Source organism: Sceloporus occidentalis, unplaced genomic scaffold (assembly GCF_023333645.1).
Source record: "Sceloporus occidentalis isolate IW3139 unplaced genomic scaffold, rSceOcc1.0.p SCAF_28, whole genome shotgun sequence".
Lineage (NCBI taxonomy): Eukaryota > Metazoa > Chordata > Lepidosauria > Squamata > Phrynosomatidae > Sceloporus > Sceloporus occidentalis.
Window position 1 is genome coordinate 9,044,846 of NW_028317008.1, and position 72,089 is coordinate 9,116,934.

Genomic DNA, 72,089 nt, shown 5'->3' on the forward strand with positions numbered 1-72,089 from the left:
TCCTGATCGAGGCATTCCAGCGACACCATTTAAGTTTAGGAGGCGATCGTCGATCGCCTCCTAAACGCTTTTAAAACGGGCGTCCGCCGCCATACAAAGTATGGCGGATGTTGACGCCCCGTGGAGGGGCCAGAGATGGCCCCTTCGTGCCGATCGCGGCGTTGCTGAATGCCTCGAGGTCGAGGCATTCAGCAACGCTTTTTGGGTGCAGAAAGCGATAGTAGATCGCTTTCTGCACCCGTTTAAAGACGTGCCGGTCCTGGCACGTCAATTGTCGTAAAGCACATGCTTTTCCGTGCCGTGCCAGGACCGGCAATTGTCATTAAGGGGTTAAACAAAGCAGAGACAGAACACAGATTTAAAAAAAAAAACAAGAAAACAAAACCCCATACATTTCATTTTTTTCAAATGGACGCTCCAGGTTCCTAGGTAGCCCCCTTAACAAAGAGGGACCTAAACAGATGACATTCTCATACGTGAGTAAATCATAACACAACATATATGTTGCTGTGGCAATTCCAGAAGACAGAATACAATGCTTGAGTGTCTTCCGGGTTGTATGGCAGCTGGAATAACATGATGGATCTGGCAAATCCAGCAGCCAAAAAAATACCCTGGAGTGTCCTTAAGATGTGATGGTAGCCAGAATATTATGCTGGAGTGTCCTCCAGCCATTATGGCAGGTGGAACACTATGCTGGAGAATCCACTGGCTGTTCTGTCAGCTGGAACACTATGCTGTAGCCTGCTCAAACAATTCTGGCAGCCTGAACACTATGCTGGAGTGTCTTCTGACCGTTATGGAACCCAGAACACTATGCTAGAGTGTTCTCCATCCATTATGAAATCCAGAATCCTATGATGGAGCATCCCTGGCCATTCTGGAACCGGCAATTCCAGCAGCTGGGATGCTATGCTGGAATGCTCTATGGCTATAGATCATTATGCCAAAGCCTGCTGTGAAAATTATGTCCAAAATACTTTGCTAGAGCATCCTCTGGATGTGGGCTGCCAGAATATTCTGATGGAGCATCACCAGCATAGGAATTTCTGGCAGCCGGAATACTTTGCTGGTGCGTTCTTCGGAAGTTATGGCTGCTACAGTACTATGCTGGTGCGTCCTTTGGGCGTTATGGCTGTCCTAATACTATGCTGGTGCATCACCTGGAGAATATTGCACTGGAACACTATGCTGAAGCCTGATCCGGCAATTCTGGCATCCAAAGCACTGCTGAATCATCCCTAAACTGTTTCAGGAGCCGCAACTGCCAGACGATGCTCCAATATAGCATTCTGGCTACCAGGATTGCCTGAGCAGTCTGGAGCCAGTACCATCCTTTGTATAGGGCAACACAGGCCTCCAAGAAGGGTCATTTAATGTCTGTTGCTGCACAGTAGAAGCTGCAGATCACACAGACAGTGAAAGGACTCTACACATGGTAAGGTGTGTGTATATGTATGTGTTAGCAAGTGTGTGTATGTATAAGTAGATGGTGTTGCATGCGTATTAGTGTTAGAGTGAGTGTAAGAATATGGTGTTAGCATGTGTGTGTGAGCATGTATGCTGTTGTATGTAAGTGTATGTGTGTATGTAAGTGGTGTTAGTATGAGTGTGTGTACTTCTACAGGCTACTCATGATACAATTGGCATTGTTTTAACACAGGAGGGAAGTTTATGCAAACTAATAATACCTTACACACATAAGTAAAGTATAGTAATTGTTGAAATTGTAGAAAAAGGCATAGTGCATCTCAAAGTTATTATTGCTGGGTAGTCACCATGACGATACACGCATTCTTAGCGTCACAACATTTTTTTAGCAATGCCATTCCGAAAGCACAGTATGGCAATTTATTAAGTCGTGTATGATCCTTAAACATAGGCTTCTCTTTGAAAGCGCCAATTCAATCTATTGGAAAGCCTATAATTTATGCTGATTCAGTTACCTGTCACGCAGTAAAATTGCCAGTTACCAAACAAAAGCAGTCGTTGTATTATTACATAAAAAGTTTGGGAACCGGCCCTTAACAAACATGGCCGCGCAGAGTGAGACAGGTTTGTCACGTGACCTCGCCCCTGACACTCAGAGGCTGAGTGGGCGTTCACATGGAGGCCTACCGAAACCAAAGGAGGGTTGATCACGTGACTAGTGTTGTGGCAAAGCGGAGAATATATGGAGGAAGAAATTGAGCTGGAACTGAGCAGCATTTCATTGAATGGAGACGCAGAAGAAGAGTCTATGTCTGAGGAAAAATATGAGGAGTACGAAGCCTTTACGGATTGCTGCGAAGACGAGGTATGCATACGGGAATACTTGGCGTGCGAGGAATAGTATTGGGAGGCTGCACGGTTGCTGCCGTTGCTAGGAGACGGAATAACTACTAACAGCGCAGGTTGCACTTGTTGTACAGTGATACTGGCGCATACCACCATGTCGGGCCGTACTGTCCCCCCAAATCAGTTACATGGAAATAATGTGTATTCATAAATAAAATATTGTTTGTATTAGAGCTTTTGTGTTATATCCTTTATTATCTTGTATTTTCATTCTCCTATTTAGTGATATCACAGCTCATTCTGACAGCTTTCCTTTTTTATACATAGTGTAAAAAGTCTGAAAACCACTTAATCTATACATTTTATGAACAAACTCCAAAAAAGTATTTTCTGTATGTAAAGTAAGAATGCTTTAAAAAATAGACACTTTATTTTTTATCATTTAACAAAATGCTAAGTGAGTGAACAGAAGAAAAATCTAAATCAAATCAATATTTGGTGTGACAACCCTTTGCCTTCCAAACAACATCAATTATTTGTTAGATATTTTATGCTGGAAAGTATGTATATCATATTTCTTAGCATATTATAAGAGCCATCTTATGTTCCCTAAAATTGCATAAATTATTGTATTCTTCCTTAAATTAAGAAGAAGTTCTTGGTTTATGGGACTTTGCTTTTCCTTTTATTTCTTTTATAGCTTACATATATTTTATCAAATGTATTTATATCCAATTATAAGGGTATTTTATGGATTTCAGAAAATTTCTAGATATCCCTAAATCTTTTTAAGGTTGGTCAAACCTGTCCAAAATCACGGGTTGGCATTCTGGAGACAGAATGTCTGGTCCAATTCCATCAAAAACCTTTAATGTTTAACACTATCTTTGATAGATGGGTAATAAACAAGGCCTTTGACTAATTTCCATCATGGTTTTTGAGTTAACTGTTTCATTACTGACCAATAAGTAAAATTACTGATTAGAAGAGAGCTCCTCTCGGTGGTGAATTTTGGGAAAATTTGTAGGAATCTACTAAATCGCATGTATATATCCCTGGTTATTACAAGTAACACCCATTATTCTTAGTGGGCAAATTTAACCCATTGTAGTGAATTGTAGAGATTTAAAAATGTATGTAACTCTCTTATAATAATGATCATTTTTATGATTTATTATTTTCACTCATCATTTTCGCAACATTTTCTCTGATCTTTAGTATTCTTTATATTTAATATTTTCTCCTTGCCTAATATAAGGAAAAATTATAGCAGAAAGAGGTGGTAAATCTAATTTTGTTTTATTTTTTAAAATATTTTTTTTTCAAATAGAGGTGAATTTTGTCTTCTTCAACCTTTAGAATAAATACATCCCTTTTTTGGGGGAAATAATGCATAAGGTTTAATCTTGTAATTGTAGGATATTCATTTGTTGAAAGGAATACATTATTTTCATCTATTGATAATCTTTTGTTTTGTTGACTGGAAAAAGCTAACTGGTTTTGTGCCAATGGTGAAAATATTGGCTGCTAATACTAGAAATGTTGTAAATACAATTAATTGCTACTTTATTGAAACATTAATTGTGTACTATTGTGGTGATCTATGAAAAATAGCATTGCTATTTGTTGATGCATAGAAGTAGACTATTTTCTTAGATATGTATATAAATTGCATGTTCATTTCCTATGCATATTTCTATAATAATAATACAACTAGTATCTATATATTGTATGTATAGCTATTTAGTGGATTTTTGTTTTCACAATAAATTATGTTTTTTGAAAAAATATATTGTTGTTGTATGATATCTCATTTTAAATTATACATTTTAGTGTGATCTGCAAGAACTAGGGATTAATATGACTATTGTGGATGCTGTCCAAGGGTAATTATTTTGATTATAATTATCCCTACATCTTACACGTACACACCGTTTTTTAAGGAACTCGGCAGGTAGGTTGTTCCAAACATCTTAGAGAATCAACTCCATTTCTTCTGTGGATTAAGGCAGCCTTAGTTGCTTCTCTCCCTTCATGTTATTCCAGACCGACTCAATGATGTTGAGATCAGGGCTCTGTGGGGGCCATACCATCACTTCTAGGACTCCTTGTTCTTTACAATGAAGATAGTTAATGATTTTGGCTGTATGTTTGAGGTTGTCATGCTGCAGAATAAATTTGGGGCCAATCAGATTCCTCCCTGAAGATATTGTATGATGGATAAGTATCTGCCTGTACTTCTCAGCATTGAGGAGACAAAAAGTTCTGACCAAGTGCCCAACTTCATTTGCAGAAATGCAGCCGCAAACCTACAAGGAACCTGCTTGATTGTTGCCTGCAAAATCCTGTTATAGCAAAATATTTAACAATTTGATTCATCAATTTTAAGCACCTGCTGACATTGTTCTGCACCCCAGCTGCTCTCATGGATATCAAACATTGGCAAACACAACACAGGTTTATCCCCCAAAAAATGTTAAATACTGTCTATGTGTGCCAGAATTATTGGCACCCTTTTAGTCAATACTTCGTGTTACCCCCCTTTGCCAAGATAACAGCTGTAATACAATGTGAATAATAGCAAGGCAAACTAGTTAGACTGGTGCAGAAGAAGAAGAAAGGAGTCCTACTCTTACAAATCTACAGTCCTTTAGGAGACTAATATAAAGGAAAAACAAACCGGGATACACAGGCAAAATACCCATTTGTTGCAGGATCTTTTACACATTGAAACAAACATGTAGGAATCTTGATATATTAACATTAGTGGTCTTGATTCATAATGGTTATTAGAATAATCAGTATGCATGCAGCATCTTGTGTTTAAAAAAAAAGCTGTGCAGGATGGGAATTATGTATTAGAGAAGGGACAGTGCCTTTAAAATTAAGGTTTATTTCACTCTGAAATTGTACGGTCTTTTTTCCCCCCCCCAAACAAAAAGAATGTATCCAGTAATGTGTATAAACCAAAATCATTCAGTCACATTACTTCCAATGTAGTATTCAGTTCTGTACCTTGTGGAACATTAAATGTGTTTACATTTATGGTAGGTTTTTTTGTTTTAAATATTCTAAATATTATTCTGCATTATTTGTAGACAGAAGAGCTTCCAGAGTCTGTTCTCTCATATTTGCAAGTCATTAAGAAAAGGAATGAAAATACAGAGAAGCTTATACTACAAGATGTGGAATCTGACATTTGGTTAAGTAAGTGCCATCCTCACTTTATTATTGCCATGTTACTAAACATACAAAAATCAGTATTGAGTTATGGATATGAATAGGGTTTCAAGAGAAAGCCCTACTTTTTGTGTGTAAGCACACTAAGCAGATAGGTAAAAACATCAAATTTGCTGTTCTCCTTATGTGTTGAATGGAAGACACAAAGGGGTTAAGAGAACAAGCCGAAGAAAGGGAATTTAAAAAGTATGGCAAAAAGATATAAAAGGGGCACAATGGAGAAAAATTACAAGTACACAGCGAAAAGGGACAATCCTGAGGCCAAGCCAAACAAGGGGATTCTAGTTAAGCCTACGAAATAACAGTATATAGGTGTAAATTCTAGGAGTCATTTAAGCAAAAGGTATTTTTTTTCTAAATAGCAATTTTCATTGTACATGAGGAGGGACAGATTGCTAGTAATGACCTTACTCAATGTTTTACCGTCTGTTTTTTTTCCCCCAAGTACAAGGATCTGAAAGTATACCGAATTGCGATTCAGATTATTTGGCAGAATTGGCTTCTGAATTTGGTCAAGACCCAGAAAGTCTTAAAAAGCAGGTATGTTGTGCAAAAATGTGTGTATACATTGGTAATATCATATCTAGACTTATGGTAACGTCTAATAAAGCAATAAACAGGACAGTATTTAAATATAGGATTAGACAGAGTAACCCTTGTAAGTTACGTAAATATGAATAAGTAAATACATAAACAAGTAAAATCATACACATAACAATACGATGACTAATCTGACTTTATTTGGAACTGGCAAATCTAATTATATATTACCTATATCAGTAACTCTCCCAGTACTACCCTCTTTAGTTGTTTTTACATTTGATATATCATCTTTTATCAAGAACTAAAAAAATATATGTATATATTATTTTCAATTTCTAAGGTATTAGCTGACATTGAAGAGGAAGAAAGAAGAGAACAAATGAGTGGTGATAGTTCCAGTCATCATGGCCACAGTACATTTCAAGAAACGCAGGATGCTGATAAATTGGGTATGAACTGCAAACTGCGTGCAGAATGATTTCTGTGTTACATGGGAATAATATTTTAGGAAAATGGATAGTGACAGAGACATGTGAAACTCATTTACGTGCTCATTACTCTGATTGTACATGGAAAACTCATTGCCTGCATGTGCCATACATTATAAAACAAACCATGTACCTTTTTTAAAATTTGCCTTGTATCAAGTCATGGAGATACTCTACACGAGGAACTTCTGCATGATGAGGAAGGATTTCGTATTGTGTAGGGCATCATTGGTATGAGCCCTGATGTCTGCTGGTACCCATCCAGACCCTGTACATATAATTATATAAAAACTACAAACAGAAAAAAAACAGCAGTAAACTATTATTCAAGAATGATTTATGAATATACATATGCAACAAATGTGATTATTTTGTTGCTGGAACGCTGTGCTACTTATTACTGGTGTTAAATGTACTGAGCTCAGAAAATGTAGCATTTATGATAAAAGACATCTGTTCTACTTTTGTAAAAAACAAAACAAAAAAAAACCAAAAAAAAAAAACCCCACAAAACAATATTAAACAATATACTATTCTCATGTTGATATAATCATTTTTATTAGTTGTTTCTCTTGTATAGTGCCCTATTTTCTGAATATCACAGTGATTAAATAATAATAGCCTAGTAAACATGTCATGATGTTTTTTGTGTTTCATTGCAGATAATGGGACAAATATGGCTTATACTGAATTAGAAGAGAGATGTAAACAAAAGCTGCAACAGTGGGAGGACGAGCACAAGAAACTCGATGAAGTGACCAGCAGCACATTTAATTCTCATAGAGAAATTATCGGGGAGCAAATCAGCGGAAATATTGAGAACAAGGAAGACTGGAGAAAAGTTGAGAGAGAAATCTCAGAATTAAATATTATCTATGAAGTAAGTAAACATATTTTTCAGAAGAGAGACTGTAGTCTCTCATCCTACATGCGCTATATTGTGTTACCGGAGTTATAATGGTTCTAGACAAGCCCTGGATACTAAGAGGAAGGGCTGCATGACTGGGCCTATATTAACTACGAGCTTTCTGGCCAGTCAGGGGTCATCTAGGGGACATCCTATGGGGTCCCGCATTCTTATGGGTGGTGTTTTGTGTGGCTATTTAGGGCCGTTTTCCCGCCACTGCTCAGGAAAACTTTTATCCTGAGAGATAAACCTGAGATTTCCCGCCCTCCCTCCCTAAAAGAATTTTTTTTTACCTGTTTATCTGTCTATAATTTGTATGGCAGAATTTCAGAGATAGGTATGCTGAATTTTACAAATGGTTGTTATACCAACATTCATGTTTCATTTAATTTCTCCACGGGTTCAGTCCCTGGGGGACTTTTGAGGGGTAGGGTGTTCCGACCCAACGGTCTCCGTTTGGAATTTGGCGGGATATCCCTACAAAATGTTATTGGTTATTTACATGTTATTGATGCATAACCTATCTCTTATTTTGAATGTATTTTCTTGCACTTGTCACAGTAATAAAGCGCTGTGGCCTTCACTTTCCAACGACCTCAAGTCTCCTGTGTTTTTATTTATTTATGTTTTGCGGTATGTTAATATATAGTGCCCAAGTCATGTGTTTTATAATAAAGGTTGCAAAACAGTACTAGCAGAAATGCTGACTTGTCTAAATTCACCTTTTTTTTTTTTCTTGACAAAGATTCTGTATGACACACATTTTATCTGCAGCACCCTAGTGTAACATTTTTTCCCTTTAATATTGTTTTTCTTGAAAAGTGATGACAGTATACCTTTTTGATTCATCTTTTTGTGATTCCTAATAAGTTAGTGATTATGTGTCATTTTGAAGGAGCAACAGAAAAAGCTTGATGAGGACTTGCAGAAAAAACAGGAGATCTTGGCAGAAGAACTAGAGAAACACACGGTAAGTGTGGTAGTTTACTGGCTTTGAAGCAATGGGGCTTGCAAACTAGGTTTTAGGGGGTCATTGTGATCGGCTATGGGCCCTAATGGTCACACTTTAAAGAGAACTGAAATGTTCTTTTGCACATGAGTATGTAAGTATTGTGATTACAAATCCAATATATCATAGTTGGGTAAAGGGGGTACTAATGTACAACACCTCAATCATGCCATCTTGCTGTCCAACTTTAAATATTTATGGTTATAGTGTGTCATATGAATTGTATGGTTCTAAACAATCATTAAAGTAAGTGGTGCAAATGTAATCTGTAGGTAGAAAGCTTAAGCTGATAGTAGGTTTCCAGTGCAATTTTTCACTGAGTGTTCATAGGGAAAGAAAAAAAAAAGGAAAATTTGCATAAAATGCCCTAAAGCGTAAATATGGAACGCAGTACTTCATGATCTGTACTTTCAAATTTGTAGCAGCAGGGTCCAATGTTTAATAACTGAGCTTCCGTTTCTTAGTCCATGTATAACTAGAAAGAGCCAATAAAACATGCGCTCAATGACATCTGTGTATTCCTCACCCATATTTATTTAATGGTCACCCACATTTATTTAAAAGCCAAAACAATTTAACTTTTGCGTGTGATTATTTTGACTGTTATATATCGTGACACACGTGCATCAATCTTTCTGTTTATGAAATGCCCCTAGGATGGTTGATGTTCAGAGGTGGAGAATATACATTTATAAAGTTACAAGTTAAGTTTTTGTGCAAAAATAAGAATTCAATACGCCAACTCAAGTCCCAAAATACATTTAAAAATTACTCCTTTTTCTGTATGCTGCAATAGCAATAGGATTCGGTTCCAGGCCCCAACGAAAGACTTGATAAATATATGTAGCGCCAGGGGACAGCCAGGTAAAAGAGGAACAAACTTTATTGCAGTCCATACACCAAAGTAAAAGACAGACAGCCAGGCTTGACGATTGACGTGTGTGGCACAGAAACATGCTTATTCCCAAGCAACCCAGCTGACGTACAAGCATACATCCTATTTAACCCCTTCGTGACAAAGGCTGATTTTACTTTTTGTACCCTTCGTGACAATGGCCTTTTTAACATTTCTGCGCTGCTCGTGTTTAGCTGTAATTTTCTTCTTTCCCGTTTACTGAACCCACACACATTAGATATTGTTTTTTTCAGGACAAGAAGGGCTTTCTTTAGATGACATTGTTTTGATTGTATCTTATTATTTACTACTAAAAAAAGTATAAAATATGGTGAAAAACTTAGAAAAAAATGACTGTTTCTAACTTTTAGTTGAAAAATCTTTTACTCATCTATAAAAGGTAATGAAAAAACCTGCTAAATAGATTCTACTATTTGTCCTGAGTTTAGAAATACCCAATGTTTTTATGTTTTTTTGCTTTTTTCTACCCATTATGGGGCAATAAGTACAGGTAGCGTTTTGCTATTTCAAAGCCATTTTTTCCAAATCTGGTAATTCTTCCCCCCATGTGCCATTTCGGGTATCTTTGAACCCGGCCAATGCAATTTACCCCATCAAGTCATATATTTTTGAAAACTAGACACCCCAGGGTATTTCAAATGCTAGTATTTTAACTCTTTCCATGCACCATATCTACCACCAGTCTTTGTCAAACTTTGTGGTAGTCATTTTTTTGCATTTGTTTTGCCACACACATTTTACTTCAGGTATGAATTAAAATGTTCTCGTTTATGTCACTATCACAAAACACCCCAATATGTGTTCAGCAACATCTCCTGAGCGCAGTGATACCCCACATGAATGATTTTGCCTGGCTGTTTGGGGGCAAAAGGGCCACATTTGGGGCATGCGCATTTTTCAATGTTGAACTTTGGCATTTGGGGATCCACTGCCCATGCCCTATTTGGTACATCTTTGAGCCGGGCCATTTCAGTGTGCCCAACAAAACCATATATTTTTGAAAACTAGACACCCCAGGGTATTTTAAATGCTGGTATTTTAACTCTTTGCATGCACACATTTTACCACCAGCATTGTTTCAAAGTTTGCAGTAGTATTTTTGTGTGTGTATTTTTCCCACACACACCTACTTTATGTATGAATTTACAGCTCCTGGTATATGCCGCTGTCACACGACACCCCAATATGTGTTCAGCAACATCTCCTGAGTACAGTGATACCCCACATGCATGAATTTGTCATTTTTTGGGGGAACTAAAAGGCCACATTTGGTACGTGTGCATTTTTCTAATTGGAAATTAGATGTGTGGCCATCCTTCCCCCGGTGTTAATTGGGACCTTGTTGAACCCGGCCAATTCAATTTACCCCATCAAATCATACCTTTTTTAAAAGTAGACACCCCACGGGCATTTAATATGCCAGTATTTTAACTCTTTCCATGCGAGAATTGTTTTAAGCTAATATGCTAATTTTAGGACTTGCTCACAAAAATATATTTTTTATATATATATTTTATATTTTGTTGCCTTTTTTAAAAAAAATTTTTAAACATTTTTTTTTCAACTTGGAGGTTCCCCTGATAGTGACATCAGTGGGAAATGATTTTTACATTTTACTGTTTTTTTACTATTTTTTTCTAATTATTAATTTTATTTTATTTTTTAAATTTTTTTTTACTAATCACAATGTGATTAGAAAGCTGGGCTCCATTGACTTGCATGGTGAATGCAGTACCTGTATTCAACCTGCAAGTGGAGCCAGAGTTCTCTAGATGGTCTGGAGACCGTCTAGCGAGCTTTTAAAACTTGCTTGTTTCTCTTGCAGGGCGGCGGCCATCTTCCTTGATGGCGAAGATCACCGGCAGCTGCGGCTGTGACCGCTCTCCGGAGCGGTCACAGCCCACCGAAAGGTAAGTGTTTGGTGTCGCTGGATGCCTCCTGATCAAGGCATTCCAGCGACACCATTTAAGTTTAGGAGGCGATCGTTGATCGCCTCCTAAACGCTTTTAAAACGGGCGTCCACCGCCATACAAAGTATGGCGGATGTTGACGCCCCGTGGAGGGGCCAGAGATGGCCCCTTCGTGCCGATCGCGGCGTTGCTGAATGCCTCGAGGTCGAGGCATTCAGCAACGCTTTTTGGGTGCAGAAAGCGAAAGTAGATCGCTTTCTGCACCCGTTTAAAGACGTGCCGGTCCTGGCACGTCAATTGTCGTAAAGCACATGCTTTTCCGTGTCGTGCCAGGACCGGCAATTGTCGTTAAGGGGTTAAAGGCAATAGTTAAAAACAATAAGATCAATCAATTGAGATGAAGCTGTGGGTCAGGAGGAGGGAGAAAACGAGGAACTCAAAGGTTGTATAACAACTCCACCCGAGATTACTTGTTAAGTCCCTGCATTTTTTGTAATAAACACGTCAAGTGTCTAGCTTGGGGAACCGTACGCTGGCTGGCTGTCTCTCGATGCTTTTATTTTTGTCTATGGACTGCAATAAAGTTTCTTACTTTTTAACCTGGACGTCCCTTTGTGTTCATCTGGTGTTAGCTGGTGCTACATTATATATTTATATTTTTGCACAAGTCCTCGTTATGGTTTTATGCCAAATGTTGTAACTGTCTGTATGTATTTTCAGGAAATGATTTTCAAAATGAAGGCAGATTTGGAGAAAGAGATTAACACTTTGGAAGAACAGAAAACAGAAGCTAAAAAACATTTGGAGGAATTACAGTATAAATCAGCAGTAAAAATTCAGGCAACGTACAGAGCATTCCATACATACAAAAAGTATGCACCCTTTCTAAAGGAAAAGAAAGAAGAAGAGAGGAGGAAAGAAGAACTGAAACATAAACTGGAGCAGGAGAAGAGAGAGATGGAAAAGCGAATAAAGCTAAAACTTGAGGAGAAAAAAAGAAGAGAGGAAGAGAAAAAACAAAAGGAAGAGACCATGAAAAGGGAAATGGAAGAGATGAGTATAAGAGAACGCTTGCAACAGGAACTAAGACAGAAGGAATATGAGAAAAAGAAGTCAGAGGAGAGGCAGAGACTAGAAAAAGCAAAACTCATACATGAAGGGCAAAAAAGTAAGCTGATAAGGACAGAAACTGAGAAAACTAGGATCATGTCAGAAAACAGAAATACCAAAACCACACATGATGCCAGAGAAGATCTGAATAAAAAACAGGCAGGCAATAGCCATCTCGGAAAAGAAATAGATAAAAATGTGGACGATATTAAACATGAAGGACCTTTAGAAATACAAGAAAAAGAAATTAAACTAAAAGATGCAAGGTCTGGAGTGAATTTCGCAACAAGTGGATTAATAAACCTAAATGAACAAGTACTTCCTGAGGAGATAAGTAACATAATGGCAACAAGTGTTGACAAGGTCCTTTGTACTATTGTTGAAGACAACTTAAGTTCTGAAGAACTACCAGTCCAGTATGGGAACAAAGTAAGGTTGGCAGAAGCTGAAAAGCAATGCATGTTAGAGCAAAATCCAGACATAAGTTTGGATATTTCTAACTTAACTCCTGATAAACAGTACGTAGAGGAGGACAACAGGCAGTCATCTTTACCTTGTCAAGGCACCTTACTCGAGCGGCCTGTAAATAGGTCTACAAATGTTAACGTTGCACTACAAAAGGAATGTGTCCTAAAAGAACACAGCGAAGATACACTAGTATCTGTTTCATCAAGATCTCTAGTTCTTCCAGATCACGTTGAAGAAAAGAGACTTACTTGGATGAAATCGTGCAAACCTTGGGCTAAGATTTTGCGGGACAATCAAAGAAAAAAAACATCTACATTGACAAAGAAAAGAAAAGGCTCTGCAGCACAGAAGCTTTCTCCATTAAATGAAAAACTCATCTTTCAAAACAGCCCATGGCATGACCTGAAACAGGTAATCCCCGTTTCCATTTTTTAACTTTCTATTAAAAAAAAAATCGTACGGTTAATGCATAGTTTGTTTGTTTTTCAGCTAAATATACAGCTCCTGAAACACAGTTATAATATCTTGAGTACAGTCTTGTTTTGTGAAGATCAGACATTGAGCCAGCTTATTTTTGCGCAGGATAACATAGCACGCATGTAGTTGGGCAGAGTAGACTTTGTCATGACAAAATTCTAATATGAATTTCACTTGGTTTTCTTTTTGCCATTTAACTATAGCTTCAAATGATGTTTGCATCTGTTTTCTGTAAGTATCATTTTAATGAAACTAACTATAACATCCTGTGGTTCATGTTGTAACTAGATCCATGATCCTTTTCAACTGAGCTGTCGGTGATCAGCGACTGTCTATGTAGACATCTTTTGCTTCAAAGTTGTAGCTTTAGTTTATGAATAACAGATTTTTGTAACCGGTACGCAGTATTATTCATTTTACCAGTTCACAAATATTTTACCCCTACCAAAACCCCACTGATAACTGAAATTAGGCAGGTATTGAAGTACCTTACCGTTGTCACAAGGCACAGTCGTTAATAGACACAGAATCATTTTGAGCTAGGGATGGGATGTTTTTAGAGTTTTCATGGATAGAACCATAGACTTTGATAGTCTTTTTTGGTCCATTGTTTTGCATATGCCTATCCTATGCATTAAGCTCTACCACTTGTGCTGGAATGCTGCTCCACTTAACTACCACTCCCTCAATTAAATATATACAACTAGTGAATCTTTGTAAGTAAAGGGGTTATTAATGATATCTTTCTAATCTCTCATTAGAGGCAAGCGGAGTAACAAATTCTAATATTTATGTTTCTTATTGGTAAGGGTCCTAACGCTAAAACTGATTTCTTTAACATGGAAAGGGACTTCAAGGCATATACTGAAAAGAGTATTAAACATACTGAATATTTTTTAAATAAAGGAAATGTTTTTTTTTACATATGGTTTAAATATGTGTTTTTGATAGTACCTATTAAAAAAAAATGTGTAATATTGATAGGTGTTTTAATTGCTTTAAGCAGCCTATGTTTGGTTATGCTATAATAAATCAAATATAATCGCAAGAGGTTTAAAGTAGGCATATAGGGGACAAAACACTTAATCTGTTTGTGGCTTTTTAGAAGCCTTAGCTTAAAAAATATGACCTGTTTATGGCATTTTGACACAGAGCAAGATCCGACAATATGCCTCGGTCAAGCTTTCTCCGTGTTGTATGTGTACACATATGTATGTAGTTATGATTCTGAAAGTGCACCTAGCGTTTCCACGCCACTTGTGATCTTAGCTCCTAGGTTTAACTGTAACTGCCTTGCATTTATTACAGGTTGTATTTGGTTAGATGAATGGTAAATGTTTACCGATTGAGCCTGAAAATCATTAGAAAATGCAATGTACAGAACATGTTTTTATACTTTGTTCTACAAGGTAGAAAGCACAGGAAATTGAAAGTTTTGTGGTTTTGCAGCGAGTAATATCCTAAGTGCATATAATTTAGCAATCTAATGTATTAAAAACATACATTGAGACACATTGTAAAAGGACCAATTGGCACTTTTTTTGGGGGTCTGTTCAGATAAGCCTGTAAAATTGTTTCCAGTTCTTGCACTATGCCCTAGCTGTGATATATTACGGCAGTCATCTGCAAGTAAGAGTTTCCACCAGGTATTAGATGAGAATACACAGCGCAAGGAGGCGGCACCGCCATCATCACGCTTCAATCTTTTCCAGTACTAGATTTAAAAAATTAGGCTTTTATGGTAAGGCCAACCAATCGCTGTCGGCTTTAAACAGCCTGTTTGTTCCTTAGGGCGGTATAACTCCGTTTGTGGAATACATAAAATACCTACATTTTCATAGCAAGTTCCATGAAGAATACACAACTGGACATTTAAAGTTAATAGCAAATGTCAATCCACTGGACAGCTTCACTCTGCAACCACAATGGTCTCAAATTCTAGCAATAAGTCTGTATTATTTATTTTACATGTTATATGTCATTCCAAGTACTTTTGTTTGCAGTCCAATAAGCGTACAGAAAAATGTTAGTGGCAAAACAAATTACCATTACCTGGTAATGTGGGAGAGATACAAAATAAAGTAAAATGCTAGTGTTATAGTATGTCTGCTGATTTATGTTTGCCTTTCGTTATTACTTTAAGTTAGGCTTTCAGAATAAGCATTTTATAAAAAGTAATAGTTATCTGATTTATTTGATTTTACACGAATTGGTGAAATCACACGAACAACATAAATCGTGTTCATTGAATAACGCTTATGTCCCAGTAGGGAAGCAGTAACCTATGTATTAGATTGAAGCTTCTTAATGTTATTACACGGTTGAGGCAGAACTTGCAGAAGACCACGTTCAGCCCTGAACAAATCTATAATCTACTTTGGTATACTTTGCCATCAATCAAATATCAACTGTTCTAAGAACATATAATTTGTCTTTTTCTTGCCAGGTTACAACAGTTACTCTTCAGGATTTACCAGGATGCTGTCTTACTACATTGTCTAAATGTACGAAGCTTCGATATTTATCAATGAGAAGATGCAACTTGATCACACTTGAAGGAATAAGGGATTGCAAAGATTTGGAGATCATTGATGTTCAGGTATTGAGGTCAATTGATGTTCATTGATTATCTCGTTTGAGCAGGGCCCTCCTCATCTGTTGTCTCTTTAAGTCAATTTGTTATGTTATATGCTACTTGTTATGTCCCTTCTACCCATTGTACAGCACTACGGAATTTGATGGCGCTATATAAAACAATAAATAATAATAATAATCATTGTGTTGTATTTCATTGGCTTATGGTTGATCATCTTTAGGTATTTACCCACCCATAGGTATTGACAGTGTTTTTATAATTAGTTTGTTCTTAATTACCGTATTTGCCCGATTATAAGACGACCCTGATTATAAGACGACCCCCCAAAATCTGAATATCAATTAATGAAAAAAAAGAAAAAGCCTGAATATAAGACGACCCTATAGGAAAAAAGTTTTACCAGTAAATGTTAATTCATGTAAGCTACGATTTCCTTTTTTTTCAACCTGCCCCCCCCAGTTCTGCACATCTGCCCCCAGGCTTGCCACTGTGCCCCAGAAATGCCTTATACCCCATATATGCCACTGTGCCCCATGATATGCCTTTTAACCCTCTAAATGCCACTGTGCCCCCTTATACACCTTTTAACCCTCTAAATGCCACTGTGCCCCATGATATGCCTTTTGACCCCCTATGTGCCACTCTGCCTCCAGAAATCCTTATACCCCTATATGCCACTCTGGCATTTAGGGGGTTTAAAGGCATATTATGCGGCAGAGTGGTATATAGGGAGGTATAGGGCATTTCAGAAGGCAGAGTGGCGTATAGAGGGTTAAAAGGCATTTCTGGTGGCAGAGTGGCATTAATGGGGGTTAAAAGGCATTTCATAGAACACTCTGCCTCCAGAAATGCATTATGCCCCCCATTTAACACTCCCTCCCCCTCCCTTCTCCAAACTTACCGGTGCTTCTGAGTCCCCCGGTGCTTAGTCCGGGCAGCGTGTAAAGCTCTATGCGATTCGCGTAGACAAGCACCGGGGACTCAGTAGCACCGGTAAGTTGGGGGGGGGGGCATACATAGGAGGATCCAGGTCCCCTGCACCTGAGTCCCCGGGGCTTAGTCCGGGCAGCGTGTAGAGCTCTACGCGAATCGAGTAGAGCTCTACACGCTGCCCGGACTAAGCACCGGGGACTCAGAAGCATCGGTAAGTTGGGGGGGGGCATAACACAGGAGGATCCAGGTCCCCTGCATCGCTGCAGGGGATCTGGATCTTAGTCTCATAGTTCGACCTATTTGAGGTCTGATTATAAGACGACCCCGATTATAAGACGAGGGGTATTTTTCAGAGCATTTGCTCTGGAAAAAACCTTGTCTTATAATCGAGCAAATACGGTACTTTGTCCACTTGTGAAAAACCCTACACGGACGTGTTAATTTATATTGAATGCGAATGGTCTCCATGTGTGATGTTACACTGCTAATGCTAATACATTGAGCTAAGATGAAATGGAGATCTAACTTGCTGAAACTCAAAGGAATTCAACCAGCTTGAAAGTGAAGGAGTTATCCCTCAAAATAAAGAAGTTCGGATACTGACTAATGCCCAGAAATGCCAAAAAAATAAATAAAAACTAATTCTTCTACAGCTGTGAAGGCATTTGATTTTGTATCCAAGCTTACCAATTGACTGTGTTGAGATGTTAAAAGACTGTAACAACAATATTTTCATGTAAAATGCATATGGGGATCCTTTTTGCGTGAGAACATTGATGTTCACATAGTTTACATGTGCTGTGCTGCTGCTACTCCCAACATGCCCTGCTCACATCTCTTAGTTGTGCCTTAGGTGTGCCTCAAATCTCATCTGTACGTTGTCTACATTATAACGTTTTGATTGAAGGTTTTGTAAAACTAAAAATGATTGCTGTGTCTTTCTTTAGGAAAATTGCATTAATGTTATAAATTGCGAGGGTATGGAAAACCTAAAAGTACTTCTCCTGAACAAAAATCAAATCTCATCCATCCATGGGGTAGAAAAATGCACGAACCTTATGAATCTTGAAATATCCTTCAACTTGATAACCAGAATAGGTAAGCATGTCCAACCGATTGCTATGGTGAGTGGACCACATTTTGCCCCAGAATGGCTTTTACATGCAATATAATATATTGCTGTGTGAGAACAATTGGGGCATTGTTCATCAGTAGCACCTACAGTGCAATAAATGACAGCCTTTCCTAGAGTTGCCAATATTGTTGAACCTGTACCACGGCTAGTATTTTATTCCAGGTGGAAGGTGAGTTTATACATCTCTTAGGCCACTGGGGGCAGCACTTGTAAAGTATGTAAAAAAAATACGTAAACGTTACAAGCCATTATAGTCCCAGAGTGTCATCTGCTTGTATCTATTGTGCCATTGTACAGCTCAAGTCTGCATATGTAGGGGTGAATGATGTTGTGTGCCGTAGTGTGAAATAGATATCACATGGAACCCGGTCTTAAGCATCCTTAGTAACATTTTCTAATTATAGAAAGTATGGCGTTTTGTGCATGAATATGGATAAACCTAAAACATATATAAACAAAAGTAATGGTGCTTCCGACCCACCATCAGTGAGTGGAGCATAAAATAAGGACTCACCGTTGTAGGGTTAAAAGAATATTCTTTGGAGTCTTTTATCCAAAGAATATTCTTTTAACCCTACAAGGGTGAGTCTTTATTTTACGCTCCACTCACTGATGGCGGGTCGCACCACCATTACCTTTGTTTACACTATTGTTATTGTGGGATTCCCATAGAGTGTTGTAGCGTGTGTATGCTTTTACCTGTGGTTTTTACTTTTATAAAACATGTGAAACATACAAAATATAACATTTGTATTTTATGTAGGAGGTGTTGAGACTCTGAGAAATCTTCAACGGCTAGTTTTGGATCATAATCAACTCATTTCTACTAGAGGTCTTCAGGCTGTGCCTACGCTCTTATATTTAGACTGTTCATATAACCATCTTACTGAACTGGAAGGAATTCAGAATTGTGGCCTTTTACAGATTCTAAAGTTGCAAGGAAACAATCTGTGTGAGGTATAAATCTATATTTTGTCTCTCCTTTCTCTTTTTATTACTATACTGTAAGTTATGTTTCACAGAAAGTGTTGACATAATTTGGATTTAGTGTGTGCTAAAATAAATAACCTATTATACAAGTTGAGTTGGCAATACATGTAACTAATTTTTATTGGGCCAACACAGAACAAGATGTAAAGTCATGCAAGCTTTCGGAATCACAGAGGTCTCTCTTCAGATGGCACCAAGAGACCTGTGAGGTCCCAACAGCTTTTTGTGGTTTTTATCTTGTTCTATGTTGGCCAAATCAATGATATCAACTTAAACTAAAGATTCCACTATCCACGAAGAAACAGGGCCAAACATTATGGATCCCCGTCCAGTTTTGTGGTAGAGTGGAAGTTGGTCTATTTTTTGGTTATTTAGAGAAGGAGGTATGAAACAAAGTCTCCAGGACAGCTAATGAGTAATTATTCAGAGTTTGTCATAAAAGACACAATAAGATATGGTTTTGCAGCGTTAATGGTTATGCTTTCTGTATAGCTATTCCATTGTTTGAAGTACTTTAAGAACTATTCCTCACTGACTATAAGAAAAACTCTTCTGTCTTTGCAGTTCCCGAAGCTAGATAACCACGTTCTACTGAGAGAATTATACCTTGATGATAACAGCATATCAGCAGTGAACGGGCTGTCAGTATATTGGTTGCCTTTATTACAAGTTCTTTCAATATCTCAGAACAGGTAACAATCACCAAGTGAACTATTTCACCACCAAGTTTCTGTACTACAAAATGCTATTAAGGTTTCATAAGCAGGTATGGAAACATCGGCTAACCATATCGTTCAGGTGGGATCCAGTTACTAGAGTTGTCTAAACACTGAAATATGTAATTTACTTTTAATGTTTTGTAGATCTGAAAAAATCTTTATACATTCCCACTGATTTTCTGTAAAAAGATGCCACTAATATAAATGTGATTTTCTGTAAAAATAATAGTAAATGCTCGTCATGTTTTATGTAATATTTGTTCTGTTTCAGTCTGGCTCAGATGGAATCTTTAAATACTTTTATTTCATTAGAAGAATTGGATTTAAGCAACAACTGTTTATCAGGTGAGCTCATTGTGATTTTTTTAATGAAAGATACATTCAAGTCCCTTTGTGGAGAGTGGTAGAGAAGGCACGGGAAGCCATATGAAAAAGCTTAACACATGACCCCTGAAAAAGATTTATTGTCTTCATTAAAACCCATCATCAAGCCACTTCACTACTTGTATCCAAGTAGTTTAGAGATATTACACCCATACCCGTGCTGCCAAGTCCAATAAACCTTCTTACAATTGTCAGTGTAGCAAATAATGATATTTTAGTTACATTTTTATGTAGTTCTAATCATTTGAAGTGGCTTGGTTCCAGTAAGCTGAAATCAATTTGAATATGTATCATTAATTTTCTGTTTTTTTCCCACCAAGACGTACAGAGCATTAGCTTGTGGCTAGAAGGTTGTGTGAATTTAAAGAGGCTGTTGCTGAATAAGAATCCACTTACCCAAGAAGCAAATTGGAGGTAAGCAAGTGATTTTTTTTCTTTTCAATACAGTTATCTATTTTTTTATTTATTTTTTGCTGGTTTATTTCTTGTGAAATGCATCCTGTCAAATATATAGCCTATTTCAATACCGTGATGAAACAAAATAACAGTTAAGAAAACAATTAAGCAACTTTATGATTTCACAATCATTCTCTTGTGTTGGAGTTGAGGCTGCTTCACATCCCTGTTGCTTGTTTCTCTTTTCTGAACATTTTGTTTTCATAAGACATTTTTTTATGTCTTGTATGAATTTCACACAAAACAAAAAAGAATCAACGCATTATGAGGTTTCAAAATAAGTCGACATAAGAAGCCGAGAGTTGAGGTATTGGAGGAAACATATTAGTAATTTTCCCTTTAAGAGGTAAACAGAGTTTTTCCTAACATCACAACTCATCCTAAAGAGCATTTATGTTAAGGACCAACAATATGAAGAAGACTTGGTGGCAGGAGCCAAAACAAGTTATGAGAGGACTAGGTCAAGAAAGTGTTGTGGAGTGGTGGCCCCCAATGTTGGTTGTAGGATTCTGTCTTTGATCGTTGTGATGACATTTGTTTAGGTTACCTCTTGTTGTTGCCACAAGATGTCACTGCAATCTCTTTTCTCAATTTTTGATAACATATGATTAGATGGTTTTGGGTTTTTTTTACGCCAGCAGGTGGCACTAAAATCATTAAATTTAACACAACAATACATTCCCAGTTAAGGAAGCCTTTGTATTAAAAACTGCAGAATGATATATATATATATATATATATATATATATGTATATATATATGTATATATATATGTATTTATGTATTAAAAATCTTAATGCAAGATATAAAGTTGTGTTGATTTAAATGTTATACCTAAACATGAAGATGCAGAGTTGCTGTATTTAAGTTTGTAAGCCTTTAGTTAGAGGGGATACCTTTTTATTGGAACCGCGTAAAAGAGTCACTTGGGACTTCAGCGGCCTCTTATTCAGAACATCTTCTAATAAACTGTATCATCTTTTTAACTAAATATAATATCCTTCTATTTTGCTTACTTTTTTGGAAAAGAGTGTTTGTGCCATTCATCTCTGATTGATCCCTAGCGGCGATCCGATGTATTACTTTGCATCAAATCATTGTTATAATACTTTTATACATTGAAGACTATATAAATAAAGGGTTAAACCAAGTTAAACATGGGGATGGTGTTACAAATTGTCAGTTGCATAACAAATACCAAATGTTGTTGGTTTATTATGGTAAAAAGCCCAAAATAACCATTTTGGCATTGATTTGTTCCTCAGCGGTTTAAAAAAAGTACTCATTATGATCTTTTTTTTGTAAAGCACCAACGTGGAAGGGAATTACACTGCATAATTAAGTTGTATTTGCATATTAACCTGATATCCATGTGTATAAAACCCAGCGTACTTCATAAAATTGCAAAGGGGAACACACCCTCATGAAAAAGCAGGGAATGATATTTTATTATAGACATTTCTAGAAAAAAGTCACACTAATTAATGTGAGTGGTGAAAAAAAAAATGTCAATTTCAATCTGTTTGATAACAAAGTTAAAGTTGCTGTTCTCGGTGTAACCACCTCTTTTCCTTTAGGCAAGTATTCTAGAACGATAGTTGGAAGAAAGCAAAGTCCTAAATTTCAGCATAATATAGATGAAAGATAAAAATGAGTCTGCATTTTTTTATTGCATATTATAAGTGTACCACATTATTAAGAATTAAGAATTAGAGCCTTAAGGGAATCTGTAACTAATCAATGTTTTTTGAACCCCCTATGTAAAACTTAAAGAAAAAAAACCGATACAGCTTGTTATTAAAGATATTAATTAGCTTTTTTTTAATATAAAGTATTTTTATTGAACCAATTCATGCCTACATTAAAAGTTAAATAATGAAGCAGAGGCTCAGCACTCAAATAATGAGGTGAGTTTATTTCACGCAGGCAACGTTTCGACACACGGGTCTTTCTCAAGTGTGTCGAAACGTTGCCTGCGTGAAATAAACTCACCTCATTATTTGGGTGCTGAGCCTCTGCTTCTTTATTTTGGATTTATTGAAGGACTTGGTGGTACCCTGGCTCGTGCACCATCTCACTACTGAGTGCTGCATCCCAACCTTTCTTTCTGTGTACATTAAAAGTTAGTGCATGTTGGTCTTGCTACCCTTCGCGCATCCGTGTGTATATTTTTTAAAGTAACATATTTTTCATAACTTTAATGAAATGTATTGCAGAATAGGAGTGTAAAAAGTACTTGAAACCTAGTGACGTAATCATTCCGTTTAACGGCTAGATTTAGTGCATATTAAGTCATTCATATTGGTGTGGATTTAAAATGCAGTATTAGACTTCTATATTTGAAATTTTGTTTAAACCTAAAGCTAACCTTATTTTTCTCTAGTTGATATAACATTAACATGAGTTATACGTTTTTGGTTTTTTTTTAAAAAGTGTTTTCAGGCCTCTGTTTATTAGGCATCTGTATGTGTTCTAGATCGATTACTTTAGCCCAATCAACGACACATACATCTGTATGTCTCATCATACCGCCTTTTTATAATTAGACCTTCTAAATGACTCAGATGGACCTTCTGACTCATATAAGTCTGGTCGAAAGGATTTCAATGGATAAGCAGGACTTGCAGGACCAGCGTTGCCTGGTGTTTGAGCAGAACACCCAGAACATCTCCAATGGCAGCCTCCAGGTCTGCAGATAAAGGAAGTTTATTAGAAGAAAACCCAACTTTCTTTAATAGTAAACGACATTACTGCATACAACGCTAATTTTAATGTTCAAAGAAAAAAATATAAATTTTTTCACGGCACTTCCCCTTTAAAACAGAATTCCACACGCACTGTAATAACAGCACAACATTCGCCTGCAGCGAATCTGTCAGCTTACCTTCATTGCTTTTCTCTTGCAGCGTCTTAAACTTTTGAGGTCAGATCTGAATGCACTTGGCACAGATGTACATTTATCAATGTAATAGCTTCAATGTGTACACAAACTTTACCTAAACCGACCGTCATTTCCAACCTGGCGCATACCTTTTACACTTTGAGGTGTTATCAAAGCAAACACTTGGTTTTAATATAAACTCATTTTATTCTGAATATAAAAATTACAGCTTTTAAAAGTTGTTTCCAAACAAAATACAGACATGTATTTTTCAAAATATTTCATTCCTTACATCATTTTTACTAAAAGAATGCTATGTCGTATTAGTGTATTCTTAAAAAAACTTGGTGGAACATCAACAGAAGCAGTGCCGCGCTACATGCTAAGAAATTATTCGTTTTACATAAACTGTTCTAAAAATTACACTTTTAACAAAGTGGGGCATAGAGAAGTGGGGCATGCAAGTGGGGCATAGAGAAGTGTGAAAGATTTCCCAGATTACCCCTGTTAACGAAACCTCATAGTAGAACGGTAGAATTGTTCTGTTACTGTTTGTATATTACTGTATACAAACAAAAACTGCCTTAAAATTCTAAAAATAATAAAATTAAAACAAACATTGTACTCTTATAAATGTGTCATTTTTTCCCGGGGGGTTGACACTATTGAAAAAAAAAATCTTGAGGTGTATGTAAAATTCAAGTGTAATTCATATAAATTATGATTCCAAAACATATTAATACTCTGATTTACAGTTTTACAATTTTCAGTATTTATTGTTACTATTACAGTACCTACCGCAAAAAAAGTTTAGGAATTAAACTAAAATGCCATGTAAATGACAGTAATGCTTCAACAAACACTCTCCTTTAGTATTCACCAGCTCCTAATCATCAGTTTATCTTACATTTTACACACTTTGTTGGATTTCCACTACATTATTTTATGGAACGTTTGTTCCCCCCCCCCCCCCTCGAATATTAGCACATAATTGTCAGTGTGAAAATACTCAGTAGTCACAATTATAATTTTCTTTCTGTGTCTTATGGACGCAACTGTTTTTTTTTCCCCTTAGATCATTAAATATTTATATTGTCGTATTGTGCGAAAATATGTAATATATATGAACTGGTTGTACTTGTGACGACCAAATGTAAACCATATACAGCGATCGGTTTAATGAAAAATTATTATTATTATTTATTGTTTTTATATAGCGCCATCAAATTCCGTAGCGCTGTACAATAATTAAAACAGAAAAAATCTTTCAATTATATTGTAAATCTACCTCAAACTTAGTGTGTTTCCAGCCAGAAAGGTTTTATATTATACAGGGGTATAGAACCATCAGTTGTTTCTCTGAAATGGCACTCCCCACACACATACTGCTCAAGACAGCTAACTTCTCATACCATACTTCTCATATATTTGCCATAAAATCAAACTTTTTATATCCCAAAAGTCTGGTGGGGTATTTTGTTCTACATTTTTTTATTGTTTTATTGGACCATTATTTTTGTGAGAGATTGCCTTTCAGTATTTGTTATTTCTGTACAAAAAACACATTTTGCTTCACTAATCTATAAAAAAAACAAAAAAAAAACAAAAAAAAAACATGGCCATAAAGACATCTTTGGTTTGAAGGATACTAGTCTTGCAATATAAGTAAAGTAGTTGAGAAGTCAGGACAATGTCTGCTTACTAAAAAAGAAGACTTTTATTTTAAGGAACTGCCTTGCAAATTTGCAAAACAGTAGACGTTCCCCAAACCTCCCCATACAGAATCTCTACTGGACACCTACTGGCCCCTTTTAGTGCGCATTAGCCAGTATAGCAAGCTAGGTAAAATTTGGTTTGCTTTAATGAATACTAAAAAAGGGGCAAAACTGCCCCTTTAATAATCAAGTGGAAATAAATATACTGAGTGATGTGAAGTTTTCCAGTCCCTACTGGGCTCCTCTTAGTCCCTAGGTAGTCACACAGGTCCTAATCCTTAAGCCTGAAAACTCATTGAAGCTAAATGTGTGTTTTGAAGGCCACACAGTTACATCTGGGCACACATTACAGTGGTGTTTTTATTAGGGGTTACATTGAGCACCCACTGTTTGATTGAGCTGTTAAGAACACTGATCGCATTAGGAGAGCCAATATATATATATATACTCAGGTCCACTGCAGAATTCCCCAAAAGTATGTATGATATATATATATTTATATAATTTTTGGGAATGCCGCAGTGGAGCCGAGTCTGAAGTGGCGAGTGAGGTGGATTGGCTTTTTTTTTTTTGGCTGACACCATCCCTGGGAGACTTTAGTTCCCCCTCTTTTTTTTTTTTTTTTTTGTAGTAACTTTTCAATCAACTCTTCTCAATTTATCACTTTAGTATCTGAATGCAAAATTAAGGCAAAAAAGTACAGCGCAATTTTTTTAAAAAAAAGGTATCAAAACAATATCATTTTTTATTTGTTTTGCTTGACAACTTTTTTTTTCTTTTTTTTTTTTTGGCTTAACACTCAAGTTGTGTTGGATTCACATATATTTGGTGTGGCTGCACGGTTATATCTTTTTTTGGTATCTAGCGCTCACTTTCATTTGTTTTAAATAAAAAAAAAAAAAAAAAAATCTTTGCGCCTAGTACTGTTGATAGGTTGATACTATAGAAGGATATCCAAGGTTACATCACAGAATAAAAAAAATGACAAACCTTTTTTAACCCCTTAAAGACAATGGGCGGTCCCTAAACCCATTGAAAACAATGCATTTTGAGCCCGTACATGTACGAGTTTTATCATTAAGGGGTTAGGATTTGTTTGCGTAAAAAATCCTGCCATCGTATATACTTTTTGATCCCTTTTAACATTTTATGATGTCCTCCTTTGCCTTTCCCCCACCCACGTGATTTTTACCGTTCAGGAGATGTGTTCGGCACTGTTAGCTCCAGTGTTGTTCAGGAAACACCACTAGTGTGTCTAATGAGCCCCCAGTGTGCATGCACTTCCATTGATTTTAATAAGATCCCTTTTTTTGCCACTGATAAAGCTGCTTTAAGCAGCCAACAAGTAATGACAATCGTCAGACCATGGAGGTACATCATTTATTTTATTTTACCTTTTTCATCAATGTGTATTAAAGTAATCAGAAAGTAATATATTATTTGGAATAGCTACCTGGGCCGTTGAAATGTCCCCATAGAATGCTATAGCATTCAGTTAATGGTTTTTCTAAGTGGAGCATCACATTTAATAAACCATCATAGCTGGGGAAGCTTGAACATCTTCAGCCTGGAGGAGATAACAGCAGACAAGTGAACCTTAGGCAATCCGTTTGCTCAATGTGCACTGTTCAAACACGTCTTACTCATGTACTCATGCACAAAAGGCAGCCCCCTAAAAGAAAACCCTTAAAGAAAAGTACACAGAAAGGATTCATCCATAAGGATACTAGAAAGTTAACCACCCAGCGGCTATATGTGGAATTGCAAATAAAATACCCACCAACCTTTTTGACAGTATACCTTTTGTAATGCAAACCTACCCAAGTGGTTCTTAATCTATTGTGTGCGCCATGGCGCATTTGTGCACAGGCATTGGACTCGCAGGCTCAGATGCTCCCAGTGCGTGCCCTCTTAGCTACTTGAATCAAGGTGGACTAGCTGCTCTTGGATGATGGGCCTTGGTGGGCCTAAGCACCGCCAAGGAGTATTCCAAATAATGTCACTTCAGTTTTTGTTTAAATGCAATAAATGCAAAAAAATATATATATATATATCATGGTCCATTTAACAGGTCATAGGCACACCAGGTTATGGTTTTTATTTGGTGTCTCTGGTTCCAGTAATCAAATCCTGATTTCACAGCAAAAAAAAGAGTTGGCAAAGTTATTTTGATAGTGTTTTTCTCATACATTCTTTATATTCCATAGACTATCCACACTGTAATGTCCTGGTTCATGCACTACTTCAACAAAAAAAACTAAGTTTTTAACACTCCATCTGTCAATTTCAAAGATGACTACAATAAATAATTTGGATTAGATTGCCTGTGTCTTCTGCTTAGAAAAAGGTATATACTAGGACGTGAGCAAACCCCCCCTGCTGTGTGGCTGCTCATTTATCGTCTTCTCTTATCTCTGTAACATGTCTCGTAACTAGAGCAAAGAAAGCATATTGGAGAAAGTTTAAAGGGTTATTGCCAAATCGGATTATTTTGGTAGTGTCTGTTCACTTTAATCCAGAAATATGTCGTTATCAAGCCCGGACTGGCCACCTGGCACACTGGGCAAATGCCATACTCGCCCAGCAACAGATTGGGTGCTGCAGTGTGCATAAAACCGGGATGTGCAGCTTGTCATGTCCTGCCATCGGCTGAGCATACATAATTTGGCAGCTCTGGCTTTAATGTGCCACGGGCCACGGGCCACCTCTTTGTACTCAGCCCAGCTGTGGTTCTCGTTGTTTTGCTTGCAATCCAGTTTGTTTATATATAATGTAGTTTATATAATATTTAATTAGAATTTTTGTTATGTAGATTTAAGAATACCCAACATAATTGTTATTCAACCACATTTAATTTTCATTATTGGGTCAAGAGATTATTTTACAGAAAGGATTGGATTGAATCTGATACTACTAAGCATGAACTTGTAAAATGTAACTTTTTCATTATGTCCCTAGTGAACTTTACCTAACCTCATGATACAACCGTAGGTATTAGATGTAATATTTTCCTATAGCCTGTATACTTTCATGTACGGCCAGTGATAACACCGTCAAAACTCACATACTAAGTTGTGTTTTAAAAATTAAACCCACGGATCAGTTCTTGCGCTCCTAGGGGAATGCGTTTCATTACAGTCATGATTAATGACTGAGCCTCTTAAGTGTTGGAATATTCACTAGGAAGTTTTCGCTAAATGAAATATAGGTTCAGCCCTTCAACATGTGAAACACAGCTGGAAAAAAACTACTGTTGAGATCTTTTAATTCTCAGATATATTTCTTACCCCATTAATCAACCTGATTGGGCACTTTTTCTATTTAGAACTACTCGGCAATGACGTGTGCAATTTTTCACTCTAAAAGATTCATTTGTCTTTAACCTCTATTCTCAAAGACTGGATTATAGATATTCTCATTTAACCCTTGAATCGGTGACTCGGAGAACGTTTTCATCTCTGTGTGGGACTATTTTGATGAAGAAGAATTGGTTAGCGGTATCTAGTAGTCTTGATAGTGAACCATTTTGCAATTTTTTTCCATGGGTATAGAGGTAGCTCCTGCTTTATCCTACACCATAAAAACATGACCCTTTACCCTGCCACTTCCCTTACTCGTCTGTAGCTTGCAAACTTTAGATGGATTATGGGATTCAACAATCCATGTTTTCCTTTTTTTCCTTTCCTCTCTTATAACTATTATTCACAACATGACAGCCTTACGTTTAATACTCAGTGTGTGGTTTTAAAATCAAAAGCTTGCATGTGTACTTTATTCACTTTATAGTCTGCCATAGCAGGTTGGTCAACTTGTTTCTGGCTGACTAAGGTGTGGGGGGTGCAGCTTCAAAGAACATATGGAGAACACTGTCTTTCAGGTTACAAGTCTTGTTTTGTCTATATGCCCTGTATATTCTACTTTCTAGACATTCACATTTTAATCTGTTCGTTGCAAAGTAATTGTTTCCTGCTAAAGTAAATACCTGGACAAACCCACAAAATGACATATGTTCTCACCTCTTCAACTTGCTTAATATTATTACAGAACAGACTTGTTTTTGGCAACAATAATGTTCAAGATTTATTACAGTATAATTAGAAAATATTAAATTGCTGGGATTTTAGTTTTCAACAGTTAATTTCTGGGCTTAATATGCCTTTTTTTCTGGATCCATGTTTTTTCTAATGTCTGCACTGGTACTCCTATCTTAGTATTAAGTGGGGAAGCTATGCATAGCTATTGTATGTTTACTTTGTCATACTTATGGTAATTACAACTGAGCAGGGCCCTCCTCAACTGTTGTCTCTGTAAGTCAGTTTGTTATGTTACATACTACTTTTTTGTCTTCACTGCACATGGTAGCTGAGTGCCCCCTTGAAAGTCAAACACATCTCCCACTTATGTGACCGCATGGTATACTCACAGCCAGTAAACTTCAGCGATGGCTCTGGTGGGTCTATCAAAGCCCCTTGTTTGTATGTGAGGAATGCGGTCTCCTTAATTTCAATGGGTGTGCTTTCCTCCCACTGATTGGGTGCTTGAAGCAACCAACCAGTGGTGAGAAAAAAGGACCACTGACAGAAGCTGCAGGTTCTTCTAAATATAAGTGCTTTCATTTCATTTTTTTACATAAATAATATTTTATAATAATATGTATTCTTTGTTGGTGGTGCTGAATGGGACAGTTAGCTGTCCCCTTAAGTATTAAATTACATTTTCTGTGTACTTTGTTGTAGATCACTAGACTGATCTATACCTCTGTAGATACTAGTCTGTCACGGATCTGGCTAGTCTGACCGACTACCTCCGCTGACTTGTGCTCCCTCAGCCTAGGACACCACACACTTTCCCGGTTTCCCAGTCACTAGCCGAAACTCAGTGTAGGGTAAAACCAAACGAAGACTGATTTGGCCAAAACCAGTTCCAGGGATGGCCGGGGTAGATGTCTGTAGTAGTGGAACTGGGGGGAAGGGGACAACATAATAATGCACCATGGGGTGGAGGGGTCTGATATTAAATTAAAACAATGGCGGTCACTCCCTGGTTGCAGATCCAGGCTGTCTGACAGAGATAATCCCCTCAGACAGTGATGAGATGATACTGCTGGGGGTAGCCACAGAAGTCTTTAAAAACCCAGGGCCCATAGTCAATAGGGAGGAGGCTGGCAGTCAGGCCTCTCCAGTAGTCCCAGTGATGGAGGCTTCTGTCACACAGTCGATATCTCTAACTAATTTTTCTTCACTTTTTTATTTTTAGTTTTCTTTGTGATGCAACAGATTCTGAGATCTAATTTATTTAATATTGTGATAAGCTGACAAGTCAAAACAAGAAAAATGGATAAATTGAGGAGAGTTTTTTAATATTTTCATGGTTTGTGTCTTCAACATGACAAAATATTTTTTCATCACTGACATATTTAAATGAGTTTTGTAAGCACATTGTCTTGTTCTTCTTGAAAAATAATAGGCGTTCTTATTTATTTAATTCAATTTTAGGTATACACTTCTAAAACTATTGCCTGGCTTGAGATTACTTAATGATGAACATCTTTATCCTAAAGAAGACACTAATGGGTCAGTCGCAGGGACCTTTATGGCATTCTGTCAAGCACAGATACAGGTTATTAGAAAAAAATGGCAGATGCTACATGCTGGGTAAGAAAAAACAGTTACGTTTTCTCTGTAAGCATTTAATTATTAGTAATGTACATTGAGATAATGCGTTTTGACTTGTTTTGTTGATGGGAATGGCCAAGATTATTGCTAAAACCAGTCCTATATTGCTTGAAAAGCTTGCTAATAACCACAACACCAACAGGCAAATCCAGACTAAAAATGGCAGCGTTTTAAATGATTACTATAACCTATGTAAAAAACTAGATTAGATTTATCCGAGGATCTTGACTTGTTGTTCTATTTACATGTTAAGGTCCTTTCCAGTGCAGTCCCATAGCTTTGAACTGCCTCTAACCATTTTGTACCTGAATACCTTTGACTCAGAGGTGTGATAACATTCAGAAGGAACATAATTGCTGCATACATGAATGCACTTGAAATAAACCAAATTCACAGTGAAACTTGTATCATTGTATGACTGCTTCTCCAGCTAAATCACGGAGGTATCAAATGTATAGTTCTCTTTGGCCAGATATTAGGCATATGGAATAGTAATATCAATGGTGGTTCAATAAGGATTACAGCGTTAACAAAAAAGGTAAGAATAACAAAGGGTTAAAAATATGTTTAACAAGTCTCGTTTCAGGGGTAGGAGAACATTCAACCGTTATTGTGCTTATTGATCAAAAAAGTCACACTTTGCAGATATATTTATGCATCAGTTGCAAACACAAAAAATATATTATTTAACTTTTTCAATTTGATGCAGAAGTGCTACGTGTTTAGAATACATTTTATTTGTACATTCAAGTGTTAATTATATTGCAATCCTACTCATTTTGTCAAAGCTAGATTTTATATAACTTCCACCTTGTGTCTTGTATCACATTAGTTATTCTTTGTGTAAAGCGTCATGAAATAATGGATCTAAGTGTTTTTTGGGGTTTTTTTATTTATTTATGAATAAATTTGAATCTGGAAGCTGTTTATATATATTGTTTTGGTTTTTTTTCTTTTTATTGAAGCACATACTTGAAGGACCTGGAAAGTTACTGTGATACCTTGAAAGAATTGATGAAGCTTTCTAGTGAGCACCGATATGCTCATGAATATGGTGACATAGAAGATACAGAGAGAGAAGATCCAGAAATACTGGCAAATATTATGAAGCCACCTGGCATTGACAGCAGTCAACATAATAGCCTTGTTATCAGCGGCGCAAATGAAAATAAACAGGATGACTCCACAAGACAGATCACTTTTAGACAGCTAGTAAACTCCTCTGCAAATCCTAAGGGAAGAGACCAAGAAAAAAATAGTGAAAAAACTAGTGCCGAAACCAAAGTCACAGAGAATATCAGTAATGCTGGAAATGTAAAAAATAAGATTGTTTTATGTGAAACAAGAAAACCATCTATGTGTATGCCATCCATGAAAAGCAAGGAAAAGTAAGTCACATGTACATGAACTGCTTCTTTACTGAGAGTACTTTCTACCCAAAAACCTAGAGCTTTTTTGGTGTTTTTACAATATGTTTGTTTAGCTATGGATTCCCCTTTTTGAATTTTACTGCACCCATACAAATCAATTGTTTTAAGGACCGAAAGGGCTTTATTTTGATACCATAAAAAATGAAAAAAGTCATAGTAGGTGGACTGCCCTATACATTTTTTCTTAAATTTTTCCCCATTATATATATTTTTTTACATATATATCTTTGTAATGTTTCAGTGGCTGATGATCAGTCTCAGCAGCACTCACTACACCTGAATGGAGCGTCACGTTCTTTCTGAACGTGAGGTTTCCATTCATAAAGAAAGTCTCAGGTTATCATGTCGTTGCGTGAGGAGGGTGTGAGGCAGTCCCCTGCACCGTTGTGTAGCGATGTGGACACGTGTGCATACCACTAAATTATTCATTATGTTTCATGCTGTCATGGTTTTTGGGGACTTGTTTTGATAACAGCATAGAACATTGGGAAAGGTATAAGGGGTTAAGTCATGATGTCATGCACGTAAAATGACACTACCTCATTAACAGAATATGCCATTGGTACCAGTGCAACAGATGTCCTAATTTGATAGATTTATAACAAGATAGACTTTGACAATAAGATTAACGCACGTTAAGACATACTGGTACAGAAGACAAAGTGGGCCCTACTCTTGTGGTCTTACAATCTACTGGATTTTAGTGTCATCATGTCACATAGTACTGTGTAGCAAAGTGATTTGTGGTGTATGTTTAAATATCCTAGATGTTTATATTGTCTTGTTTTTTTCTTATTCACACTTAGCTCTGCTGCTATCATTATTCAGTCCCACTGGAGAGGGTATGTGATACGCCGAGACATAGATTACTATACAAAATTACACAAGGCCGCTTCGGTCATTCAGTGTGCTTGGAGGAATTATTCCATCAAGAAAAGATACTTGCAGAGGAAAAAGTATAACAAATTAGACCTTCCAGACACGAGAAATTGGGCTGCTACAGTTATACAGGTGAGTTCACGACGTTGTCAGCAGTGTGTTTTGTTTTTACTTATTTACTATGACCTATGAGTTCTATAGTATGGCTTTATTAATGAGCACTAAACAGGACACGTGACTTCAATGCATGTTTTTTTGCACATATGCAGCTGCGTAATCCTTATGTTAACAAGCATAACTAGGATGAGGCTATAATTTGTGTACTGAGTGGTACAGTACAGCTGGTGATTACTTCTCCATTCATGCGCACTGGTAATCAGGTGGTGCGTTTATACTGCAAGCCAAAAATCTGATTAATAGATACATGAACGGGCTGGCAAACGGAACAATTGTCCCCTGGGCTGCTCTGTTTTTAACATTTTGGGCCACTGCCAAAGGCTTTTTCTACATATGGCCACAAGGGTGTCTAGAGTAATAAGGGCTATAGGCAGCATTTACACCCTGACTATATCCCTTCAGTGCACCTTGGTAAAAATGCATTGGACAGGACAGAATTGCTACATTGTTAGCTAAATGTTTAGGGACACTATATTACTAGGGCTCTAGCTTTGGCTTCCCCCGGGGCCAAAAGGAGCCAGTCCTCCCCTGGCTCGATGTGTAGATTTAAAAAGGATATGATATAGTTTTAGATCAGGTATTAATCAATGAAGCATACAAATATTAGAAAAACAGACAGTGTTTATTTGCACATACAATATTAACTTTGCATTATTTCAATATAGTGTTTCCCATAATGAACCTGATCAGCTCACCCCTATTTAATTTGTATGATATCAAATATTTCCAACGTGTTGTACGACTGGTATAGGAATCAATTCTGGTGGTGGGTTTCATGTGTCTCTTTCAAATGCCCCTTTTAATGACCCTAACAACATGTAGTTTTTAAAGGTTCTATGAAAATGTGTTAACACCAAAACATTTTTTAAGTTAAATTCCCTATATATATATATATATATATAATATATAATATTTTTTGCAAAGCATAAAATGTTTCACTGGCCTCTGTTTCACAGCTTTACCTTACAAACACATTTTATACATCTAAAGTTAAATTACTTTAACACGCTGTAGAATTTTTGAAGAAGACGTTTGTTATCTTCTCATGTTTCAGATTAACAAAGAGCTAATTTAGGACAGACACAAGTGTATCTTCAAGGTATATTTTAAACCATTTTAAAGGACAGCTTAACTGTGCCTTTTACTTATGTTCTATAAATAGGACTCACCAACATCGGGATTTTCACACAAGAGGTTGTTTGAGTCTCACTAATTTCAAAGTTAAAGGTTGGAAGTACACACTTTGCCTTCTCTTTGTATCTCCTTTTCCCTCGGGCTCTCAAACACCCTGAAGGAATTGTCAAATTATTAATTAGTTGACCTGGGCTGTGCGTAGTGGAGGGAGTTGAAGAATTCCATTCTGCTTACTTGAAGAGACCCTCCTGGGTATTCTTAGCTTCAGACACATGCAGGCATTTAATTTGTCTTGTAGTTTTAGATGTCACATAAAGTTCAAAAAACAGATCATTGAGCTATTAAACCAGGCTTAGAGATGTTTTATCTTCCTAATGGGATAACATTGGGAATCTGTATTTTGAGATGATCTATGGCTTTCGCATGACATCGTTTTACATTTTTTATTCAGGCAGCTTGGAAGGGATTCTACTTGAGAAAAAAATTGGCTGCTGCCTTTGCAGCTATTGAAAGAGAAGAGCTGGAAGATGACTTTAAAGAAGTGAATTTGGATGATTTTACATTTGATGAAGTAAGAAGTCATTTTTAGGAGGGTGATTGCTCTCAAATGACTTATCTGGTTACTTTTTACCTTCCGCTGTTTCTTTACAACTCCTTAAAACAAATCTAACACACACACACACACATAGGGAGTTGTAAAAGTGTCTTCATCATAAAACGAATACAGTTGTAAAGTTATTAATATGTGCATCTATGTCCAAAAGGTTACCACCTGAAGAAGGTAACCAAGAATTTGTTTGCAGACGATCAGGTACAGCTTTGCTATCTGGCAAACCAGGCAAATGCTTGGTGGGTGATGGCGAAGGCGCCACACATTTACCTCTACAGCTGCTCCAGCGCCACATGGGGTAATTTAGCACCCGCTTTTTTTCTCTCAGTCTACCTCAACAGCCTACATATGAAAAAACATATTTTAACCCCTTAGGATCAGTGCTATTTCACAGTTTTCATGTTTTTGGTATATCTTTCATTAGCCCTAGCTATTTATTTTTAACATGGTACATCATTAATCCTAGATCAATTTTAACGTGGTACATCATTGATCCTAGAGGGGTTAAAAGTGCACAAATCACTTTACTGTACGAGAATTCTACCTCATCCATTCGGTTCTGTTCTTGGCATAAAAAGTCCATGGTTGACTAGAAAGTTACACCTTGAGATTAAAAGTTAGTTGTGTCCCTTTTTCCCCCATCTACAAAAACTGTATTGTACAGATGTATACTTGCCAATCAGACACAGACGCAAAAACACAAAGGAAATAACATTGTTATTAACGCATTTTAACACCATTGTTATTGGAGGCTGAACTTTAAGATCATTTCATACATCTCCAGGATTTTTTTGGTTCTCAAACATTCTTCTCATAAGGCAGGTGGATCTTTTTATTGTTATTTAGTCTGACCAATTCACCTGTGCACATATGAAGAGAGACTGGAAGGCTGCGCTCATGGTGGTTCTGGGCGATAACTGGAAACATACGACTTAATATTGATCTGCTGTCTGTAGAAACTACAGACGATTTAAATATGATATGCTTTGTTTATAAGTCATCATAATGGATGAAAGAATACCCTGTGTTTTATTTGATATGAGGAGTAAAGCAGACCTGGTCATTTTCCTCTATTATTTCCCATTCCTGTCATGTGAAAACAGTCAAATATCCATTACTTCTCACTTTCAATAAGCCAGCCTGCTCTGCATTACAGCTCGCCTGCTACAGTTTTGATTTTTATGTGAGACATCCCCTTTCAGCCATCTGTAGGAAAAGGAAAGTACATTTAACAGGATTTTGGAAAAACATTAAGCCCCCCCCCCATGACCCTGGTGTGGGTAACCTGTAGTTTTCTAGTTGTTTGTGAATCATGGCCAAAGTCACAGGGGTTGTAGTTACCCAGCTGTTGGCGACCTCTGCTACAAATGTATTTAAATGATTTTTTTTCTTGCTTTAAACTCATACACTGTACTAAAGCACTGCATTACCTTTTATAAGGGGGTACGTTATTGGGAAGATGAATCTGGATTGTAATTGTAAAACTTTAACGTAGTTTCTTATTGGCTGAATTGTTATATAAGAAGAAGCTATATTGTTTATACCACATCTTAGTGCTTTTCTATGGTTCTTCAAGCTATGCTCGACCTGCTGCTGTTAGTGTAGGCTCTGTGTACAAATTATGTTAATGTCTTGAGCAGTCTAGAGGAAGACAGCAGATAGCGCTATGCTGCTTTTAGTGTTGTGATATATGGCACATAGTCCCTCTCTTCAGAGTTAAGAGTTTATATAGTCCCAAAAATTACACAGCGCTTCTTACAGCACATACATTCGAAGGGTATAGGGAAACTAGAAACTAAGACAAAGCAATACATTAGGTAAAGGGGGCCCTTGCGGCCTATAGAAATGTTTTCTTACTAGCAGTGACGTTTTTTTTCTATGCTGTAAACATACTATAAGGTTTTATTAAAGTTGTATTGAGACTACCAGATTATTTTGTTTCCTCTCAGAATGAGTTGGAGAAAGAATGGACTCTTGAATCCACTGATTTCCCATCTGCAGTACTCCATTGCTCAAAGAAACCAGGACAATCAAAGGTAACATTTCCCTCTAATGTTTTCGTATCTCATCATCCATAAGGGTTTTCTTCACACTCTTGACTTATTGACCCCTTCTTCAAATGCCATTGACCTTTTCCCCAGGATTCAGTCTTCCTTTGTTTTTGTTAATTTTCGAAAATTGAGGGTCTTTGTTTTGGACATCTTTCAGTGCTTTATTTCACAGTAGCAATGTATAAAAAAACAAAACTAAAGAGAGTGGATAAAAAGCAATCTTGTGATAAAGACCAGCTGCATGTTTGGCAACACATTAAATATTAGTAGTTGATGGAGTACTGAAAATACTGAAAATCTTCAATGTCAAATGTTAACAGCTGAGCTTTTTCAAAGGAACATTACATTGTACTGTTTTTTCCCCCCAAAGCATTTAGTTCACCAAAAGATTTTTTTGCCAGTAGAAGTTGTCAGGATGTTTTGGCAGCTTGGTTCATGACATGTTCATCAGAAGGGCCCCATAATGGAGCTTGTTCCCATATTGAAAATGAACTAGTTAATCCATTATTTTCTGACGGGTTTATACGGGGTTTGGCTGTCGTAGCAGAGCTGTGCTGTATCAATATGTGGAGCAGGTTGGTGGACAGCTGAGGCCTAGCAGTAATGCACAACGTGCAATACCTTTTCATTAGAGCATGAGCCAACTGAGGAGATCCTCTGAGCTCCCCGGACTGCCCCAAGGAGTGTTTCAAATGAATGGATGTCTTTGCCTCTTGCCACACCCACCAACATCGGTGTCTTGATTTAGACACCTGAATTGTTTAGGGGGTATGCTTTAATTCTACCATATACTTTAAAAAATGATGATGTCGGTATACATATGTTTTAATGGGTCATGTCAAACAAGATGACAACCTTTTCTGATATCCAGTTACAATAAGCACAGATGATAAGATCTTATATTTTTTGTTATGCATTCTGTGTACATTGTTTATCTGAACCAAAATGATTTGTTTTAACAAAAATGATTAAGAGCAGTAGTCTAGTAGAATAATAATATGATAAGTTGCATATGTCGTTATTGCCATCAGTTTCCGAAGGCGTTTACCGTTCCAGAAGATGGGTCATATTCTTTATCGTGGAACCCAGTGGAAGCATGGCAAGACTCTAACGGTTCAGAAACCAACAGTGCATTTACATATGAAAGAACGGATTCTGACAGCAAGTAAGAATAGATTGATTGATTTGTTCATAAATAACATTAAAAACTGAAGCAAAAGCCAAGTGTGTCTATATACATCTGGATACAACTGTAATATATGCTTTGCATGCCGACATTTGCTAACTAAAGATCAGTGATCAGAGTAACTAATGTAGAAAACATACTGATTGAACATACACACCCACACACACACACACCATACCTTCAAAGTGTTACTTTTGGAAGAGCAGTCCCTCTTTTGGTATGAACTCCCCCCTAGTCCCTTTTCTAGGAGGTGATGGTTGATGTATGAGACTTTATACAGCATTAAAACCCAAAAGTGTGTTTTTAAATAACATAAAATGTGGTTACGTGTGAAACAGTGTACATAAAACATAATATTCTACTTACAAAAGAACTAAAAACAGCGATCAAAGTCACAGTTGTACCTAAAAAGCCATGCATCTAACCTTCCCTCCTATAACAAAAGTGTCCCTTTGGCAATTTGAAGTGTTGGAAGGTAGGTAGCACTCCCACCCACAAGGAAACACGTTTATCTTATATGATACATTTGTGGAAATAATGTATTGTACAATTTTATTATTTGTTGCCTAATTCTTTATCAAATTAGATGCTGGATAGAGACTCATAATAACCATACATGTTGCGTTATCTTGAAATTGTGACTTACAAGACTTTGAAATACAAGACTGGAGATGTTATTTCACAAAATCCCCTTAATAACATTATTGGTTTTAAAGTTTACATATGATAATTCTAGTAACATGATTTTATTAAGTTATCTTTCTTGTATAATTGTGCCATCCGCGTCTTTAATTTATCTACAGGATAACAATATGTTGGTTAAAAGAATTAGTGTTTGGAAGTTTTAAATCATATGAACACAGTTAGCTTTTTTATTTAGTGGAAGAACATGCCTTTCCGTATATCTAGATAAAGATATGGATATTTTTTTTTGTGGGGGACAGGATTTGTGTGCTGAAGGTAATTTTTGAAACGTTCTTTAAGTAATTGAAATGTAAACATTTCAATATGTTAACAGACTTTTAGAACCTTTCATGGTAAAATCTTCCACTGCTATTTAAACTAGATTTTATTTCAGATTTTGGAATGCATAAACAGTTGGCTAAAACTGCACTAGACTACAAAGACATAGTACGTTTTGGTTTTTAACTGATTTGGCCTACTATTTCATCTCATGTCAGGTTGGAGAAACAAAATGTGTCACATGTGTCTAGCACACAGTCTCCCACTGATGGTTCATTCAGGTCTGAGAGAGAAGAAAAAATTTCCCAGGAGTGGTACGTAAAACACTTCCCATACTACCAGATTGTGTCATCATTAAAATGCAAGCAAAAAAAGAAATATATATATATAAATATCGTTTCCTACAGGGGGTTTAAGGACTCTGCAACAGCTCAGCTTATGCTGAAGAGAGCTCAGAAAATGAAATCGAAAAAAGGCAAAAATAAAAAAATGTTAGGTAAGTCATTAACTTGTAAATGGATCACCCTACGCGTATTGTTACTGTTTAACGAATGCAGCTCTTGTGCATAGATCCATCGGATACATCTATTCATGAAAATGAAGCACATATGACGGCTTCTGAACAGTATCACATGATCAATGTGTACGAGTGATTGATGCTCTGTAATGTTTATAAGCCACATTCTTTGACAGTATATGTTTCCATGACTATTCTGTGTGTACAGTTAATAAAATGTATGTGTATAAATATTTGTTTGTACATGTATGTTTCATTTTCTTAACTAAAATTATGTATAAGATGTTTGGTGCATCATTTGATCATATTCTAAAATGTTTATTAAAAATATGGGGGGCTGTGTATATGTATACAACACTTTGTGTAAGATGCCATCGGATCTAATTGCTAAATCCTGTTTTCCAAAAGTAATTTCGGCTTTTAAGTCAGGCATTAAGAGTGCTGTGTTATTCCACCAGTAAATGATACAAAGCATTCATTTTCTATTATATTTCTCTGGTGTTTTCATATATTGAGGGCACGGGATTACAAGGCAATCACGTGAATACCACATAGAGCTAATCCTTGGTTGACCTCACATGAAAGGATCTGAAGTCCCCTTAAAGGTCAAGACACACACACGTTCCCTTTAGTTACATTCAGGTCTTTTAACTGTTTTGGGGTTTTTTTTTTTCCTCCTGAAAAACCATTCTTGGAGGAAAAATGATTTAAGCCTTCAGACAAATGGATACATTGCTCCATTTAAGTTTAATACGTTTAATGGAGAATTTAAGGTATATTTATATAAAAAATCTATTCTAGCTTTTGCAAACACAGATTGTTTCTTAAGTAACTTAAGTTAATAATGAGAATTACCAATAGATCTGTTGCTAAAAATAAATCTTAACATAGAATAAATTCTACATGCTGGTCAGTCTGCTCATTAAGACATACAGCAGTCAGGTCTATTATATTATTATATTTGACTTTTTAAAAACATGATTGAACTATAAAAGTCTTTACCCAAAAACTTTCCCCCAATTTGTTGCCACCAAACATTTTTACCCTGGAGGAGTATATATTAAAGTGGAAAACGGGCATAAAATCATGATTATATTCGCTTTTGGTCTTTCAAGATGTATTTAATATCTCAAAAGCCAGATGGGATATATCAACATTTTTCTCCAGTTCCAAATAATTTCAGTGGTGCTCCATATTTTCTTCACCCCTTTTCAACCTAAAATAATACATATTTGATATTGGAAATTATGATAGCCTTCTATTATTAGTAGCCCTTGTGTAACAGTGCAGTATTGCGATATCTTGCCAGGTGTTTCAGAGTTTTTCTATCACACTATTAGACACAATCACAGCACTGGCATGGCTTTCATTTCATAAATAATAAGCAAAATGTGTTAATGGTCCAAATACTTTTCTCATCCAGGTTCTTCTGTATAGGTAGTTAGGATTACATGCTTTTGTCTCAAGGAAGAATCTGCACATGCAGACCTCTGGAATATTAGCACATACTGAGCAAAAAATGCACCCAAAGTACAACCAGATTTTAAAATTATTATATAAATCATAAAAAAATCAAGGGAGATTGTATTATTCTCATAAAAATAAGATCATAATGTTAGATTATTATATAAATCCAGCATATGTCCAAAGCATATAGTTGAAGTTTTCTGATATTACCAACCAAGTCTTCTTCAGCTGTATATGCTGAAGTAAAACATAAAACCAAACCAGAAACCCCTGTTTTGTCTCATTGAGTTTAACCAAAATACTGTGTACTGTGGTATTTCTACAGTCTCGGGTAGTTTTTCCATTAAGTAAATTAATTATATAACCCAACCAATGAAGAATGCAATGAAGAGTTTGCATTATGCAAATCATTCCACCACTGTAGAGATGTGGTAGAAGGCCAAAAATTTACATACATTTGAGCATGCATAACCGAAAATTGAGTTTTTCACAATAAAGGCTCCAGGATCCTATAGAATAGGATTATACAGGCTAATACACATTTTGTAAGCATCACAAAATATAGAAAGCCGTATTAGTATGGAATACTTCTGGAGGTTACAGACATCAGTAAAACATATTTTTGATAAAAACAGATTTCTCTTCACATCACTAGTCCTCTCCTGTCTGTTAAACCCTCTTCTAGTTCATATGTAATTAATAAGTCTGCATTAAATTACATCCTCGTGAAGAAAGGAATGGATGCTTTGTAGAACACGCTAAGGAGATCCACAAAAACAAGATGTGTGGTTAGCAATTAAATAACATTTTCTTCATTACTCTGCTGTGGAACTATTAAAGGTACAGCAGCCAAATGACGTAAGAATTACGGTCAGTTTATAATATCAAAAACCAAAGGGTCGCATTTCAGTGCTTGTGGTTTTCAAATGGCGTCTCGGAGAAGCATCCCATTTTAAAAAGGTCTTTAACATGATGATACAGACATGCTTTGAAGTTGAAGTTAGAAAAAATTAATTCAAGGTTTTTGAAGCATGCCAGTCTAGGTTTTCACTATTTTCATCTGCTTGGCTGCGTCTTGATTAGAGACATTTTGTTCTTTGCTGTTCATCGTTGCTGCTTCTTGTCGCGTCTGTTTTAATAAATGTGTGTTCAGAATCAGCTCTAGGATAATACAAAAATGGACTATGTAAGTATGAATGCATGTTGCAGTACAAAACATAACAGGTTTAATCTAATATTAGTTATTAGGCATTACGTATACCACACTTAATACCTGTTTTCTATTTCATGAAAAATATAATGTCCAAATATTTGGATTATTAAGTGTGTGAATATAGACGCATAGTTTATGGATTAGACTGCGGGTGAAAAGAAGGGTCCAACATAAGCATAAGCAAAATGGGGGCATATGCACAGCACTGCTTTACGATTTACTATAAATCGTATAAATTAGATTTTGTCGCTTATACAATCTAAATAACTTTTCTCTGAAGTTGATCAAATGATGTTGTTATTAACTATCCATTTGAGACCTTGCTGTGCATTTTTGGTTGTTACATTTTTATACTAGAAATAAAACCGCCATCTTAATCCAAATGTACATTGTACAAAGAGTGGAACAAAGTTCAAAAGAGCAAAACAGATCACAGCCTTTTAATTTTAACATGCGCTTTTTCATTTAGATCCAGCTGTGCGCTTGGCGTTGTTCAAAAATAATGAAAATAAACATGTTTCTGTGAAGCCACCAAAGAAGGCACCGCCGATGAAAGTAGGCTATTTTCAAGGTGTGTACTTTTTTTCTGCTGTCACATAATGTAATTTCATATATATATATATATATATATATATATATATATATATATATATATATATATGTATGTTTCTGTGTTATTTTAGATTTACATTACACTATATGCTCTTAAACCTACTACACTGATAAGTCAATTAGAAATAAGCGAAAATTAAAACACAAGTATTCACAGAATCATTCAAAAAGGAAATAATTGTCTTGAAGGCTATGCGTTCAACTAACATTTTTATTATCAGAGACATTACAATGCGTAAAATATCAAGGGAATCGAGTTTAATAATTGAGCAGCAGATTTACAGAAATCTTGCACTTATGCATTTGGCATAAAACATTCGACGGCTACAGCTTTCTTATTATTTTATAACGTATTACTGTGTTGGAGCTTGACGCTGAACCCTGCTTGGATCCAAACACTGGTAATGCCTCAGTATTTTGTTTTATGCAGTTATTGAAAATGTCCAGTTTGCTATTGAATGTGGTATATTTGCACGCACTTGCAAGGCTGAAATTCCAGGGTTTCAAATAAAGAACATGAAAGAAGATCATATACATGATTCCCTATTCTAACCCTGTCACTGGCCCCTTTAGAAAGATGTTACTCTGTTTGATCAAGTTCTTCTGCATAATGGACATGGAAAATAAATGCATAATTACTACTGGATATGCCAGAGATAGCCTTGTTTAGCCATGTTAACCACACTGTACTCTTAACAAATTACACGTTTACCGTTTTGCCAAGCTTCAGATCATTTTAATACATTTTGTGTTTTAAAATCATTCATACCAAGACCAAAGGACCAAAAGTTATTTCCTATAAAGATATTCAATCTATATAAAAATATTCAGAATAGATATATCAACTCCAGAGAGCTCATCAATTTTAAATTATAAAACCATTGATCACATAAGTTTCTTTTGTTTAGATAAACAATATGTGCTTATGGTTTTGTTTGGTTATGTTTAATGTTTTGAATACATATGAGACCAATGTGAAATAATCTAGATAATTTAAAAAATGAAGATCTTTACATATTCCAGGTTTTCAGAGATGTAGAACTCTTTAGACTATAAAACACTATGTCACTGAGCAGCAGTTGAGATAGGCTTGTCAGTTCACAGTGAGAACATAATCAATATTTGTCATTAGAACACTCTTGTGCATAAAATACACAAATTTATATTCTACAATTACTATATTTTTCTCCCCATTGTGCAAGCACCCCTTAGTGGATCTATATTGTGTTGGACAGTGGGAAAGTGTCTTTTTTGGGGTTGCAGCTGCCTATTGTTGGAAAGTACTTTTTGTTTTTTTTGTTATCACTGGGTGATCACTTATGATTATCAATTAGGAATACATTCTTTATTGATTCATTCATTCATTAGAAAGGGTACCTAGAATAACCTGCACCCAAGTCGTTCAAGGTTCGTCCATGGTTGAAATTAATTATTTCTGTGCTTTTTATGGGTTGTCTACACAGTCCATTTTAATCAACCCTAACCTGGATTAGGCATGATTTGTTAGAAACTGTCTTTATTCAAAAAATGTATATATGGAGAACTATATTGTTCATATGACTTCCAGTTTGACATGGCAGTAGCGGGAAGTTGATTTGGAATGTTTTTTACGAATGCCACATAGGCAAACAAGTGCAAAATGTGGTACTGTTGATACATACCGAAATTCGATTTTGCAGAATGTCCTTTTAGAGTAAGATCATAAAATGTAATGGCTGTTGTATAATATAGAGGGAAAATTGACAAATTTGGTTGCTTAAGAGTGAAATAAAGTCTATGCCGACTCCTCCATTGATATTATTTACTATGAGTAATGTAAATAGGCATTATCAAATAATATCATATTTAGATGTATTTACACGTTATTATTATTATTTATTGTTTCATATAGCACCATCAACAAGTAGTATATAACATAACAATTTGACTTACAGAAACAACAGGTAAGCAGGGCCCTAATCAAACCAGCTTACGATCTATAATACTTTTTTAATTTCTTAAATTTTGACTGTGTGAGTCATACTTTGACAGTTGTACAGAATTAGATTATCGTGTTTGCTTGATGGCAAATAATTTCTGATAACTCCCTAATAAAAATACGTGAACTGCTATTCAGTGCCCCTGGGAAAACTTCTAGGGACTCCAGAGACACCTATTCCCTTAGAACCTGCTCTTTGAACATACAATTTGCAATCCCAGAGATTTCTTTGAGAGATGGTAAAAATATATTTGTTCCACACCTGTATATGGTCATGTTTTACAGTATTATAAAATGTAGCCATCGATCCATAATTTAATTTTACACACTTTGCATTTTTTATTGTAATTAAGATTCTCTTTAGTAGATGCGCCTTATTCTGATATTGTTAGGTTATATTTTATCATATTTAAAGCTTCATACCTTTATGAAAAGATTTGCCATACAGTCATTTTCTGAATGCTGTATTTTGCATTTATGTAGCTTTCTACATATTTTCTAAAATGCTTTGTGTATATGAAAAGCAAATTAAATACGGGTAATGTTGCGTCACCTAGATCCTCCTTTCGTCTTTTTTTACAAATATATCGAAAGTGCATATAGCACTTAAAGACTTATCTTTGTTGACACCCTGTTACGCTAGTGAACCTGACTGATTGTAATCATAATTTCAGTGGTACTTTATTATAATATTTTGCACATAGTAAATTATGTATTAATTGGAGTGTGTAAATTATGTATTAAAGAGGAGTGATTGCAGTGTGTAAAGTATGGCGTTGCCTAAGTAAGTAATAACAACAAAATTAAATAGTGTGTTCACAGGTTTACATTTGGGAGATGCACCAAGCAAAGGGAATATACAGTATAATCTTCTTTTATTGTTCAAAAGGATCTCTAAACTGACTCCAAAATTTAGTTGTAAAATATCATATAAATATATATATAAAATGTGTAAAATGCATACTTTAAAACAAAAATGTTAAGTTTGTAATGAAATAGTTATGCATTTTAAACATTTCATAATATAGTTTATACAATGTATTATATCTATATATCTATATATATTTATATATACAGTGTGTGTATATATGTATGTATATATATGTTAATGTAAAATTGTTTTGTTTTTGTTTGTTTTTTAATCAAATGCTCGTGGATCTGTGCAAGGTAATTATAACAGTTTAGAACAGTAAACTTAAAATCAAGAAACTGCATTGGGTACGACGCCTTCAACTTGCATTAGAATTTTAAAAATGTTATTCATTATCATATTTACTTATAACTTACAGTCCTCAGGTAACATTGAGCTGGCCACCTTGGGGCATGTTTTAATACTAAAGAAATGATCTAATTCCTGGCACCATTGTGTGTGTTGTCCTCATCTGTCTAGGACTAAGCATTTGTGGTTAGCGCTGGTAATTCTTACATCCAGTGGATTAAATCATATATAGACAGGTTTTAATTAGTGAGCTTCTCTGTCCTTTTTTTTTTTTTTTTTTTTTTGCTTAGCACTAAGTCGAAGATTTATCATGTTTGTTAGCTGTTTCTGTAAAAAAAAGGAGCAAAAAGTTTACAATGCAATGCACTTGAAATCCGCATCCGTATTATTTTGATAACCAAACCGGCTCCTAACAATGTATCCTAAATTTCCTACAACCAATCGTATTTTCTTATTGATCTAGCCATTATAATAAATATTGTAGGAAGCCTTTTCATCATGTTTGATACTTTATCATATCACGGGTTTCTTTACGGGGCAAAAGTGTATTTTACCGCTGGCACAAAACTAATGATCAGAGTATTAACAGAATAAAGCTCAAGTTATTTTATGAAGTGGGTGCAAAATGATACTGACCACTCAATTAAACCTCAAATAATTTCCTCATAGCATCCCTTTCAGATAAAGTATTTAGATTTGCTTTCAGAGGCTATTGAGGCAGTAGCATAACATTGGCCACCCTGTGGACTATTTCCATTGGTAACAGTATACAGACAGTTGTAGACCAAACTATTGCTACGCAAGGCTCCAGCATAAATGCTTATATTTGTTTATGATTCATCTAGGATAAGAGAGCATAAGTATCTGGTTAAGAATAGAAACGGCAGGAGTTTTTTTTTATTTTATTTTCATTATTATTATTTTTTTGATCACTCAAATTTTAATTAAAGCAGTTCAGCTCTTACTCTCTATGTAGCGAGTAAAAGTTAAACATATACATTTCCAAAAACTTGTAAGATCTTTATCTTGTTATGTGATGAAACAGAGGAAGTTTGAATTCTAAAATCAGAGCAGTGTAGCTTTGTTTCTTATTATCTAGTGTGAGCTCACACAACAATAGAGGTCCGCACACTGAAATCTTTTTTTCGTTTTAAAGGAATGAATGACTCTCGACCAGCCCCTTAACATGTAAAATGAGTAGGTTAGTTATGTCCAATACATCCAAAAAAGAGCCAGGATAAAATAAACATGAGGAGTTGGATATCTTGGAAAAAATCTGTCATGGGTTTGGGTTAATCATCTCCAGAAGAAATTCAACTTGATGCCTGAAATGTTAGACTTCTCGGAGAAAGTAGTAAGCCTGAGGCACTGTTGATCTGAAGGAGTGCTCTCCATGGGTCAGATGTTGCTCTGCTGGCAGAGTGCAAACCTAGTTCACAAGAACAGCCCTCTTAAAGAATACTTCTCTGAGTATTTGCACTTGGTCCTCACTTCCATCATTGCTCTGACCCAATACGTTTTTGTTTTTTTTCTTTTATTTCTATTTGAACATAGGAATCTGTATCTAATTTTTAATCCATGTGTCCTTCAACCAAAACATACACGTGTGAGGTGACAGATGCATTTTAAAAAGATTAAGGGAAAATGTCATAATATGACTTCAAATATGATGAATTTTATTGACAAATGTATTCATCAAATGTGTCTTAAAAAAATGTATTAATATCGGGCTAGGAGGGTATAAACTTTTACATTCTTTTGCATCTGACCATTGTATGACCTGATAACCATTTCCTGAGCCTAAGGAAGGTTGTGACCTGGGTCATAGGGAGCAAGACAGAGATAATTTTAGAAACCTGAATGCATTTTTATCAGCCGTGTCTGGATTAATCCTTTAATGAAGGAAGTGTTTAAACAGTTGGGTTTAAATAGGAATGGTTAAAAATAAACACAGTGTTTTGTGCCATGGTCTAAAGCGCCAAAGGTTCAATCTGTTTAAATAAAATAACATAAAATGGATAGACACTGTTTTACTTTATAATTATTGACAGATTAGGAGGCATATCTAAATTTACCTTGGATCATTTCTTCCTGTTTAGACACAGCTATTAACAAGTGGAAAGTTGTTGAAGTAAAGGGTGATTCCAACTAATTAATTGATTTTTTTATGTGCATAGAATTGGAGCCATTTTGATTCTATTATTAAACTGAGTCACTGAAATATGCATTTCATCAATTCTCTCCTCCCATGTTACACAGCCGTGTGCTGAAAAAGTGTAAAAGGGTAGTATGTAGCCTTGGAGTGCCGGTGCCAATTTAAATTCCCAGTCCATCTCTGGGCCACAGTGTTTATTATATAGTATGTCATGTAGCATTAGATTCCACAGTGATTATCAGTTTTGCTATAGTATGCAATATGTAATATAAAACATATCAGCTAACAGACAAAACCAAGTTGCTGCATTTTAGCAAAAACTGGCCCATGGTGAAACAGACTTGCTTATCAAAGAGTATGATGGCGACTAGATTTCTGTCTGAAGTCAAGAGTAACACATAACTTATTCAGTGTAGAGTATAATAAAAATGATACATGTGTATTTATTCATTTTGTTGGAGAGAATAAATCATTTTGTGCCATTATTGCCACCCATAGGACATACTAATAAAGGTTTTTTATAGTTTAGCTGAAGACATAGAATAATAAAAAAAAAAAAAAAAATGAATAATTTACATCACAGTTATTTGCAAAAGCAGTGGGTTTCAATCATTTAGTATTCAAAATAGGCAATGCTAAAATATTTAGCAATTTGGAGTTTTACTGGCAACCAAAACTACACTTGCTTGCAAATGCTTTTTCTTAGAGACAGTGCCCAGAAGTTGAATTACTGAAAGATATATGGAAATATATGTAGTAAATAGTTCTAAATGTTTCCCTGGTGGGCTCGTATGCAAAGTACAACGTTAGGTGGTTAGGGTTGACAGTAGCCTAGATTTCATTAATTAACTGATTGAGAATGAGAATGCGTCATTTTTACCAGAAAATGCATTATGGTGTAGAACCCAGCGGAATACAGTGAATGGGGTTCAAATGAGAACGGAGGTGAAGAACTAACAGTGGCACTTATATATTTAAGAAAATTTGACTTAGCACATTGTTTTTTAAATATTGCTGTAAAATACTATAAGACTAATAGAGGATCCATGCATGGAGGTTTCCATTAAGAGATGACAATAGAGATGGTACTCTATTAGACCTGAATTCACATAGTTAAGTTGGAAAAACCATGTTTATAGAATTTAACCTTTTCAAGATATTCCGAATTGCATTGATTGGAAAAAAAATGAGATTGTTAGAAATAATAGTCATGTCCACTTTGGACAAATAAATGATGCTATTTAAACTGCATCATTGCTGTTTGTACATTTCGTTGTTTCAAAAACCAAAAGTCTGTTTTTTAACATATCTTGTTTATTTTTGTTTAAATTCTAATGCAAGGTAAGAAAAAAGGTTTCTTTTATTTCTATTACACGAAACTGTTATGCAGAGCTTTTTTATTTTAAATATGTGCTGATAATTTGTTTGGGGGGTTTGTTAATGGTTTTTAACTTTAATCTGATAGCAAAAAAATGTATACATGTGCCCTGGAAGTCTGCCAGAGAAGGAAATAAAATACACTGTCATTCAGATGGCTATCAAAGCCCTCATCTTCTGTAGCTTTCTGAGTACAAATCTGACAGCATTTGCTTTGCGATTCTGTAAACACTTTGAAAGATCAGTGATTTATCTTTGTTCTGGCTGAGGATGGCAGCTTCAACTTTAAGTAGTCACAATAAACACAAAAGGTAATGAACAGTCACTTTCACGTTGGGCACAACATAAGTGAATTGAACTTGAAGTTAAGTTGTTTAACAGGGCTCTTAAGTGCTGTCTGAGTGCCTTGGTCCAACCTTAGTCATTTATTCACAGGTTGAAGTCACTGCCTATTCACTAATGTTGTAATAGGCAATTTCACTGTAACATGCATATAACATTACTATTATAATTTCTATCAAAAAATATTTTTGAATTCTTTTTTTTTTTCATTAAATTTTTCTATTTTGCATTTGGTAAATGGTAGGCAAAATGCTAAACAGTAAACGTCAACTGAAACTTTACCTTTCCTCATCTCATTTGGATTTGAAGTAGGTGTGCCAAGGCACAGGCTAAGATGCAATCAATGCAGGTCCTGGGCTGGTTCTCTGAGCCTCAGATGAGCTAAGCCAGACTGGCCTGTGGAATGAAGCAAGGAGGTCACACCAGCTGTATAAATGTGCTTCACCAAAATCCAGCTTTCGTGGTCTATATTAGATAAATCTTTCAAGCTGTCACAACCAAGCAAAATCCGATGTACATTTTGCTTGCTTTCTGCCACATCTTCTTGGTAGCCAGTTCTGTTTTTCAGCAAGTTTACATCACATTGACGGCCGGGTGATTATAGGAATAACCCAAAAACAGTCGCATTTGATAGACATGAATGTGTTTACCTGCATACCAGCTAGTGAGTCATTTGTGATTTTCAGCTTTCCTTAGACCCTGGTACGTACAGGACATGAGTGAGCGACTTAAAACCTAAGCTTACTCGCCAACAAGTAACAGTATAAAACTGGGTGACTTATCTTTCTTTAGCTAACGTGTTTGTGAAAATTCTTTAGATGAGACACAGCCCAGTGTTGGGTCTCAAAATGTATCCTGGCAAAGCAACACCTCGGACATTAAAGGTATCATTTTTATTACACTTTTGTGATCTCATTATTACAGAAGTACCCTGATTCCTGCCTGGCAACATCATCAACACAGAATTTCTTTATTAAAACCTAATTAGATTTTTTAACGCTTACATGGTATTATTGAGGGTAACATTTCTCGCTAATTTGGTCCAAACTAACACAATACTTGCAGAGAGATCTTCAGTGATGTGGGACTAGCTATAATGCAGGAAGATTACATTTCAACTCTTGAGTAACATCCAAAGTCATCAATGCGTAGGGCACTTCAGTTGTTCTACCACCTGAAACCAATTATCATTTAGGAACAGACACATTAGTTGCAATTAAAGACAGAGAAAAGACAAATGTTCAGCTTTTAGCAGACTACCTGATTGTTAAGATCTTGTACAGTGCTTGACCTGGTCCATATAATACATCATTTTATTTTTTGATTGGTTTATTGGGGATTTATTTTTTTTTTATGTGAAATCCTGGGCAGACTACCAGAGCTACAAAGTATGTATTTATATATATATATATATATATATATATATATATATATATATATATATATATTATATATGCAACTCAAAATGTAATTGTTTTACAACTAAATGAAATCATGTAGGCTCTGTGGTAGCTGTGATAGGAAAATTGGTTTCTTCTACTTGGAGGGGGGCATTTTATGCAAAATATTATCTCACTCTAGATGTTTGTAATAAAAGAGTAAATTGCCAAACTGCCAAACCCACGACTGTCTTGTATCTATTCAGTATGAGGATGCTTAATCTGCAGAGGTTTACATATGCAAGCGATTAGCAATGGCCCTGATGTGGTGCATAATAGTCTTCACATGTTAACATTTCATGACTAAACCCAAATGTTCTTCTAAGAACATGCATTACTACTTTAAAACCAGTCCTATGGACCGGGCCTGTTTATCCAGGGACCATTTACCCTGCGCTCATGTTAAGGGTCTCCTCTATGATATACTATGCTTAAAGACAGATGGACAGTAACATAGTGGAAGGCGCAGAAAGACTGACTTTTTTCTTCACAAAAGTTCTGTAGTAGAATCCCCCGGAACGTTTGCTAAACCAGTGCTGGAGCTTACTGAGGGAAAGTATATCATGTCCCAGGAGATGTGTTCAGCTGAATAAAGACGGGGCACAGATAAAGGGGCAAGTCATTCTGTGAGGAGTTTGCATTTGCCAGAAGAACACTATGGAAATTTAAAGGGACCTTTCAGCTATCATATACTTTAAATGCATATGATGGCTAGTGTGTCCCTTTAATTAAAGCTAATATCGGTTAATTGTAATTAACAATTGTAATTAATAGGACCACCCACACATATTGTTACATAGCTATAAATATAGCCATGTTACACATACTGTTAATTTTATATAGCGCCTTTAATACCTATAAGTAGTAAATTATGAAGTAATAGTACTAATTATGCAAGCTTATGATATGTGAAATACTTCAAATGATGCTTATGACGTAATGGTATAGAATAAAGAAATTACCAGCATATATACCCAACCACACACTTACAAATAATATGTGCCATCTAATCTGGATGCCTTTTCATTTACAGATGTAGTTTTTGGAAAGGCTATCACATTCAGGATAAATCTGTCAAACACCATTATACATCACCCCCACTCTGTCCTGAAATAATGAGAAGATATAGAATGGCTGAGCTGGTGTCCTGTACAATGCATAATTAAGTGGCTGAGGAGAAACCTTGCTGATTTAACTATACATTATACAGGTCCAGCCAAGTTCTTCCTGCAGCAATGGCTCACTGGGGTGGCTCTTTATAGCCATACCTGGGAACTGTCTGGGTTTGACCCAGAGTCTCGGGGTTAAGCCCTGCTTCCTTGAGTCTCTGGGTAACTTTTCTCTTCCTCCGGGCAAAGGAGCATTGTTTGTGATTACCTACTACCCTCCTGCTCCCCTCACAAAGAAAGACTGTTGGTTTATTTGATAACTCATAATTTTAAAAATAAAGTATATTCTCCAACTATATATTTTTGGACCGATCGCACCTCTTTTGAACCAGGTCCCAATAACAAAGAAATAATTAAACGATTAAATAAAAACTAGGCTATGCTAAGCAAAATTAACCTTAGCAGGTATTTTATTTTCTCTTTTCCTCTAAAGGTTTAATTAAATGAAAATGACATAGAAACTTTTAAGAAACTCACTATGACAAGCTATCACTACCTGTTTTAGTGTAACAAGACAAATGTTCCTGACAAAAAATTTACACGATGAAATAATTAGGTTTGGGCATTCAACAGTGCTAGAAATTATGTTACTAATGCATTATTTCATTAAATAAATCTGCCAAATATTAGTCAATAGTCTTATTTTCAGCAATGGTTTCAGCCTTAATGTAAAAGTGCCTTTACAAATTTTAACTGTACTGTAAAATAACTGTGATGTGCCGTAATTCATTGTTGCTTTTTAATCAGATAATTCAATATTTTCCTTATATTTAGAAAAGTAATTGGCAGTGTTCTGTAATAATAATAAATTATATTTAGCTCATTTTGCTCAGATATTTTATCTTGTTGACAATAAATAAGTATTTTTATTTAGAATAAACAGATCACATAGCCTCTTGCATTTTATATGGAATTTATAGAATTTGTGGTAAATTATTTTGTAAATTTTCACTCACCGTGCAATATTAAATGGATGTGGAAGGTATTTAACTGCTAACTAGGAAAGTTTACAAGGAAGTAGGCTGATTTGATTTAACCTGCAAATGACCTTGTCTTGTTTGTTCAGATGACAATTCTAAAAGTGTACACAGAATTCTACTTTTTAATACAATTACGTGCCATAAGAGCTGACCTTTCTGTCTGTCCAGGGGAGCACTGAATTGGCCCATTCTGTGATATTGTGACATTGCTTCTGTTGCCTTGATGGTGACCTCAGATTATATGATACCCTTGAGAGCTCCACATAATAGGCGTAACTCCTGCTTCTTAAGTGAAATAGTTACTTAACTTCCATAGGTACTGTCACTAGATTTTGCATCTAGCATATATTCTATATATAAATAGCGATGTTATTATATTTATATTATTATATTTTTTTCACTAATTAAAATGTGTTGCTCTTTGTTGTGTAACAAGTTTTTCTTTAAAACAGATCTAACAAAATGTAAGATTTCAAATTGAGCATCATAATTTGATATTTTATTTTGACATTTTGAAATTCTTTTCCAAATAGTGGTTATATTCCCACGTCTGTTTGTGCTCTTTTTTTTCACTATGTGAACAGAAAAGAAAGGAATTGGACTGTTTCCAGGTCATGAACTACCATTATGAATTTTGTGTTAGAATAAATTATTGATGACAAAAACTATTCTAGAATGTCTACTTGTTACTTCACCTGACTTTACAGATTTATCACCGTGTATATGCATGTAGAGAAAATGACATAGACTGAGCTGAAACTCAAATGTCTGTTAAATAAAGGCAAGGACCTCATCAAGATAGATACTACTATCGCTAGCTACTGCTACTCTGGATAGCTACAAGATCTTAGAATGCTTCATCCTCTTACCATTAATAGAATGTGTGTATGTTTAACATTTTGATATTTTCTTCAAAAAAAAATACACTGCTTTCATGAATATCAAACAATTGCAAACACAACACAGATTTTAAAAAAAATTTAATATATGTGTGGCACAATTCTTAGCACCCCTGTGAATTCATATGAGAATAAGGGTTATAAATATCAGGTAAGACATAGGCCAAATTACCTTAATCATTCATCACAATGGGTAACACCAAGGAATACAGCTGTGATGTGCAGCAAAAAGTAACTGAGCTTCACAAAATGTGGCTATAAGAATGTAGCAAAATCATTGAAAATGTCCATTTCCACCATCAAGGCAATAATTAGGAAGTTCCAGTCAAGTGGAAATGTTATGAATTAACCTGGAAGAGGACATGAAGAGGATGGTTCAAGTGGCCAAAACATCTCCAAGGATCACAGCTGGAGAAATTTGTTGCATCTTGCGTCATAATGTCTCCAAACCTAAAATCTGACGTCACCTACATCACTACAAGTTGTTTGGAAGGGTTTCAAGAAATAAACTTCTACTCTCAACCAAAAACAAACGCAACAGTCTTCAGTTTGCCAGACACTACCGGAAATTCAATTGGGATTAGGTTCTATGGTCAGATGAAACTAAAATAAGCTTTTTGGCAATAAACACTGGAGGTGGGTTTGGCGCATAGAAAGAGGTACCCATATGGAAAACTACCTCATGCCTACGGTTTAATGTTTTGAGGCTGTTTTTCTGCCAGAGGACCTGGACATTTTGTTAGGCTGCATGACATTGTGAACTCTATCAAATATCAACAGATATTAAATGGACACCTGGCTGCCTCTGCCAGAATGCCTCTGCTTAAAATGGGCCGTGATTGGGTTGTTTTAGCAGGACAAAATCAACACAAAAAATGGTTTAAGGGAGTACTGTGGAGTAAACTGAAGAGAAAAGTACACCAGCATCGACCTCAGAGAAAAACAGCTGGTGGTCCACACCTATTTGGTGTGGTTATTCCTACCTAGATCCTTTGGGACCTATCCAGAAAGTTGTTGTTATCATTCAAAAGGGGTCACTTAGCTGTTTTCATGGAAAACAAGGACATTCCTAGCCATGCTGACATAATTGCAAAAGGTTTTTCTAATGATCAATAAGCCTTTTAAACTTAAACTTCGATTAGCCAACACAATCTGGAACACAGGAGTGATGTTTGCTGACAAAGCGCCATTGGATACCTATGAAGATATTCCGCTAAAAATCATCTGTCTCCAGCTACAATAGTCATTTAAAATATTAATAACGTCTACAGGGTATATCTGGTCCATTTGATTTTATTTTAAAGGACAACATTTGCTTTTCTTTCAAAAACAAGGTAACCCAAACCTTTTAATGGTAGTGTATGTGTGTGTGTATGTATGTGTATATATATATATAATCATAAAAGACTTTGGCATGAACTTTGCCAAGCTTTGGCATGAACGTCCGCAAAAAATGCGTAATATATTTTTTAAAAACAAATATTTTTTTCTAGCTTTCAAAGGATTAAAGTGTAGCTAAAAAAAATCTCTGTTTTGAATGTGGTTACATTATTAATAGAGCTTAAAATTACATCAAGTAAGCCACTGGAATTGAGTTAATCGAGTCCCTCTCCAAAGCATAGGGAATGAGTATTTGTAGAAAAGACAGAACAAAAGAACTGGGACTTGTTTTAGTGCTGCTATTTATACAAATGTATGCTTTCCAATTTCCAATAATTTTTGGAAGCCTTCTGTGCGACTGGCATTGGGTTATAGCACATGCTAGATGCATATCTCTCTGTTTCTTTATCTGATGATTGATCAGTAAACAATAGCTTATTTTTTGCACAGGATAAAAGATTTTTTCATGGCAGCTGGTTTTGAGTAGCTACTTGCCCACAGGACAAATGCATTTACAAATCTTGGGAAGCAGTTTCCCCATCACACAGGAGTTTGTTTTTCTGACTGAACCTTTCAAATAACTTGATTCAAATCTTTACCGTTTGTTTACTATGATTACTGCTTAAATACTGACTTTTTCCTTTCTGGGTTTCTTTTTCTTGCCTTTCAGTATTCTAGTTTTTTTTACTGAATTACTAATGATTTAACTCATACGTTACGGCCGCAGTATTGTTATGTGCTGCACAGCTTAAAAATTCTGAATGAAATACTCATGATATAGGCCTTTGAATCAAGGGACAGGCTTAGAAATCTTATTTGTAAGTTAATGGGTTTATGAGGTTTGATTCAACTAATCATTATTTATATTGGTCATTTATCTGATAAATTATGTTTGTTTTTTAATATGTGTACTTCTTAAACAAATGGATTAAAAGTTATTTATAAATGTAGATTAGTATTTTTAATTATGTCTATGATATACATGAGGCTGGCTTGAATCATATTACAACTATTCACACAGTGCAGTTGGTACACTGTGGGCAAGGACCCTCGTTCAGAACATCATTTGCCTTAGCTACATAAATCAATATTCTAGACAGAACTCATTTTTAGATCATGTGTGTAAATCATGCTGGGCTGAAGTTATCATGGTTATGCCTTACTCCTTACATTTTCTTTCTTAACAAAGATCATAGGTCTGAAATACATAATGTGCCCTGCTGGTCTCCAGTTAAACAAACATATGCCTCGTTTCTGTCTATCAGCAAGTTTGACCTTACATGTCTTTGAATCTCACTTACCAATCTAACACATCTAAAATGTCTTAGGCCAGGGCTCTGGATGTGAGCGTTTGCATTTTTTAGAAGCGACAACTGCAAGAAAAGGCTTTGCGTTACTTTGTTTGCTACTTAGACTTACCACGAGCCAATGGTAGGCAAGCCACATTGGCATATTCTGAAACCTCTCTTTACACACATACTTCATGGTAAATTAGGCCAGGTGTGGTTCAAACCTAGGTGTATCAAAGCAAAGGTGTAGTAACTCATATTCCTTTAAAATTGTTCATTCTTCAAATTCTTCACACTTTTTCATTTCTTAATTCTGTCTCCCAGGTGTGGTCTCTGTATCTGCCTTTCCTTGTGGTTTCAATTTTTTCCCCTTTTCCCCGTCATTCTCTCATCCATCCTAATTTTTATGTTTGTTCTCTCCTTTCAATAATTAAAACACTAATCCATATATCCACATTCCAGGTATGTATACACGGTGATGTTAATCTGAAATGTTTTCATAAAACAACCCACACATTTACTTTCTTTTATTACAGTTTTGTGTTAGAATGCAATAATAACATGCATACATGCCTTAATGTATAACATAACATGACTTTTTTTAGATGTAGAAGAATACAGCCATTTATGTGAAGTGCCTTCTGAGACATTAGCGAGAAGCAGAGACCTCACGTATCAGTGGCTTCACACACAATGCGGAGAATTTGAGCCAGCTAGTCCTACAATCCCAAAATGGTATGAAGCTATATTTCACAGGCAACATATCACATGTAGAATATCTTTTATAGTTATACTTTTTTTTAAATTAAGTTCTACAAGGACACCCCATAGAAGTTACTTAAAGACAGTATACAATCTGTTCTGGGGGGAAATCATAAAATACTAGTGTAGATAGATCTTAAAAATTAAAGCATAATGCTAGATATAAAATTATTAGTTCAAATTGAATGCATTGGTTAATCTGAATCAATCTCAACATTAATTTTTGAAGTGACACCTCTAAAATATAGCATGACGGACACCCTTGATAATTTGTCTGATACAGAATACCATCTGATGGGTGAATTGCAATTATCTGTATACACACATTTTCAAGATATGAATATTTGTGTGTTTTTTATCATTAATTATTCACGGTAGGTTCAACAGGTCTGCCGACTTAAAGTTGACCCAGCTGATTGGTCACTCTGTTGACAAATATCTGTTGACGTATCAATTAAATGCTGATATATTTTAAAATAATAACCTGATTTAAAGTTATTTTGGTAAAGTTCTAAAATATGCAAAAAATAAATCTGGAGGACATTTAGGCATAACTGTAATCACACTTGGTAATTATATGCAAAAAAAAGACCTATGCATGACTTTTGATATAATATTTAATTATAGTAATCAATAACTTTTCAAGGACCCTTTTGTCACAGGATACTGAGTGCAATCCAATGCAGTCCTTGCAAAAATCTATTTCAGCGATATATACAAGTAATACACTGTGAAAGCAAAAAATTCTATCAGCATGCTTTTTTAGTCAGTTGTATTACTTGTGGGCAGCTGAAACGGTTAACCAAGCTGTTATGGCTTTCTTCTTATATCTTTTAGTAGGCGTTTCTTACCTGAATTGAATCATGACGTTCTGAATGGTGGACGCGTTCAACTTGTGGTAAGATATTATTCCCAACTTGCCCTCAAGGATTGTTATCAGATGGTATCCAAAATGGCCATGATTCTGTATACATTTGCATATTGATATAAGTCTAAAGATTTAGTAAGTGACCATCTGTCAAGCATACCACAAAACTGGCTGCTAAGATGTAATAGATAATATATGCCAAAGCAGTAATAATATGGCTGTAATTGTCTCAAGGTGTTTTTTATAAGCTATAGAACTCTTAGTCCTGTAGGTCACACGGTTTCTATCAGGCACCAGAACTCCAAGGTGCAATTTACATGCCTATTATCCATGGTCAAGTGTTTATTATTGGTTATTATAAATCAAAAATGAAAACAAAATGTCCTAGCGTCAACCCAGCTTTCCGAAATCATGCTTCTAGTTTCCATTTGGGCACCAACCATTTTCCAAAACAGCTAGCTGCTATGTAAAGATTTAATTATTTTTTTTTTATTGATTTCTTGTGATGGTTAGGAATGGAGGAATTCCATTTTTCATTGAAATATATACTTTTAAAAAAATATATATAGTTTTTGCATTCATATGTATTTCATTTTGTTAATCATAAGACCGTTGTTGATGGATCTTTGACATTCGTTCATAGAAATAAATCTTATGTCTACTTTAACTGTAATTAATTTTTAGATGCACAGACATTTAAAATAAAATCATCAATACATTCTAGAGATCATTTTTATCAACACAACACAGAAATAATATTGCTTGGTTGGGCATTAACATTGCCTTTTGACTGTTCTGGAGCTGCTTGGCTCATGACATAAATGTTTTAAATAGTTTTAGAAGCTATACAATGAAGAAATCTTTAACATCATACAGAAATCTTATTTTAGTGCAGTTTTTTGTAATCATAATTCCAATCTAAAACAATTGTATTTTTTAATAGAAGTATATTTTGAATGGATTTTTACTGTCTCTAGGCGATTCCTAGCAAAGCATGTACTCAATATAATCCCATTAGGGTTAACAAGATGAAACCTAGTTAATTTAATAATTCTGGATAACATGTGCTGTTGTGATAGCTTGTCTGGTAATAAAGCTATATATTTATATATGCAATTAAACCAAATATGACAAAGTAAATTACTTTGCAAATGTGCTATATTATCAGAAAACCTCAGTTGACTTAGTTTTACTTAATTTTCATTGTTTTGTTATTTTATTAACTTATAGTGGAAAAGTAGAATAGCTCAAAATGTTTTTTGTTCCTTATGTTAAAATAATAGGTGACTCATAAAGAATGTCCATGCTAACCTAAATTGAATGTCAATGTACATATGCCAGATAATGTGCGATCAATGTTCCCTCTAATTTTTCTTGGGTGATGTGCGCAGAAAAATTCTGTTGTGCAAAATTTTTCCAGGAGCCAAAATGTTGTGCGCACAATATGCTTCTACAGTCCATATAAAGTTGGTGGAGCTGAAAAAAAAATCACATTGCAAGGGGGTGGAGCTATATATTTCCAACCCTTTTGACTCCATGGTCTATTCTAAAGGTGAAATTCTCACCGCAAAAATTGATTATGAGCGAATCATGAGCGGGGGCTCCGGGCTGCATAAAGGATCAATATATATATATATTTTTTTTTTTATTTTTTTATTGGGAAAAACTGCATACCATTGACAGGGGTACAGCATAACACCTATCACTATATACTGAGGCACACATTGACTGGGGTACAGCATATCACTATATACTGAGGCACACATTGACTGGGGTACAGCATAACACCTATCACTATATACTGAGGCAGACATTGACGGTGGTACAGCATAATACCTATCACTATATACTGAGGCAGACATTGACGGTGGTACAGCATAACACCTATCACTATATACTGAGGCACAGCACAACACCTATCACTATACATTGAGCCAGACATTGCCAATAATGGAGCATAACCCCTATCACTATATACTAAGCCAAACATTGATGTGGTGTAGGCCTACTGCTTCAGTGTCTGGTTTAGTATATAGGGATGCACCGAAATGAAAATTCTGGACAGAAAAGCAATCACTTTATTAAAAATAACACACCAAAATTGGACAAAAACCCCCAACAACAATATTATATATATATATATATATATATATATATATATGTGTGTGGGTATATATATATATATATACACATATATTTATACACACACATATATATATATACACACACACATATATATATATATATATATACGATGTAAAAAAATAGAGTATTGCAGAGTATGCGGTGATACCTTTTTTATTGGACTAACATAATATTAAAAAGACAAGCTTTCGAGAGTTATCCTCCCTTCATCAGGTCTGAAGCAATATATGTGTGTGTATATATACACACACATATATATATATATATATATATATATATATATATATATATATATATATATATACACACATATATATATATACACACACATATATATATATATATATATATACACACGCACACATCTATATATATATATACACACACACACACATATATATATATATATACACACACACACACACATATATATATATATATATATATATATATATATACACACACACACATATATATATATACACACACACATATATATATATATATATACATATATACACACATATATATACACACACATATATATATATATACATATATACACACATATATATACATTTATATATATACATATATATATATATACACACATATATATATACACACATATATATACATATATATATATATATATACATATATATATTGTGACAGGGAACAGGGCATTGTGGTGGATAACATGTACATTTCCCACAAAATACTGCAGTGCAATGTATTCGATAACCCCAGGGAGAATGTTTTGTTACCAGCAAAGTAATGGTAATGTTGTAGTTATGTTTGGGTCCCTGGGGTGGAGCATTTGGAGAGAAGGGAGGGCCAGTGCTCCACTCCACAGTTTACTTGCAGCAGGTGATGCAGCCAGTCCAGGAGTTCTGGTTCAGAGATTTACTCACCTGTTACCAATGAGCAGCAGGGGGCTGCTACAAAAAGGAGCCCTGTAAGTTAGTCAGGTGAGAAGCATACAAGCAGTGAGTGAGACTGCATTTTCTCCTAAACAAATCTGCTGAACGGTTCCTAAACGAAAAAGGTCTGTGCTAAATGTTTTTTGTTGGTAGCGGGTAAGCCGTCCAATGATAGTTAGTTTGTTTGTCAGTAAGTGCTCAGAGAGCAAGGCTTTTCTTTTTGTTTGTTTTATTTATGTTTGTTTACAGACCTTTTAATAAAAAGGACTACAATTCTAAAAATAATTCAGCCTTATGTGGTATTTCAAACCTTAAGACTGTGTGGTTACATGATCCCAGCTCACATATGGTGGAGAATGCGGGTACCACATTGATAGTCTGGAAAAGGAAACAATACCACAAAACATAAGCATGGAGGATGTTATTAAGGCTTTACTACAGGCAGCAGCCACACAGCAACAAGCTACAACTGCCCAGCAACAAGCTACAACTGTCCAGCAAGAAAATATTACAGTCTTGCAGCAACTGGTGCTTGCACAGAAAGAGGAGCAACAAAATGTTACTCGTGCCATGCAGCAGGAGATCCAGGGCTTATCTGAGAGGCTGGCCAGGTATACTGCAGAAGTGCCACATAATTCTAAGACTCTGGGAGTGAGTAACTATTTGCAAAAGATGGTGGCTACAGATGATGTAGAGGCTTACCTGATGGCTTTTGAAAGGACAGCTGAAAGAGAACATTGGCCTGAATCTGAATGGGCAAGCCTTTTAGCACCGTTCCTGAGTGGAGAGCCTCAAAAGGCATATTATGATTTGGAGCCTGCAGAAGCCTGTGACTACGGTAAGCTGAAAGCAGAAATTTTGGCCCGCCTGGGAGTCACGATAGCGGTTCGGGCCCAGAGATTTCACTCCTGGACTTATAATCAAGACAAAGCGGTACGGTCACAAATGTTTGATTTAATACATCTGGCCAGGAAATGGTTACAGCCAGAGGTTAACTCATCTAGCCACATCGTGGAACAGCTTGTGATGGACCGGTTCCTGAGAGGATTGCCTGTTTCCCTAAGGCGGTGGGTCAGCCAGAGTGATCCTAAAACTGCTGATGAACTAGTTGCCTTGGTGGAACGGTATGTGACAGCTGGAGAATTTTTGCAACTCCCTAACCAGGAGAGACTTAGGACCCCGAAGATCCAGAGTCCCAGTAAATTGGGTAAGACTGATCCAGGGAAAAGGGGGTCTCGGGAGGAGCAGATGGGGTTTTACAACCCTAGGGACACTACAGCAAAAGGCAGGAATTTTGTGAGGCTGGAAGAGACCACACCATCCTCAAGAATAATGCCTAATTATACAATTAAGTGTTTTCAGTGCAAAGAATATGGACATATTGCAAAAGACTGTCCTGAGAATGTTGTTGCAATGGAATGTAATGTTGGCGATCAGTGGGGTGCTTATTCACTTTTCTCTCGCTCTGTATATACTGTCACACAAAATGAGTGTCTGAAGGGCCATCCCTGGTGTACTTTAAAGGTAGAGGGAAAAGAAGTAAATGCTTTACTAGATTCGGGGAGTATGGTTACACTTCTAGACCAGAGTCTGTTAAAAAACACTCCAATAGATGACTCCCAGAATCTAGAGGTTGCCTGTATACATGGGGACATACACCAGTACCCCACTGCTGAGGTGATTATTGAAATGCAAAGTGGTACTGTAAATCATAGAGTTGGTCTAGTCAACGGATTAGTCCATGAAATGATAGTTGGCAGGGATTTTCCTTATTTTTTGACTTTATGGACAACTGCTGAAACGGTTAACTCAGTACCAGTAGAGGGCGCTGTTAGTGACTTTCCCTTTTCAGATTTATTGGGGGATGACTTGGACAGAGAAGCTGCTGCTAGGAACAAGCCTTCAACCCCTATTGAAACCCTAGTGGGGAGTAACACTGAGCAGAGTGAGGCAGGTCCTTCTAATATCACGGAGCCTGATGTAGAATTGACTGACCTAGAAGGTAACCTGGGTAACTTCAGAGCTGCACAGTGGGAGGACCCCACTTTATCTGGGGTAAGAAACCAGATCACTATAAGGAATGGGACCCCTGTTAATCCTGGAAAAACCCTGACTTATCCATATTTTGAGGTAGACAATGATTTACTGTATAGAGTTGAGAAATTAGAGGCGGTTAAACAACTATTGGTACCCCAGGCATACCGACACACAGTATTAAATCTTGCACACAGCCATATTCTCGGAGGGCACCTAGGGGTTGAAAAAACAAAAGAGAGAATCCTCAGGAGGTTTTATTGGCCAGGTGTAATGGCGTCAATTACAAATTATTGTTCCTCCTGTCCTGATTGCCAGTTAACTGCCCCTTTTACAGCGTACCGTAGTCCATTAGTGCCCTTACCTATTATAGAGGTTCCATTTGAACGCATTGCTATGGACTTTGTGGGCCCTCTTGTAAAATCTGCCAGAGGACACCAGTACATATTGGTAATAGTAGACTATGCTACGCGTTACCCTGAAGCAATACCTATGCGTACAACTTCAGCAAAAGCTATTGCTAAGGAACTAATGTCCATGTTCAGCCGGGTTGGGATTCCCAAGGAAATACTGACAGACCAGGGAACTCCATTCATGTCCCGAGTTACAAAAGAATTATGTAATCTCCTTCGTATAAAGCAATTGAAAACCTCGGTATATCACCCACAAACGGATGGTTTGGTGGAAAGATTCAATAAAACCCTAAAGTCTATGCTTAAAAAAGCCATTGATAAAGATGGGAAAAACTGGGACTGCCTTTTGCCTTATTTAATGTTTGCTATTAGAGAAGTCCCTCAAGCCTCTACTGGGTTTTCTCCTTTTGAACTCTTGTATGGTAGACACCCTAGGGGATTGCTAGATATAGCCAAAGAGACTTGGGAACATGAGTCTACACCACACAAGAGCATCATAGAGCATGTAAATCAGATGCAGGAACGGATGACAGCCATTATGCCCATTGTTAGAGAACACATGAAGAATGCTCAACAACGTCAGCAGACTAGCTACAATAAAAATGCCAGAGTCCGCACGTTTAAACCAGGAGATAGAGTGCTAGTTTTGGTTCCTACTGTAGAGAACAAATTCCTAGCAACGTGGCATGGACCTTATGAAGTCATTGAGAAAGTGGGAGTAGTGAATTATAAAGTAAGACAGCCTGGAAGACGAAAGGAGGTACAAATTTACCACGTGAATCTACTTAAGCCATGGAAAGAAAGAGAAGTGCTTGTGACCATAGAAGCATCAAACCTCCCTCCAAAGGATAATGACCCTGCCGTCATTATATCTGAAACCCTGACTATACATCAGAAGAGGGAGGTAAAAGACTTTATTAGATTAAATAAAGATGTTTTCTCCACAGTTCCAGGGAGAACTGCTGTAATAAAGCATGATATTGTCACTGAACCGGGGAAAAGGATCCATCTTAAGCCGTATAGAATACCAGAAGCTCGTAGAGAAGCAATCAAAGCAGAGGTGAAGAAAATGTTGGACCTTGGGGTAATCGAAGAATCCCAAAGTGACTGGTGTAGCCCAATTGTGCTTGTACCAAAGCCTGATGGTACAATCAGATTTTGCAATGATTACCGGAAACTTAACACAATATCCAAGTTTGATGCATATCCCATGCCGAGGGTTGACGAACTTGTGGAAAGACTTGGGAAAGCCCGGTATCTCACCACTCTGGATCTAACCAAAGGCTATTGGCAAGTGCCCCTCACAGAGCGGGCAAAGGAAATTACTGCTTTTTCTACTCCAGATGGACTTTTTCAATATAAAGTGTTACCTTTTGGTTTACATGGGGCTCCAGCAACATTTCAAAGAATGATGGACCGAATCCTAAAATCACATACCCTTTACGCAGCGGCTTACTTGGATGATGTGGTTATACACAGTGAAGATTGGGAGTCTCACTTACCAAAAGTGCAGGCCGTCCTTAATTCCATACGAAATGCTGGCCTGACGGCAAACCCTAGTAAGTGTACTATTGGCCTAGAGGAGGCTAAGTATCTAGGGTATTCCATTGGGAGAGGGTTAGTCAAGCCACAACTTGCTAAAATTGAAGCCATACGGAATTGGCCACGGCCATTGACTAAGAAACAGGTCAGAACATTCCTTGGTCTTATTGGCTATTACAGGAGATTTATTTCGAACTTTGCAACTATAGCTGGTCCCTTAACTGATCTCACAAAAGCTAAAGCCCCTGTCATGGTGAAGTGGTCCCCTGAAGCTGAACAAGCATTTCAAAGTCTCAAGGAAGCTATTTGCATTCAACCTGTACTGGTCACACCGAATTTCTCAAAGGAATTCATCCTACAAACCGATGCATCTGATGTAGGATTGGGAGCAGTGCTTTCCCAGATAACTCAAGATGAAGAGCACCCAATCTTGTACCTAAGTAGGAAACTTCAACCCAGAGAAAAGAATTATTCCATAGTGGAGAAGGAATGTTTAGCTATTAAATGGGCCGTTGAAACTCTGAAATACTATTTGTTGGGCAGAAGGTTTAAGCTAGTGACCGATCACGCACCACTAACTTGGATGAGTCAAAACAAGGAGAAAAATAGCAGAGTTACACGTTGGTTCCTTAGTTTACAACCCTATCATTTCTCGTTAGAGCACAGGGCAGGCTCTAAACAGGGTAATGCTGATGGTCTTTCACGTAAACATTCACTTATGACCGTGGTCGCTCACCCCACAAGGTTTGAGCTGGGGGGGAGGATGTGTGACAGGGAACAGGGCATTGTGGTGGATAACATGTACATTTCCCACAAAATACTGCAGTGCAATGTATTCGATAACCCCAGGGAGAATGTTTTGTTACCAGCAAAGTAATGGTAATGTTGTAGTTATGTTTGGGTCCCTGGGGTGGAGCATTTGGAGAGAAGGGAGGGCCAGTGCTCCACTCCACAGTTTACTTGCAGCAGGTGATGCAGCCAGTCCAGGAGTTCTGGTTCAGAGATTTACTCACCTGTTACCAATGAGCAGCAGGGGGCTGCTACAAAAAGGAGCCCTGTAAGTTAGTCAGGTGAGAAGCATACAAGCAGTGAGTGAGACTGCATTTTCTCCTAAACAAATCTGCTGAACGGTTCCTAAACGAAAAAGGTCTGTGCTAAATGTTTTTTGTTGGTAGCGGGTAAGCCGTCCAATGATAGTTAGTTTGTTTGTCAGTAAGTGCTCAGAGAGCAAGGCTTTTCTTTTTGTTTGTTTTATTTATGTTTGTTTACAGACCTTTTAATAAAAAGGACTACAATTCTAAAAATAATTCAGCCTTATGTGGTATTTCAAACCTTAAGACTGTGTGGTTACATGATCCCAGCTCACAATATATATATATATATATACATATATATATATATACATATATACATATATATATATACACATATATATATATATATATATATATATATACACACACACATATATATATATATACACATATATATATATATATACACATATATATATATATATATATATATACATATATATATAATTGCTAACAGCAATCACACTCCTATCATGCCCAGGCAGCCAGTACATGCTGGAACCTGGGCATCATATTAATGTGATTACAGCCTCCCTATGCCATGCTATACCCTTACACATCCATGCTATTATTATTATTATTATTATTATTATTATCCTTTATTTATATAGCGCCAACAGTTTACGCAGCGCTTAATACAATACATAAATTCAAGGGATATGACAAGACAAGAATTGACAGACTAAGACAAACCGATACATTTGGTGGAGAGAGCCCTGCTCGCAAGCTTACAATCTAGAGGGAAATGGGGTGACAAACATAAGGCATAGAGAAAGGGTGAGAGGTATTGTAGGGTTTGTATCGATGACAAGGAAGTTCTAGCAGCTAAGATGGTATGCTTCTCTGAAGAAGTGGGTTTTTAGATGTTTCTTGAATGTTGGGAGGGAGGGAGAATGCTGAAGGTTCCTTGGGAGAAGATTCCAGAGATATGGGGCAGCTCGAGTGAAATCTTGTAGACGGGAAAAGGAAGAGGTGATGAGTGAGGAGGAGAGCCTTAGCCCATGGGAGGAACGTAGGGATCGAGTAGGAGAGTATTTGCTAATGAGGTCAGAAATGTACGGAGGAGCAGTATTATGGATGGCCTTATATGTCAGTACCAGGATCTTAAATTTAATTCTAAAGGTAATTGGGAGCCAGTGGAGGGTTTCACAGAGGGGGGAAGCAGAAGAGGAGCGACGTGCAAGGAAGATGAGCCTAGCAGCCGCATTAAGGATAGACTGTAGAGGAGAGAGTCGAGACAGTGGAGTGCCAACCAGAAGAGTGTTGCAGTAGTCAAGACGGGAAATGATAAGGGAATGAACCAGGGTTTTTGTGGATTCTTGGGTGAGGAATGGGCGGATACGAGAGATGTTTTTTAGGTGCAAGCGGCAGGATCTGGCGAGGGACTGAATGTGAGGGATGAAGGAGAGGTTTGAGTCAAGGATGACCCCAAGGCATCGGGCCTGGTTAGTAGGAGAGATAGTCGTGTTGTTAATGGTGATAGAGAATTCAGGTAGTGGAGTGGAGATGGAGGGAGGGAAGATAATGAGTTCAGTTTTAGAAAGATTAAGTTTCAGGTAGTGTTGTGACATCCATGAAGAAATAACAGACAAGCAATTGGTAATACGGGACAGGAGAGATGGAGAGAGATCAGGAGAAGACAGGTAGATTTGGGTATCATCTGCATATAGGTGATACTGGAGGCCAAATGAGTTGATTAGTTTGCCAAGAGATGAAGTATAAAGAGAGAACAGCAGAGGGCCAAGGACTGAACCTTGGGGGACACCAACCGAAAGTGGAAGGGGCGATGATGTCTTGCCAGAGAAGTTGACAGAGAAGGAACGGTTAGACAGATATGAGGAGATCCAGGAGAGAGCTGTATCTCGAATGCCTATAGAAGCAAGTGAGTCTAGAAGAAGGTGGTGATCAACAGTATCGAAAGCAGCAGAGAGATCCAGTAGAATTAGAATAGAGTAGTGACCTTTTGCTTTGGCAGAGAGCAAGTCATTGGAGACTTTTGTTAGAGCTGTTTCAGTAGAGTGAAGGGGTTTGAAACCAGACTGTAGAGGGTCAAGGAGGGAATTAGAGGAGAGGAAGTTAATGAGGCGGTTGTACACAATCCGTTCAAGCAGCTTAGAGGTAAAAGGAAGCAGAGAGATAGGGCGGTAGTTAGACAAACAGACGGGATCTGAGGAAGGATTCTTTAGAATTGGTGTGATTAGCGCATGCTTGAAGGCAGATGGTACAGTTCCAGATGATAGAGAAAGATTAAATAGGTGGGTAAGTGATGGACCAAGGGATGGATATAGAGACTTTGTAAGGTGTGAAGGGATGGGGTCAAGGGGACAGGTTGTTGGGTGAGAGGAAGAAAGAAGAGTGGCTATCTCTTCTTCGGTTGTAGGGGAAAAGGCAGTTAGTATAGTAGGAGTGGAGAGAGTGGTGTTGAGTGGTGTAGGAGGGAGTTGTAAGGAAGAGAGGTCTTTTCTAATAGTCTCGATCTTCTCTTTGAAGTGGGCAGCAAGATCTTGGGCAGTGAGAGAGGTTTGTGGTGTGGGTGTGGAGGGACAGAGAAGGGAGTTGAAAGTAGAAAAAAGGCGTCGTGGGTTGGAAGAAAGAGAGGATATGAGAGTGGAGAAGTAGAGCTGTTTGGTGAGAGAGAGGGCAGAGTTGTAGGTGTGGAGCATGAATTTATAATGAGTAAAGTCTTCACACACACACACACACTCATTCACAAACATTCAGCATAAACTACAGCATAACACCCATCACTCTCACACACTTACTAATCCACTCTCACTTAATGTTTTCCTACCTTTCCTCTGTTAGTTACTTTTCCTCCTCCTCTTCGTTCTTCCTCTTGACTCTTCTTCTTCTTCTGTGTCCTGTCGTTCCGGTGCAGTAATGAAGGTGGGCGTGGCTTCAGTGCTGTGTGCCGGGATCTGACATCAAATCCCGACGCACAGCATCAGTTGCCGCGCGCATAGCAAGGGAGCAGGATTAACAGACCTCCCGCTCCCTTGATTGATTTTAAGCCGGTTGGGGTGAGATTTTTGATCTCCCCAACCGAGCTTGCTCCTCCAGCGGCGGACATTAGTGTCCGTATCTGGAGGAGTGCCAGCGTCACCCTGGACGGACTGCCCGCCCCCCCCCAGCTTCCCGTTAGGTACTGTGCGCACAATGTTAGAACGTGTGTGCTCCCTCAAAAAGTTATGTGCGCGCGCACAAGCGCACAGCTTAAAGGGAACACTGTGTGCGATAATGATTTCTTTAACAGATATTATAAACAATGGGCTGAATTAAGTGCCATAGATAAATTTATCACCAGTAATTGTAAAGCAACCCTCCGGTATATGACAGTGGAAAATTAGCTAAAAAATAAATAATACATTTAATCTCAGTTAATCAATGTATCATTTTTTTATCATTTTCCATTGCTATTCAATTACTTGTGATATACTTATCTACGCCATTGAATCCAGCCCAGCATGACTGCCTACTCTTTATTTCGACTGTTGTTCTCATCCCACCAGCAACCAGCAACAACACAAATTCTTATAGCTGTGTTGATTAAAATTAGGGACCTTACATTAGTATCAGCTTTAGAAAACTAGCTGTAAATAAATCCTTTATTAAGGGTATTGTTACGAAGAATCCCACATTTCAGAGGCCTTATTCATCATCATTCATCTATGTGGCCTTATCATGTCCAATTACAGGCCCATGAACGCACATCACTTTGTGAGTCTACATGCTCTATGTGTGTAGATAAAACTGGACATTGGTAAATATCTCTAATACTGCTGACAACTTTCCCCGGAATTTGTACTATTGACTATTTTCTCCCTCTTAATACTTATGTGGTACATTTAACATGGTATACTTCTCTGATATTATAAAGCCAAAGTAGTAAGACTATATCACTGCAATCACTAGGAAATAATTTTTGTTTGTTTTCTGGAATATAGACCTTATAGTGTAATGTATGACATTTTGGCTGTTTGATGATATTAGAAATCATACGCTTTTGCATATACTGTATCATTATTCTCAGACTAATGCAAGCAAAGAAGATGATGATTTGGAAATTGTGTCCGTGAATTCTGGGAGAGACTTAATGCAGAAGAAATCGAGAAACAGTGGCACACACAGACTGTCAGCAGTAACAGGTAATTATCTTAAAGTGTATAGAATTTTTTTTTTTAATTAAATCATCGTCTTGCACGGTTTTCATATAATTCACTGTAAGAGCTCTAGTATAATACATTCTTCCCACGTATTAGGAGAGTAGTTACTATTGGCATGCGTCATTTTTTTTCTATAATTTTGGTTTTAAATGGCACCTGATTACTAGAGATGTGAATATCAAAACAGCTTGCCAAGTGGACTCCTTGTCTTATAATCAAGCAATTGGTTTGGACATGCTTGATTTGAAGCTGGGGACTATTCTTCCTCAGCAGTGCCTATGTATCACTAATAAGTGCTATGATGTGTCATTTTTGTTTACTAGTCATATAAGCAGATTCTGTGTCTCTTATATAACAGGTTTATTTCAAAAGTCAAAAAAGGAAAGACCTAATCGAATAGTTAATATCTGTGGCTTCTGTCCAGTCATATTATTATCATTATCCTTTATTTGTTAAGCATGGGGGAGGTTGCATTACATTATATTTCATTGAAATAGAGAGCGCCAGTACATTCTGTTGTGCTTTACAAGTTGGTAGGATAAATTTAAAATCACAAACAATAACAAACTAGTACAAAAGGAGAAGATAGCCCTGTTTTTGTGAGCTAACAATCTAGTTGAGGTTAACAAATACAGATAAAACAGGAGTTACGGCTCTATTAGTAATATATGACATGTACTTGTGCATATACATGTAACATCCCCCATTAAAGAAGAATTATACATAGAGTAAGGTCATAATTGAGTGGTGTATGATTTACATTACATAAATAGTATAAGATTAACTATTACATTATTGGATTTTCCATGCACTCTGTGCACGTTTCCCTTGCCTGTTTCCATACTGCATC

The 72,089-nt window shown here is 36.5% G+C and overlaps 1 protein-coding gene across 1 annotated transcript; it reads left to right on the forward strand.

The window, feature by feature from the left end:
• The first annotated feature begins 2,173 nt into the window (after positions 1–2,173).
• On the forward strand, positions 2,174–60,235 carry LOC149299785 (leucine-rich repeat- and IQ domain-containing protein 1-like). Its single transcript, XM_089486050.1, has 26 exons — positions 2,174–2,296; positions 5,376–5,484; positions 5,963–6,057; positions 6,401–6,509; positions 7,211–7,428; positions 8,351–8,425; positions 12,011–12,130; positions 12,371–13,279; positions 15,792–15,944; positions 17,822–17,972; positions 18,773–18,966; positions 19,564–19,691; positions 19,990–20,063; positions 20,423–20,516; positions 30,650–30,808; positions 31,795–32,217; positions 33,066–33,270; positions 34,901–35,020; positions 37,009–37,095; positions 38,142–38,275; positions 39,478–39,573; positions 39,667–39,755; positions 42,926–43,027; positions 57,901–58,030; positions 58,895–58,955; positions 60,209–60,235. Exons 1-26 carry the CDS (start codon positions 2,174–2,176, stop codon positions 60,233–60,235), a joined length of 4,185 nt encoding a protein of 1,394 aa, XP_089342176.1.
• The last annotated feature ends 11,854 nt before the right edge of the window (positions 60,236–72,089 follow it).

Coding starts and splice junctions, on each gene's coding strand:
- LOC149299785 (XM_089486050.1), top strand. CDS start 2,174: ATGGAGGAAGAAATTGAGCTGGAACTGAGCAGCATTTCATTGAATGGA. Junction 6,510..7,210: donor GCAGGATGCTGATAAATTGG/GTATGAACTGCA, acceptor GTTTCATTGCAG/ATAATGGGACAAATATGGCT. Junction 30,809..31,794: donor TGGCAGATGCTACATGCTGG/GTAAGAAAAAAC, acceptor TTTTTATTGAAG/CACATACTTGAAGGACCTGG.